The sequence below is a fragment of the Miscanthus floridulus genome, chromosome 16, assembly GCF_019320115.1.
Source record: "Miscanthus floridulus cultivar M001 chromosome 16, ASM1932011v1, whole genome shotgun sequence".
NCBI classification, from domain to species: domain Eukaryota; kingdom Viridiplantae; phylum Streptophyta; class Magnoliopsida; order Poales; family Poaceae; genus Miscanthus; species Miscanthus floridulus.
Window position 1 is genome coordinate 76,774,395 of NC_089595.1, and position 72,089 is coordinate 76,846,483.

A 72,089-nucleotide genomic window follows, 5' to 3' on the forward strand; every position below is an offset into this window, starting at 1 on the left:
TCAAACGTAAATCACGTTGGTAATAAGGAGGAACAAAACGAGATTTCATACGTTGCTTTAAAACATTCCAAGTTTGAGGCACAGCAGCAGCATTATTGGCATTGCAAAGATCACTCCACCAGAACAAAGCAAAATTAGTAAACTCACTAGTAGCAAGTCTAACTCTATGCTCAGCAGGAACATTATGAGAATCAAATTTTTGTTGAACAGCAAGCTCCCAATCTAAATATGCCTCTGGATCAACATTATCAGCAAAAGGTGGTAGACTAAATTTAATTTTAGTAAAAGGATCATTATTACCATGATTATTACCTGCCATACCGCGACGATTGAAGTTGAGGCGGCGACGGGCACCACCGTCAGCATACGCATCTTCATCACCAGCATCTTCATCATCAGCACGATAAGGTGGAGGGCGTTGCTCAAGCTGTTCAATGCGGGTGACCAGATTGTTCACGTTGCGCGTCAGCTCGGTCATAAGATTGCGTTGTTCAGTCATGAACGTTGCAAGCTCGCCCTTGGACACGCACTCATTGAAGTCCGTCGGAGTTCCTGCCATGGTTAGAAGATAGAAAAAGACAACACCAAAGTATTATCCCTATCAACTAAAAAGAAACAAGTGGTGGTGGTGAAAGTGGAATGCAAAATCACAAGCGGCTTACCACCATCTTGCCTGTATTCTTACCAACGCCAAACAGGAGCAAAACCAAAGTGGCGAAGCAATCTGTTGTTGAGCGTGGGTAACAGTTGCAAGATGAACCTGTGCTGACAGAAGAATATGTGGAGCTATGGGTAGGCACATAATATGACAGCAAGGATTAGCAATTAACGAGTGCAGAGTAGCGATTGTTCAATCTGGATCCAAAGTACAAATCACAGGTGCTGGCTAAGACGTGTCGAGACGTAGCGCAACAAGGTGAAAACAAAGGACGATCGAAAGAACTCACAGAACAAGCAAATAGCCCGGATTTCTCCTTTTTCCTGAATTTTTCCCGGATTTTTCCAAAAGGCACTAGTAGGAAACAAACTTTTTTTTTACTATTTTTTTTATACTTTTCTCTGAACAAGGATCACAAAAGATGCAACCACAAAAATTGGCACCTACAACTGAGGTGGGATGTGGTCTACAGAAATTCAGCACGTTCTCTGAAAAGCGTGCAAAAACTTTGACAATTTTTTTCTATATTTTCCTGAATTTTTTTGGCAATTCTGATGAAACCAAACAGGGCGAAGCTAGTTTGGGTCGGGTCCAAATGGTGTCAAGAAGCTGCACAAAAAATTTTAGATTTTTCTGATAAACGAGCGAAAAGTTATGCCTGTTTTACCGAAGGTATCTCAAGGTATGTTTTTCGGGAGGCACAACACAGCGGCGGCAGTTAGGGCAAAGCGTCCCTAAACTCTAACACCGATCACAGCAGTAGGTATTCGCCTGATGATGTAAGGAGGGCTGCGATGCAGGCAAAATAAGAGCGGCTGGCAACCTATCTAGGGTTTGCGCGGCGGCGAGAAGTTACACAAGGCGGCTAGCGGGGCAAGTCGAGTAATGTGGTGGCTTCGACTTGTTGTTTGGGAACGGTGGATGGGATAGCGGCGGAAAACAAAATCACAACAACGGGCGATTGAACTACGACCACGAACACAATCCTAAACCAGCAACAAGACTCGACCACGGACACAAACTCAACAACACGAATCTGAAACGAAATTGCAAAGGCACAAAGGGCGGTAGGACAGCGGAAATTGAAATATTTTTGGGCTTTTTGTGGACTCTAGGTAATGAACAAATATGAATCTAAGGCAAACGAGATTATACCTCGCGGTAAACCTGAAATATCTGATACCAATTGATGAGTACAGACCCGATCTTTCGAGAGGTAGCCGGTAAGTTCGATTTGTGGAGATCTCGATGTTGGCGATCCGGCTTCAAATCAGACACGATTCGAACCCTGCAACCGTTACACCACTGCTCCGTTGGTTATCAACCAAGCACAACTTGATTGCCTCGCCAAGAAGGCTTTTCCTGCAAGCGAATCGAAGAGCACAAGCAAGAAGGTAAAAACACGCAATCTGAAATTGCAAATATGAATGACGCGAATATCAATAGAGAGTTCAAGAACTCGGTTTCAAAGGACTAATCGACACAGTGGAGGAGATCAAGAACAGGGGCCCTGGATCACTGTAAAAGGATTTGTCACCACAGTTACAATGAACGATTCAGTTTCTCGATGGAAAACTAAACTCTAAACAAAACCCAATTGTGTAGCAGCGGTGGCGGCTGTGTTTATAGTCTAAGACTCGACCTAGGGTTGGGGACGGCCAGGGGTTGGGCGCCCACAACTTGGGCTTAAGGCCCGACACGATACATGGCCAAGTTGGCCCAAATAGGTGACGCGGCACCTTGCCGTGGTCACACAGAATGATCCACGGACCTTCTGGAGCTGGGACCAGATCCAAAACGACGGCGTCGTCGTCCCCTTTCCAACGTATCCAAGAACGGCCCGTTTCGATGTTGTATGAGGAAGTTATGACCGAAACAGTGACGACGTGTCTGCTGAATCCGAGGGTGACGTGGCAGCTGAGTTGGGAACGAATTGGAACTTGGGGAAGACCATGGTGTCGGTGTGTCCAGCGTGGCGACGTCCTCATCAATTCTTGGCTAAAACCGACAGTGATATGAACCAACAGTAAATACCTGAATATCAGTGTCGGTTAGTCCTATCACTGCCGGTTTTAGCTAAAAACCAGCAGTGATGGTCTATCACTGTCTGTCACTGCCGGGTTTTTAAAATTCAACAGTGATGAGGCCGACAGTGATGTCCAATTCTATAATAGTGTTATCAGCATTCCTACTACTAGTAGCCCATATTAACCCATGCCGCCGCACGGATATATAAAAGACAAACATTAGAGATTAGTTAAATTCAGGTCAGCAACTAACCAAATTTGTTTTCTGCCATCTTAAGTCGCTTGTTTATTTTGCTTGGTTAGCGAAGAATCCTCTATGTCACCCAACATCGTCATGAGCAACGTCCCTCCATTCCAATTTAGTTTGCGATACACCTAGATATACATTATATGTAAATATATAGAAAAAACTATGTTTCTAGAAAAGACAGAACAACTTATAATTTGAAATGAAAATAATATTATTTTTCATAATTGTAGAGTTAAGTAATTTAGATATAAATTTAGAGGATTATTTTAAATTATCTTTCTGTGATGCAGGTAATTTAGATGCAAATTTAATGGTTACTTTATGTATTTTTTTTATAATCACAAATGTCAGTCATTCTTTTAAAAAACCTGATATATCTTATTATGACTATTATTGGTGATGATGAATAAATTATATCAAATTAAAAGCTAGATATTTTTTATTTTTATGAGCATTTTTAGTATTTATATTTTCCTCTAACGCGTCTCATGAGAATTAAAATGGAGGTTTCGTTGGAAACCTACAATAATATTAGAAATATGATGATGATTTGAGTCTACCAAAATGATGGCTGTTTTTTTTTCTATTTTCTATGAGAATTTTTAGGGATTTCCCCTAATGTGCCTCTTGAGGATCGATGTAGAGTCTTGACTAAGCCTCCACTCACTGGGTTTTATTTGCTTGCCCACATCTATTGAGATGTTTTGCTTCATTTTTCTTATGACTTACATAGTACACTCGCCCTGCGTTCTTCCAAAATAATAAAAAAAAAGCACTGATGTACACTTCTTTTAGGCGAATAGGCCCCTCCATATGCAAAGAGCACGCCGTACTGTTGGCTCATCACCTCACTGGGCTTTAGTTCAGCTAGTTATACACCTTCCATGCATTTCAGCACCATGCATTGCCAAGAATCTACACAAGCTACTGGCTTTTTCATGTCCTTATAGCTTGGATACATGCACTCACAACGCCACGACATGATGATTGTGCTACACAAATGACGAATCAATTCCTTTTTATCCCTCTCATCTGCCTCCACCAACCTTTGTTTCGCTCTCTCGCGTCCTTGGTGAACACAACTGTGATAGGACGGCTGGATCGTCTGTTCGTCTCCTTTGCATCTCTGCCTTGCCGCTTTCCGGTGCCACTGTTCGTACTCAGGAACACGAGCGCATTTTTGCCGCAACTTTATTCAACTTTGTATGGCGAGTCCTAAATAAAAACTTTGTGCTAAAGGATGTCGATTGTCCACATTGTCGTCATGGACGTCTTGATTGCTCGATCGCTCAAGAAGGTAGGCGCCAAAGCTAGCTAGACAGGTAATATTCAGATCCGTGGTCAGAGATTCATCTTTGTCTTGGATCTTTATGCTCAATCAAATGCCCACTCATGCTCCAGCTTTCATGGTGCTCTCCCTTTTGTCTAAACTAACTCCATGCACTGGCACAGAGACAGCTAGACAGGGATGGAAAGGAAATAAAATTGCAAGGTTTTGCATGTGCCAATAGCATCATTTGGATGCATATGCATTCCGAATTCTGAACAGCATTCGCATCTCCTGTTTGCTGAACAAGTCTTCTCTTACAACAGCCTCTATGAGCTAACCTAGATGATCTAGTGTCCAAAAAAATTGTAAAAGAAATGGCTTAATTTTCAGTGGAGCTTGCTTCGATCAGCAACACCACGGTGGTCCTTATAAAAAAACCACAGTGGTCCATGGATCTACAGGTGCCAGTCCAACACTAGCGAGGCCTAGCAGCAAAGGAAAAGCGTTTGTATCCCATGCCCCTCAGACAAAAGAAGGGATGGTAGCGAAAGGGCTCATTGCATTGGCTCCTTTGATTCCATTTGAGATAATCTACTAAGCTAAAACTCTCTTTATTTCCTTGTCTTAGAAAAGACTCGTGAATGGCCTTGACTGAAAATGTTTAGTCGTTTGTTGCCAGTAATTATATAAAGTGCACAGGGTGGAATTTGATCAACTTATAAAAGTATTTACCTGCGATATGAGCTCAGGGTGCCCCTGCATCCTCAGTGTATTGCTATCGAGCTGCGTTTGGTAGTTGAAAATGAAAGCATGCATGTATCCGTTCCTTTTCTTGCAAGCAAGTAGCAGGTCACACGTTTTTTCTATATCTATGTTTTTAGTTTTCAAGAAAAAATAGTAAAATATACTTGCCAAAATTAGAGCATCTCTAATAATAATAGGTCCTATTCAGCAGGATTTATTGCTGCTGCGGCTGATTTATAGGACTAATTTGTTGTGAGAGAAAAATACTGTTCCCATGGCTGAAAAGTAGGGCTGATTTTTGCTGATAAGCTCAAGCGAATAGAGCATAAAATTGAGTCCTAAAATTCTGGTTTTGTTCGTTTAAAAAAAATCTGGTTTTGTAATATTTGTAGCCGTATTATTAAACTGCACGCATTGACCAGTTGAACCCAGACGTCGAAAAGGAGCAGGAAACAATTATTTTATTTAATTGTGCCTACTAAGATTCAAACCCGAGACCTCTGGCTTTGATTCTATATTGAGTTGCTTGCACCAACCAGTTCAATCTAAAAGTTTAAGCTGGTGGGAAAGATGGGCAATTCACTTTATATTTCGACAACCATGAATTGTCATCGTGGCCGGCCATCTTCAACACCCTAGCTCATATTCAAAATATTTAAAACAGAATCTTCATTGTATGCTCTACTTCCGATATTCTCAGATCAAAAAATATTGTCTGCAATTCTAGCGAATCTCCCATAGGGAGGTGCCAATGGTTGGGCCATTGCTGGACATCCCCATCATCAGAACTCACATCCAGCCTTCAAAACGAAATCTCTGTTGCCTGCTTCATCCCCCAGTATTCTCAGATCTAAAAATAGTGGCTGGAGATCCAATTCCAGCAAACCTTGAGGCAGCGGCAGGGGACATCAACCTCGAGGCGGTGGTAGGGGACGACAGGGAGCGCCGAGGAAAAAAGAATGGCGCCAAGTGCACCAACACCGACAAGGAGTCACTATAACACAACATACTTTTGCCGACACTTTCTATTGTAGGCAAAGGGCACCTTTGCCGACAGATAACCTCCTGCGAAAAGTTTTGCCGATAGTTTAGAAATAGTCGCGCTAGAAGCCGTCGGTGAAACTTTTGCCGACAGTTAATAGAATCCCCGACACTTTATGTGTAGGCAAACGGTCTACCTACGCCGACCGTTGAAACCTTTGCCGATAGTTAACCCTTTGCCGACAGTTAAGACCTACGCCGATAGTTAAGACCTCTCCCGACAGTTTGTATGTTAGCGAAACCATATCCAAGCATTTTATGAAACATGCCCTCGTTAGGAAGTAAACCATTGGCAAAACTATATAGCAAATATGGATATCAATTTAATTTGAATGATTTGACAAATCCACTTTTGTTCATAGAGAAGGCATCAGATTGAGCAAATTCACTTGATTTTATAGAAATAATATATTAAATATTTCATACATACATCAAATGGATATTGTAAGTCAAAGTGATGATCATAGTACACAGAGCCATGCACATACATGTCTAGGATATAGATTAGCCACTAGAAGACATATATAGACATATACTATGAGTCTTGTGCTAACTGATTATGGCTAAAGTTAAGAGATCAATAGATCATGACTCGGGCACAAAAGTGACATTCAACACTTCCATGTATTTGGCCTACATGATAGCAGGTGCAGAACAAAAGAATAGAACAACAATTCATGTCTTCTTGCAGCAATTCTATGACACTTCAGAATACTTCTTTCCTTGATGCACAAATGTGGTGTGTTCAGCTGAGCTTGTTCTGCAGTAGTGACATTTTGTATTTCTCATATGACTTGACGCTTCAATACATATGCAACATTATATTAGAAAGTTGTAACATCTAGAATTCAAAATTTAAATTAACAGATTTGTGGTGTAGAAATATTTCCCATCAAAGGGAATGGAGAATCCAGTATTTCTGAAAACCCCCACATGGACTTGCATTATTATCTAAACAATTCACCAACCCTACTGCACCTCTAGGTGTTTTGAAAGCAATAATTTAGCAAGACCTGGGTTGTCTCAACAACCAAGACTGCCATCTCCATCTCAACAAGCTACTGATGACCTATAGGTATTCTCATTTATCATTAGCAGATCTAAACTTAAAATCAGCCCAGCAGTGTGTTCATTAAAATAAAAGCATTATTATAGAACATTGACACTTGCTATATCAAATGATACCAATAGTATCTTTAGCTTTAGCTTTCAGAGCATATCAATTGCCTCCTTGTCCAGCTCCCGCCCCTGCTCCTTGTATGAATGATTAGCTCATATTTTTGAGCCTGCATGTTCAGAAAAGTGATCAAAATGTGGACAAATAAGAAACTGTTGTAGTGAACCCATCTAGTCTCACTACATATCAATTAGCAGGCCCTCCGAACTCTCTACCTGCAAGAGAAGAAGATAACAAGGGCTGATGAAAAAGGCAAACTGCTAACTGCGACACATTTTGTAACATGCATTTGAGTTGTAAAGATAAATGCATGGTTCATAAATTCATACAGGTGATTACATGTATAATTACAAGCACCAGTTATCATTTAACCAAAGAAATTAAAAAGCTAAGAAATGCTTCAACACAGAAGCTAATCCAGGTTACACTAAATATTGAATTACAAGCATCTATCACCACCTGGTAATCCAGATTTTTGAAGACATAGCTACATGGCCTTGTTGATATACATTGTACTTCCTGATGGATTTAGAAAGCCTGCTGAAACCTGAAAAAACATGGTGTGAGCATTCAGTTCTAATAACACTAATAAGAAATAAATAGACCAATTATCTAAGTTCTATTACCTTGCAATCAGAAATGATCACAGTGCAAGTTGCTAATAACATAACAAAGGTCAATAAGAGCAGCTTGTATAGTTAAGCTTGCTATCTCCTTAAGCTCAGTATGTCGAAATATTGACAACACTTGTTTAAACACCACTAACAAGTGAGCAGCTGAATGATATAGTATGATAAATAATCAGGAAAATATGTATTCTAGTGCACATAATTAGAACTGTATGATACTTGTATCTAAAACTGTATGATAAATAATCAGGACACATGATGAAGCTGCTTCAGGACTTGGACCAAAGAACTGAAATACCTAGCATCCTGAGAACAAATGGGAGTGCCTGCAGCAAACACAAATATATTCAAATTTGACTATGAGGATGAAACGCTAAACGATAAGCAACTCAGTTTTGCAGTGGAAAACATGATGCATAACACAAGGGTAAATAAACATTATATTAAAGGGAAAGCTAACTCTCGCCATCCTCCATTTGCCGCCAAGTTAATTTGGATCCAGATGGACATGCGAAGACGGCACATACACAATAAATCAGGTATCTAAAAAATTGAAGAGAAATTGGAATTACCAACATAAGATTTCAGGCAATCTAGATTCTACATTTCAGCAAAATAGAGTACACATTCGTAGCAGTAGGAGCATAGTTGTTTGAACTGGAACTGCAATGTGAAGGCTCAGGTTAGGGCAAATCGAAACCTAACTGAAGTTAGGAAAACACATGATCAGCAGGCAATAAACCGACACTAAAACTTATATAGAAGCAAACAACATAGTAAGTATGAATAAGTGAGAATCCAAAATTTGGATCCAAATCAACATGCGAAGATGGCACATACATAGTAAATCAGGTTTTTGAAAAAAATACAGAGGAATTGAAATTACCAACATAACATTTCAGGCAATCTAGACTCTACATTGCAGAAAAATAGAGTGCACATTCATAGCAGTAGGAGCATAGTTGTTTGAACTGGAGCTGCAACATGAAGGCTCAGGTTAGGGCAAATCAAAACCTAACTGAAGTTAGGAAAGCACATGATCAACAGGCAATAAACCAAAGAATTACCTTGAATAAAGGAAGAGGCACACATCAAATCGTTTATACTCTCACGTAAATCACAGGTCTTTGATAGGCTAAGATTGAAGATCAACTATATTTTTTGACCGCTAAGTGATCTCCGACGTAAAGCGGGTCATTCTCCTGCACCACATCTGGTAAGAAGCAAGCAACGGTTAGTAGCGCCTAAGCAAGATTTTAACGGAACAAGCATTTCATGCATAACACTTTTTAGGGAAAAAATGTATAACAATAGAGCATTTAAAAATAACTTAGAACTGCATGGTGTTCTTGATGGAACCCAAGACTGTAGATGGCAACAATATATAAAAATTGGTTCACGGTTCATTCCTAAGGACATAAAACTGGAGCAGTACTTAGCTAAGAATGTAGAGCAAATAAATCAATTGTTGGCAAGCTACAACGTCGTAGGAGGAATGTTTAAGGGTCACTTGGCGCAGCATGTAAGCTGAGGTCAACTTCAAAATTGGGTTTTGGTACAGCATCTGATGGGACTTCTATTGCTCAAATGTTCCTATAGAACTGGTAAGCACACCACACCACAATTTGTCTGTAGCTTTAGCACAAATCTGAGGACTTATCTCACAACCTTGTTCTGGCATGTAATACCGAAGCTAAAAATATTAGAACCTATCACACCCGATTTACATATGTTCAGCATGGTTCAACATTAGGGGCACAATTGAATTACACAATATAATGGAAGTGGAAGGGTGGAAACAGTCTCACCATTTATCCTTTTCCTTTTGCTGCGCCCTCTCATCCCCACTTCTACTCTGAGAGAGTAGCTGTGCTAGCCAACGCCGCCCAATCACCTGCACAAAGGGGAAAAGGTGGAGGGAGAGAGGATCTGGGGGAGGAGTTAGGAGACCGAGGAGGAGAGGAAGAGGATGACGTACCGCCAGATTCAGCGGGCGAGGTAAGGCACCACCGCTGCCGGCGATGACGAGGCCACGCACATGCTTGGTCAGCCGGCCTACGCCGGTCGTGGCTCGCGATGCATCCGGCATCATTGACATGAGGCAGCTAGGGTTTCATCGACCACAGTAGCACAGGCGGATCGATGGAAGGAGGCAGCGCCGGGTGGCACCCGCGTCGGCAGCCACCGGCAGGCCCTAGGCGCGTCATCGAGGAGGGGGTGCTGTCGGCCGTGGCAAGGGCGGCCACCCTCCGCACCGGCACAACACCCGGCGGGGGGCGCCATCGGCCCGTGCGGCCACGATGCGTGAGGAGGGCGTGGAGAAGGAGGAGGAGGAGGAGGAGGAGGAGGAGGGCAGGCGCCGCCACGTCAAGGGCCGGCGCTGCCGAGGTGCGATGGCACTGCCGTGGCCACGTCGGGAGAGCTGGGGAGGGAGAGAGAGCGCTACGGGAAAGGAAGAAACGGAAAGAGGGAGAGTGGAGGGGAGGAGATATTTTTACCCAGCGCGGGTACTCCTTGGCCGACACTTGCATAGTTGTCCTGTATAGGCTATGCCGACACTTTCTAAGTCTTCTAATTTTTGTCGACACTTTTTCTGCTAGCAGAGAAATGCCAACAGATAATTTATAGTCTTATAGTCTTATTGCCGACAGATGATTAGACATTAAAACGATATACAATTGCCAACACATAATATGTCGTCCAAACCTGCCTTTTGCCAACACATAAGTGTAGGCAAATGTGTGTCATGGTGTAGTGAGTATCGGTCATCGTGTATCTTGCACGTGGATACCCATTTTTTCTAGAGCTGCTACGACATTTGGAGTTAGGATAAGAAATTATTGGAGCGTGTTTTCTTTCTTTATGCCAAAAGATAAGGTCGGGAGTGGGTTTACCAAATTGTTGATGATGCTCTTATTGAAGAACAGCACAATAGGTAGCACGAAGTAATTCAAAAAGTACATTATAAGGCAAACTCACAGAGTCTCGTTGTATCCTTCCTAACAACTTCTTTAATTAGATGTCCAAATAATGTAATTCTCTATCCGGATTTTTCTCTAGCTAAAGATAATGGGTTGTTATATGGTGGAAAGATATGGAGTGATTTTTATTCAAATGACTTCAAATAATGATTAGAGAGTGAGTTTGAAAGATTATTGGAGATGCTCTAAGAGCAACTTCAAGGGTCTCTTTGTATCCCTCCTGATTGATAAGAACATATATTTTGATGGAAAAATGCCCTCCTCCAAAAGTCTTTCCAAAATGTATTCTCTAAATCATTATTTGAAAAGACACTTGAGTAAACATTGCTTTCTATAACTTTGTATCATCCAACAACTTTTCTATATCTTATACTCACTCTGGATAGCCATCCTTGATCTCCATCTTCGGCTAGCGAGAATTAAGGAATAGAGGATGCCTATATTTGAAGGTTAAAGAGACTGTTGGAGGATATATTTTCACCAAAATCTCGATTTCTATAAATTAGAAACGATATAAAGAGTCTCTTTGAGATTCTCTTAGATCTCTACATGTTGTCATTCTTTATTCTGGATTTCTCGTTGGCCAAAGATGAGGAGCGGGGTTGACTCTCTAGAATATGCATATGATATAGAAAAGTTGTTGAGAGATGAAAAGATATAGAAGATAATTTTTTTTTTCAAATGACTCTCCAAATAATGATTTAGAGGTGTTCATAGGGGTAGGGTTTACGCACGTGTGTTCATAGAGGTGAGTGTACGTGCGTGTTGTGGACGTCTGCATTCTAACGTGTAATTTTCAAAAGAGAGAGAGAGAGAGAGTGAGATGCTCTAAAACCCTGGAATATTCAGAGTTCTGTGATTGGAACATATATGACTATCGTCCGAAGAAACATCCTGCATGCTCTTTTTACCCGATACACGGTGAGGTTCTCTCTTAGTGCATCTGTCAGCAAAGAGCTTACCACGACAGTTGGGAAAGAACGGTGGTTCAGTCTGCAAGCTCGATGAGACAATGACCAATGTGCGATAAAAAGTGTCAAACCACAGGAGATAAAATTTGGTTAACGACAACTACATGGCGAAAACCACTCCGTCGATCGAACCTGGAGGCAGAAACACGCAATTATACACGAGACTTTTTTTTTTGGCAAAAGAAGTATGGAGAAAAAAGTGCAAATAACCCTGGAAAAAGAGAGAGAAAGTGCAATAAATAATTGAGGATAGAAACAAGTAGCTAGGAAGGCGCCATATGCATGTATGCATCTTTCTGCTTTCCTACGATGTATTTGCAGGCGTACGAGAACTGACGACGTCTACCGTCGGAGTTCAGCTAAGGGTCATCTTCAGAGCAAATAAAGGAGGACAGCCAGCGAGTGCTCAGTGTGTCATGTTGGACGAACGGGACAGCCCGGGCAGCACGCACGGGCACGGCACGGCGGACGCGGTGACGCCGGGCCGCCGAAGGACAGGGACGGCACGGCACTGCTTCGTTTCCCGGCATATGTAAAGTGAAGTGCTGCACTGCTGCTGCCATTACTAAAGTGAGCGAGTGAGCTTTCTCTGCTTCTCGGGGACGGAATAACGACGGATGGACGGGATGCTATGTGTGATGAACCTAGACGCAGTTGAGCTCAAGGGAGAGGATAAATACACTAACTTTTTTTTAGATTAAGGAAAAAAAACATCTGCCCTCCAACATGTACAGCCACACGATACAGAAACGGCACTGAGGCCAAACCGAAAACGGTTACACAGTCCAGAAAGTCTCAGATGTTGCGTGCATGCTGCTTGCTCATCATCTCATGCACACATACAAAGAGTCATGTGTCATGCACTTCGTATTAGTTGCAGCTGTTGCCAGCATCCACTACTGGAAACAGGGCCTTTGCCGAGTGCAAACTGCTTTGCCAGAGTATCAAAAATCGGGCACTCGGCAAAAAATTGCACTCGACAAAGAATTCTTTGCCGAGTGCCGGACACTCGGTAAAAAATGACACTCGGCAAAGTACTTCTTTGTGAGTGCCAGGCTCTCGGCAAAAGCGCGGCACTCGGCATAGACTGCCCCGCGGAAGAGTGTTCGGCCACGTCCTTCTTTGCCAAGTGGCTGCTGTTAGGCACTCGGCAATTTTTTTTTAGAAAATACTTTGCCGAGTGCCCCTAACACGGTGATCGATAAAGATTCAATATTTTTTTTTGAAATGTCTTTGCCGAGTGCTTAACAACTTCGACACTTGACATAGGGAGGATTTAAAAAAATTACATTTTTTTTGAAATACCTTTGCCAAGTGCCCCTGTGAAGGCACTCACCAAAGAGGAAATTTCTAAAAAAAATTCAAAAATCCTCTTTGTCGAGCGCCTTATTCTTGGCACTCGGCAAAGACCCCCTTTGCCGAGTGCCATGCCCCGGCGCTCGACAAAGTTTTTTTTGTTTTGTTTTTGGCCTCCAAATTTTTTTGTGCAGCCCTTTTAAAGTACCAGGAACTCCTCGTTAGAATTTGAGGATTTTTGTGGCTTTTTTTATATATTTAGTTACTTTATTTCGTTTACTTGAATTTTTTCAAAAAAATATAAATTTGAACTGCACGTGGTACGAATAATGAAATTTATTGATTCAAAAAATGATAGTCATGTTACTGAGTGTAGTGTGAGGCCGTATCCAGAAACGGTCCCAAAATTTCGAACATCTTGTTCACAAAACATGTCCGCGAACTTGCGTGCGAAGTATTTTTAAATTCTATAAAAAGCAAACGAAGTCCAAAAATTATGAAACTTGTTGAGATGTCATGATATCATATGTGGAGGCTATGATAAAAATTTCAGAAAATTTCGTGTAGGTTATCACGTACGATGCTTACAATCAGGACATATCTACATATGTCTTGGTTTGTAAGCATCGTACGTGACAATATGCACGAAATCTTCTGAATTTTTTATCATAGCCTCCACATATGATATCACGACATCTCAACAAGTTTCATAATTTTTGGACTTCGTTTGCTTTTTATAGAATTTAAAAACACTTCGCACGGCAAGTTTGCGGTCATGTTTCGTGAACAAGATGTCTGAAATTTCGGGTCCGTTCCTGGGCCTCACACTACACTCAGTAACATGACTATCATTTTTTGAATCATTAAATTCCATTATTCGTACCACGTGCAGTTCAAATTTATATTTTTCAAAAAAATTCAAGTAAACGAAATAAAGTAACTAAATATATCAAAAAGCCACAAAATATCCCAAAATTCTAACGAGGAGTTCCTAGTACTTTAAAAGGGTTGTACAAAAAATTTGGAGGCAAAAAACAAAAAAAAACTTTGCCAAGCGCCGAGGCATGGCACTCGGCAAAAGGGGTCTTTGTTAAGTGCCAAGAATAAGGCGCTCGGTAAAGAGGTTTTTTGATTTTTTTTAGAAATTTTCACTTTGCCGAGTGCCTTTACATAGGCACTCGGCAAAGGTATTTCAAAAAAAAATCTATGCCGAGTTGCCTCCTTTGCCGAGTGCCTCCCTGATTCGACGCTCGGCAAAGGGGCGGGTGGGGGCACTAAGGCGACTTCGGCCGGGCAGTCCAAGCCACACAAACAGACAGCCCTCGCATGCGCCGCTCCCAGCCAACGTCGCCCCGTGCCGCCGCTCCTGGCCGTCCCCGCGCCACCGTCCTCCAACACCGGCCCGCCCCCTCGCCGCACGCCGCCCTCCCCTCCCCGTGCACTGCGCCCGCCAGCCACCGGGCTGCCGCCGCCGCGCGTGCCGCTCACCGCAGCCCTTCCCCGCGCCGTGCGCCGGCGCCTGCCCCCGCCCCCGCGCCCGCGTGTGGCCGAGTGAAATGACCTGATTTCCGCGATGGGAAATCCACAGAGCCGAAGTGTAATAAGACCGTTGTAGATCATATTACCCAAATTTCTAGTTGAATACCACATCCATACAACGATAATATCAGAGTACAAATAGTGCAGAATTATATAATTTATTACATCGACGCATTGGCGGAATCAAAAGTAGCATTCATTCAGAACAGCTTGAAGATAAGATCGTCAAACTCGAGCGTAGGCACGAACCCTTCAACCGTCAAACTCCTCGGAGCTATACTCCTCAGCAGAACCTATGTGCCAAAATTTATCAGTACAATTGTACTGGCCACTCCCACCATATGAGCATTGCTTTATGGAAATTGGATGCAAGTTGGATATATTCAAAAGGAACCTATAAGGCTGGGGTTTTCTATGTTTAGCATATCAAGTATATAATAATAGTTGGTCAAGTTTTAACACCATTCCCACACACATTCCACCCCATTCCCTTTCCAGAGCCAGGTTTCGATCCTGGGATCGATATACCACCATCCACACCAACACCATACCATCGCTCAGTCGATAGGCCAATTCCCTCTTAGCACTGTCTCAAGGCCTGTAGCCCCTGGCTACGACCGACACTCTCACGAGGGAAGAAGTGAAGGACTCATCTCATTATCTAGTTTAAGCGAAACCCCGAAAAGGTCCATAGCCGACAAGTCGACACATGTATCGATCGATCAACCATACACTCTGCAGAGGTTTTACATAACCACAAGATCCGCCTTCCTCGCTGACCGTCGTCAACTGGGCTGATTTCGGCCGCTTGCTAGCCTAGGATAATGCCACTCTACCATTCAGCCCTGGTACACCCCAAGTCTAGTCTGGGATGGCTAAAACTATGAGTCATGAGCTAGGTCAACAAGGTCTCCATGAAGTCTTGGAAGGGTGTGGGAAAAATCCTCCGCGCCCCGTACCTCCTTACACTGTCCGCTATCAACCTAGCAGTAGTGGCAATATCCTACCAAGTAGTCCGGCCGTCCCGCACCATATAGGGCGAGTAGTACGTAAGGCTTCTCGGTGAATCTAAGTACTAGTAAGTCCTTAGGGATGACCAAGCCAGAATGTCTTCATCAGGGTTTCCATTTCTCGTGCCACCACAGCACCTCCACCCTGGGCTCCTCCCATCACAGGTTCACACCCAGGACCACCTCATATACCATTTACCCACCACAGGTATCCATTTCCAGGGGTGCCCAGGTAGCACCACATGGCAAGACTTGCCCCAGGCTCGTCATATACTCCAACTTGGTCGACACAACCCTCACCCTCCACACACCCAAGTCACACACGCAACACTCTCCCTATAGTCCAGATAACACAAGTTTCCACCATGCATGTAGTATAAGCGTAGTAGAAGTATAAGTAATGAAATATATAGCAGTAAGCGTGTGTCTAGCCTAATAGCAGGGTATGCATGGGTAAGGTTGCGTCAAGGTAAAGGCCTTCAAGTAAGCAAACTGCCATGCAAGTCCTATCATAGTAAGATTGTAGCAGTAAAGTAAAGCAATAGCAGTTTTATATTAGCCATGCGTAATAGGTGCTACGAGATTGGGTGGGATGTGGCACCTTCAGTGTAGTCATCTCCGTTCTCCTCACAGTACTCACGATCCTCGTCCGTCTGGTTCTCCTTCGATTCTGCAACGATCATATTATAGTCGCATTAGCGACGTCTACAGAATAGCACAAAGAAGCAATGAAAATTCAAAAGAGCCAAATGCACTCAAACATGGGTTCATTGCATAAAGCTCGATTTTAGATGAATTTTGGTCCTGGTTTCATATTTTTCTGAGGTCGTATGAATTAGTTATGAATTTCCGAAGTTTAATTCCTCTCTAAAAATAGAAAAAGGCTGAATTAATCCTGGGCTGACACGTGTCACGCTGTGACTGGTCCACGTGGCATGCTGATGTCAGCATGACATCATCATCTTGATTCCGAGCTGACAGGTGGGGTCCTGATGACGTCAGCTTGATGTCATCAACGTCATCCGTTCCGACAGGTGGGGCCAGGGTCTCTTGGGTCACTGACCTGTGGGTCCGGTCAGAGTCAACGTCAAGTCAACGGGTGAGTCAATAGTCAATGGGTCAGGGTCACTGATGCGTGGGGCCAGTGCTGCTGATGTCAGTAGCTGACATCATCGTGACGTCAGCATGACGTCACCTTGTCTGTGTAGATACTGACAGGTGGGACCCGCTTGACGTCATCATGATGTCAGCATGACGTCATTTGCTGACGGGTGGGTCCGAAGTCTCTGTGCCGCTAACATGTGGGGCCAGGTCAACCGTCAACGTTGATAGGTCAACGGTCAACACGGACCGGGTCCGAACTGGGCCAGGTCGGCCTGGACATGTGGCAAGCTGTGGCGCTGCCACGTCGTAGCCATGGGCCTCCACTAGGCTTCGTCTACCGTTTGGCCTGCATTGCGTGGCTCACGGTGGACTCAGGTTCACGGTCCATGGACCGTTGGCAGGTCTATGGTGGACCGAGTCCACCCTCTTTCCCTTTTGGCTTGGCTCACGTGCACCGAGTGCAGGCGTGTGCGGCCGGTGAGGGGAGGCCTCTGCTTCCATCCCCGGCGTGCTCCCGCCGGTGGTGGGCTCACCGGTGTGATCCTACGATGGCGTTGGCGTCCAATTAATGTGGGGGAAAAGCTTCCCCAGGCCATGGCGAACACGATGGTGAGGTCTAGGTGGCGGCTGGGGCTTTCTAGGGCATTGGCCATGGCAGTCGATGGCTTGAGCACGACGGTGTACGGGGATGGCGTGGTGGCAGCGGCAAAAGCCGGTCATTTGGTGCACGTGAGCGTCACGGTGCCCCAGTGGGCTCGTCGGGCAGGTCGAGGGGACTTCTAGAGCCTCCGGTGGCCTTGGCCACGGTGGCGGCTTGATTCGGCCATGGCGGTGGTCCAGTGGTGAATGGCGTAGGCTAGGTGGCATAGCAGCGGTCCTCTTTTCTCACGTATGAGCGCGTGGTATGCTTGTTCCTTGGCTAGTGTGTGCGTGCGTGTGTACCCAGAGGCTGGAGACGGCCTTGGCCTACGCGCTCCCGGTGTGGAGCGCCATGGCTGAAACAGCGAGGTCTGGCGGTGAGCAGGGGAAGACTGGGGCTCACCGTTGGTGTCATGGAAGATAGGATGGTGATGCAGTGGTGGGTTGTGGCCGTGTCGAGATGAAGCCATGCAGTGCCGAGCAGCGTCGACGTGGAGGATCAAGGCATCGTCCCCCGCTACAGCGGCACCAGCGATGTCGGACGGCTTCGGCGCTCCTTCTTCTTTCTTCGATCCCCTCTCTCTCTTGGCTCGGGTGTGCGGTGGATGGCCACAAGGTGACGGCGGGGCACGGGGACGCGTTTTGGGCAACCGGGGCCGGGGCTCTTATAGCCAAAGCTCCACGCCACCCATGGCAATCAACATCGTGCGGTGGGAAGATGCATGCTGCATCCGACGGTGGCGCGAGGTTGCATGAGCGCGGCGCAAGGGGGAGCAAGGCCATGCCCCAGGCGTGACCCCCTGGCCCGCTCCTGCCAACACTGTCGGCCTTCGGTCGCGTGGGTGGTTGAGGCGTGGGCGCGAAGAAGACGACACTTTGGCATTGTGCGACTGACATGTGGGGTCCTGTGGCAGTGGCAGCAAGGGAAGCGGGGAGGCGCGCGGGCGTGAGCGACGCGCCGGGCTGCAAGCTGGGCTAGCCGTGTGAGTTGGGCTGGCCTGCTGCTGCGCGCGCTAGCTAGGCTGGCTGGCTGCTGCGTGCTAGCGGGCCAAGCAGGCCGAGCCAACTACGGGCCTTCTTCTTTTCTTTTTCCCTTTTTTTTGTTTTATTTTTCTTCTCCTTTGTTTAAATTTCAAATTGATTTGAAATTTGAATTCAAAATTGGTGTACCTTATTCATTGGAGTTTTAGATATGAGGCCCACAACATTCTTTTATATATATATATATTAGGAATTTATTTAGCTATTTTGTATAACAAAAATTAGGTGTAGTTTTGTTATACAAAAATGGAAATAGTTTTTCTTTAAACATTTATTCTTTGGTTTGAGTAATAATTACTTTATGGTGTATTTCTTTAAAAGAGTTGTTAGGCATTACATAAAACAGGTGAAAATCCAAATCACCATTTTAGTTAACAATGTATGCTATGTTTCATTTGTAAGTATTTAAATAAACATGATTAACATATGGCATGCCATGCTTATGTGTTGACTTGGGTTGGGGTTAGACCTAATGCATCTCTTAGGTTGGGTTTCTATACATGACACTCATCAACCCATGGGAGTTTTTGAGAAAAAATTTGTAGTTGGTATTTTTGGTGTATGGATTTTTGGGTTGTTACAGTCCTACCCCCTTAACAGAATCTCGTCCCCAAGATTAAAGCGTAACGTACTCTTCGAAGAGGTAAGGATATCGTAGCTGTCGACGAAATATGGTCGGCAGTCTACCTAGGGGTATGCCCAAGATAGTAGATTGTCGGTAGACAGATGCACAAGCCACAAACAAGACGGTGACGCAAGACAGACATGAGGTTTTATCCAGGTTCAGCTGCCAAGAAGGCGTAACATCTATGCCCTGTGTCTGATTTATATTGCTGTATGTCAATGAGAGATGTTTTTAGAGGGATCCCCTGCCCGCCTTATATAGTTCGGGGGGTAGGGTTACAGATCTAGAAACCAATCCTAGTCAGTTACAATTGCCATATGTGGCCGGATAAGGATTCCTATTCTAACCGACCAGGATCCTGCTTGATCGCCAAATCCGCCTTGACTCCTTGTGCGGGACTCCGATCAGGTTGGCTGGGCCGCACGTTGTCTTTTGGGTGGACCGGACCCATCGATCTGGGCTGGCCCAAGCTTAGCCGTAAGGGTATAGGGGTTAATACCCCCACAGTAGCTGGAGGTCAGACTCTTTCTTCCATGTTGCTTCTCTCTTAGTGTGGTTGCTCCATTAGATCTTACACATAGGAATGGTTTTACTTCGGGTCTCTTGGTATCTCTTCCCAAAATTCTGATAGGATGTTCTTTATACTCGAGAGTGTCTTGAATGTCAAGTGTATCAGTTGGAACTACTTCATTAGGCACTCTCAAACATTTGCGTAGCTATGAGACATGGAATACGGGATGTACACCCACCAATTCCTCAGGTAGCTTAAGTTTGTAGGTGAGCTTTCCAATCCTCTTGCAAATCTTGTATGGGCCAACAAATCTAGGGGCAAGCTTTCCTTTCACATGGAATCTAACAGTTCCACGTAGCGGGGATACCTTGAGATAGATGAAGTCTCCCACATTGAACTCAAGTTCTCTTCTTCTTTTGTTAGCATAGCTCTTGTATCGACTTTGGGCAATTCTCAAATTCTCGTTCACTTGAGCAACTCCTTCTTTGGCATCTTGAATCTTAGCGGAGTCAAAGAATGATCTTTCTCCCGGTTGGGACCACATCAAAGGTGTCTTATAAGGTCTGCCACACAAAGCTTCAAATGGCGACATCTTGATACTGGCTTGGTAGTTGTTGTAAGAGAACTCTACGTTGGGTAGGCATTTCTCCCAATCAGAGCCATAATTCAGTACACTAGCGCGAAGCATGTCTTCTAAGATCTGATTTACTCGTTCTGTCTGTCCATCTGTCTATGGGTGATAAGCGGTACTAAAATCAAGTTTGGTTCCAATGGACTTATGCAGAGCTTCCCAGAATTGGGACACAAACTGAGGATCATGATCAGATACAATACTAGAAGGAGCTCCATGCAGTCTGAGAATATGCTCAACATATAGATCTGCTAATTTTTCGGCATCGGTCTTGGTCTTAACTGGTACAAAGTGAGCAATCTTGGTCAAACGATCAACAATCATCCAGATAGAATCATTACCTTTCTATGATCGGGGCAATACAACTACGAAATCCATGGATATGCTCTCCCATTTCCACTTGGGAACGTCAAGAGGCTTAAGCAATCCTGCAGGCCTTTGATGTTCAGCCTTGACTCTATTACAGGTGTCACATCGTGCCACATGTCCTGCAATGTATGTCTTCATGCCTTTCCACTAGACGTGTTTCTTCAAGTCTTGATACATCTTTGAACCTCCAGGGTGAATACAGTACTTGGAATCATGAGCTTCTGACAGAATTTCCTCTCGTAGTACTAGGTCAGATGGAACACAGATTCTGTTCTTGAACCAGATGGTTCCTTATTCATCTTCCTGGTGGTTGGTCTTGTAGCCTAGTTTCATCAGACCATGGAGATATTCGATCTCTTCACAACTTTTCTGAGCTTGACGGATGCAATCTATGAGATCATACTGTATGCGGAGCTCATTCAACAAGCCATGCAGTAGTATCTCTAGTTGGACATCATCAATCTCTTCCTTGAGCTCAGGTGGTTTGGATTCAGTGATCAAAGTGTGACAATAACTCCTGCGACTGAGAGCATCTGCAACTACGTTAGCTTTTCCCGGATGATAGTGAATTTCCAGGTCATAATCCTTGATCAACTCTAGCCATCGGTGTTGCCTCATATTCAAATCTTCTTGAGTGAAAAAGTACTTCAAGCTCTTGTGATCGGTGTAGATGTCACACTTGTTGCCTATCAAGTAGTGTCTCCAGATCTTCAAGGCATGCACAACTGCTGCTAACTCAAGATCATGAGTAGGGTAACGGTTCTCATGTTCTTTCAACTGTCGAGATGCATATGCTATCACTCTTCCTTCTTGCATCAATACACAACCAAGTCCTTGACTGGATGCATCACAATAGACCATGAAATCTTTGCTGATATCAGGCAATGCTAGCACAGGAGTTGTGGTAAGCTTCGGCTTTAGTTCCTGGAAGCTTTGTTCGCACGTGGGCGTCCATTCAAACTCCTTAGTCTTCTTCAGAAGGTTGGTCATTGGACGGGCTATCTTGGAGAAGTTTTCAATGAATCGGCGATAGTATCTAGCCAATCCCAAGAAATTTCTAATTTCTGTCACATTACAGGGTTGATCCCACTCTTTCACGGCTTCAATCTTGGCTGGGTCAACTGTGACACCTTCAGCTGATAGTACATGGCCTAAGAAGGCAACTTCCTGTAGCCAAAATTTGCATTTACTGAACTTTGCATAGAGCTGATGTTGGGCTAGTTTTTCCAGTACAGTTCTCAGATGATGTTCGTGTTCTTCAGCGATGGATGATTAGACAAGGATGTCATCAATGAATACTACCACAAACTTATCCAGATCCTCCATGAAAACCTTATTCATCATGTTCATAAAGTAGGCGAGAGCATTCGTAAGTCCAAAGGACACCATGGTGAACTCAAACTGCCCATACCTAGTCACAAAAGCTGTCTTCGGGATGTCACTCTCTCGAACCTTCATCTGATGATATCCAGATCTGAGATCAATCTTGGAGAAATACTTGGCACCTCAAAGCTAATCAAGCAGATCATCAATCCTTGGCAGGGGTACTTGTTCTTGATGGTGACTGCGTTCAAGTTCCAGTAATCAATGCACATTCTCATTGAGCCATCCTTCTTCTTAACAAACAGAACAGGGGATCCTCAGGGTGAAGCACTGGGTCTGATATATCCCTTCAAGATGAGCTCATCAAGCTATTTCTTGAGCTCAGCCAGTTCATCAACTGACATGCAATAGGGTCTCCTAGCAATGGGTCCTGTTCCCGGCAAAAGATCAATAATGAACTCTACATCACGGTCTGGTGGCATGCCTGGTAATTCTTCAGGGAATACATCAGGGTAGTCTCTGACCACAGGCACATCATGAACTATCTTGTCCTCCTTCTGTGATTCTAAACTGGCTTTAAGGGCACATAGGATAGAAGTGGACTTTCCGAACTGGGGTTCACATCTAATAACTTAGCCTGATGGGTGGGTCACTTGGACATATCTAGGTGAACATGATATGATACCTTGGTGAATGGTTAACCAATCCATACCTAAGATGACATCTAGGTTTGTGGAAGGTAACAGGGTTAGGTCAGCTTTAAAGATAAGACCCTCAATGGTAAGACTCACTCCCTTACAGATGTGGGTGCATTTTAGGTCTCCTAAAGGTGAGCTGGTGATAATAGGCTTTCCACATGGGGTTATAGGCATGTTATGCTCTCATGCAAACTTGGATGATATGTAAGAACAAGTTGCTCCAGAGTCAAATAGAACTGATGCTGTATTGCCATTAACTAAAAACATACCATACACAACGTCAGGGGTGGCCTGTGCTTCCTCGGCGTCCAGATGGTTGAGACGTCCATGGGTAGCAGATCCCTTGAACTGAGACTTCTGAGCAGCTGAGTTCTGTGGGCACTCAGTGGCTTTGTGACCCAGTTGGCCACAAGCGAAGCAGGTGAAAGGCGTACCGCCTGTAGGGGTTGGCACGGGTGCCTTCTAGTTTCTAGTGCTTGGTGCAGGGTGGTTCTATGCTGGGCGTTCATTCGCTGAGCGGGGACGATTGAAACAGTCCTGAGCATTGCGGTCCTGAGCATAATGGACCCAGGTGTAACGATCCTGAGCAGGGTGGGAGTATTTGGCGATGTAGCCTCCACTACCCCTACTCGATCTAGGGTTTTCATCCCTATTGTGGTGATAGCGTTCCCTAGGTGGTGCGTCTCTATGGAACCTCTTGCGATCATGTCCACGAAAGGACTCCTCAGGCCTACGCTTCCTCTCCCTGTACTCCTCTCTAGCTTTAGCACGATCTTTCTCGATCTGGATGCAGTGATCCACCAGAGCACGCAACGTGTTACTCTTAATACCGCCAAACTTCAGCTTGATGTGCGGGTTAAGTCCCTTGCAGTAATAGTATAGCTTTTCCTTCTTAGAGTTCACAACATAGGAAGGTGCATAGTGCAGAAGGTTGGTGAAACGAGTAGTGTACTCAGTCACCCTATCCTTTCCCATCTTGATGTTGCGGAACTCCTCAGCTTTGGCCTCCATGATACCCTTGGGAATGTGATACTCAGTGAATGCTTTGGCGAACTCATCCCATGAGATGTTGGTAGGGTCCTCATGGGAATCACTGAAACTATCCCACTAGGCGCGTGCAGCACCTGTGAGCTAGTGTGTGGTAGCTCCAACACACTCATCGTCGATGAAAGTAGTGAGGTCAAGCTTCTTTTCCATCTCCTTGAGCCAGTCATCGGCTACAAGTGGGTCAGGGTCGGTGCCATCATATGTTGGTGACCTTAGCTTCAGAAATCCTTCTAGCTTCCTTTGGAAGTCATTCTACTGACCTTCCTGGTGACGGTTTGCTCCATTAACAAGGGCTGCAAGAAGTTGGGTCTGTTGTGCCATCACTTCTGCCAGGTTCGGTGGTGGTGGTCGCGGAATGTTCTCCTTAGGCGGCGGGGTATTCTCTAGGTTGAAGGGTATCCCTCCACCTCCACGGCCACGGCCACGGTTGTTGCCACCACACCCCCCATTTGGTTCGACTGGTTCGGGGGTGGGCACACATCCATGGTTCATTAGATGATTAGATCGGTGGTTCGGCATCTGCAACACGGATCATAGGATTTTTAGTGATCGTGCCATAAGTGCCTTTAATTTAGTATGATTACATGATTTTGACGATTTAAAGAAAAATATTTATACTATCCAACACTCATTACAAAGAAGCAATAAGATCCATAAGATGCAATAAGATCCAAAAACATTCATTACATGGGTTTTATTATATAGCATCATCTCCAGTAGCTACACTTGAAGACTTGCGAGAATCGTACTACACATTAGTGTCTCATATTACATCTCATAAGGGGTACACTTATGGAAGCCACTGACATGACTCATGACCACGCAGAGTCATCTACTCTAACTCATACACCGCAGCTAGGATACGACTGTTCTCGATCTCGATCTCCTCGTCAGACTTGTGAAGTCGGGACACATACTTCAAAGCCTCGGCGAGCTCCTCGGTAGGCTTGGCTCTAGGTAGGGTAGGGCAGGCGTCTAGGTTGAGGCGAGTCGGGGCTAACTCAAACTCCTCTATCCTAGGCTTCGTCTTGCTGTGAATCTCCTTGGGTAGCTGATCCCACATACCCTTCATCTCCCTGAGGCGCTTCCTATCAAACTTCTGCCAAGCCTGCCATGTCCTCTCACACTTGTCCTATAGGTACTCGTTCTGCCTGAGTGCCTCGATCAGGTGACCCTAGTTGCGAATGACCTTCTTCTTGAACTCCTCTAAATCCTGAGTCATGGTCTTGTTTCGAGATTGGATTTTCAGCATATCAATCCCCTTGGTCCTTTCTCTGTCTCCTCTACAGTTGAACTCAGCCTTCTTGTCGTCCAACTCTCTCTGTAACTCCAAGACCTTGCTATCGAGGTAGCAGTTCCTATTGCCTAGGTCGGCGACTTTGTCCTGTAAGTCTGCGACCTTGGTTTTGTGGACTTCTTCACGATGGTTGAGCTCGTCCTGTAGCTTGGCAACTGTCTCTAGTAGACTAGCTCGCTCCTATGCTCCCTGTGAGTCTCGCTCCTGGTACTCCCACTAAAGGGCCTGGTCCTAACGTCTCCTCTACTCTAGCTGGGTCACGTACCTATCCTGCTCCAGTAGGTGGATAGCTAAGACGCGAAGGCATCTATCCTCCTTGACAAGGATAACTCTGCCAGCTGTGAAACTCTGCTCACTAGGGGTAAGGCTGAGGTCGAGGGCCTAGGGAATTAGATGGAACTCTGTCGTCTTTAGGTGCTCATAGTGGTCCCTCATCACTCTGTGAAGTGCCTTGTGTGAGATAGCTTGCAGTCCCTCCTCGACTGTGTCCTCTATAGTTAACTCGGTGAAAGCTGGGACAGAAGGTAAGGTAGTGCTAGCTGGGAACTCGACTGAGGTGACAATCGGTCCTTCGATTCCTCCTTCCTGAGCTGGCTTCTCGGTGCAGGTGACCTTGACAAGCTCATCGGGGACTCCTAACGTGACGAGAACTCGGTAGAGGGTCTGTGCAAAACCCCCAAGCTCACGTAGGTTGAAGGTAAGCTTGGTGTGGTCTAGAGGTAGCAGTCCTAGAGGTAGCTTGTCGTATACTCCAACTTAGTCGACATAACCCTCACCCTCCACACACCCAAGTCACACACGCAGCACTCTCCCCATAGTCTAGATAATACCAGTTTCCACCATGCATGTAGTATAAACGTAGTAGAAGTATAAGTAATGAAATATATAGCAGTAAGCGTGTGTCTAGCATGACGTCATCTTCTTGATTCCGAGCTGATAGGTGGGTCCTGATGACGTCAGCTTGACGTCAGCTTGATGTCAGCATGACGTCATCAACGTCATCCATTCCGACAGGTGGGGCCAGGGTCTCTTGGGTCACTGACCTATGGGTCCGGTCAGAGTCAACGTCAAGTCAATGGGCGAGTCAACGGTCAATGGGTCAGGGTCACTGACGTGTGGGGCCAGTGCTGCTGACGTCAGCAGCTGACGTCATCATGACGTCAACATGATGTCACCTTGGCTATGTTGATATTGACAGGTGGGACCCGCGTGATGTCGTCATGACGTCATTTGCTGACAGGTGGGTCCGGAGTCTCTGTGCCGCTGACATGTGGGGCCAGGTCAACTGTCAATGTTGATCGGTCAATGGTCAACACGGATCGGGTCCGAACTGGGCCGGTTGGGCCTAGATATGGGCTGGATTTGGGCCAAGCCAGCCCGGACACGTGGCAAGCTATGGCGCTGCCATGTCGTAGCCATGGGCCTCCACTGGGCTTCGTCTACCGTTTGGCCTGCATTGCGTGGCTCACGGTGGACTCAGGTTCACGGTCCATGGACCGTTGGTAGGTCTATGGTGGACCGAGTCCACCCTCTTTCCCTTTTAACTTGGCTCACGTGCACCGAGTGCAGGCATGTGCAGCCAGCGAGGGAAGGCCTCTGCTTCCATCCTTGGCACGCTCCCACCAGTGGTGGGCTCACCGGTGTGATCCTACGGTGGCGCTAGCGTCCAATTAATGTGGGGAAAAGCTTCCCCAGGCCATGGCGAACACGATGGTGAGGTCTAGGTGGCGGCCGGGGCTTTCTAGGGCGTTGGCCACGGCGGTCGGTGGCTCAAGCATGATGGTGTATGGGGATGGCGTGGTGGCAGTGGCAAAAGCCGGTCATGTGGTGCGTGTGAGCGTCACGGTGCTCCAGCGGGCTCGTCGGGCAGGTCGAGGGGACTTCTAGAGCCTACGGTGGCCTTGGCCATGGTGGCAGCTTGATTTGGCCATGGCGGCGATCCGGTGGTGAACGACGCATGCTAGGTGGCGTAGCAGCGGTCCTCTTTTCTCACATATGAGTGCGTGGTATGCTCGTTCCTTGGCCAGTGTGTGCGTGCGTGTGTACCCAGAGGCCGGAGACGACCTTGGCCTATGCGCTCCAAGTGTGGAGCGCCAAGGCCGAAACAGCGGGGTCTGGCGGCGAGCAGGGGAAGACCGGGGCTCACCATTGGTGTCGTGGAAGATAAGATGGTGATGCAGTGGTGGGTCGTGGCCATGTCGAGATGAAGCCGTGCAGTGCTGAGCAGCATTGACATGGAGGATCGAGGCTTCGTCCCCCGCTGCGGCGGCACTGGCGACGTCGGGCGGCTTCGGTGCTCCTTCTTCTTTCTTCGATCCCCTCTCTACCTTGGCTTGGGTGTGCGGTGGATGGCCACAAGGTGACAGCGGGGCACGGGGATGCGTTTTGGGCAACTGGGGTTGGGGCTCTTATAGCTGAAGCTCCATGCCACCCATGGCGATCAGCAACGTGCGGTGGGAAGATGCGCGCTGCATCCGACGGTGGCGCGAGATTGCGTGAGCACGGCACAAGGGGGAGCAAGGCCATACCCCGGGCATGACTCCCTAGCCCACTCCTGCCAATGTTGTCGGCCTTCGGTCGTGCGGGCGGTTGAGGTGTGGGCGCTGTAAGGAAAATGGACCCTTGGTCCGGTTACTTTGGATTTTGGTGTTTGATGACCAACACAACCAAATTAGACTAATGAATTTGCAAGTATTTGTTTTATAGTGCAGTAGGGTGCAAGACGTGACTTAGACGAAGGCGACATGATGATTCGATGATCAACACCATAAGCAAGACCTTTGGAGCACAAGAAAAGACACAAGATATCAAGCAAAGTCCAAGCACGAAGATAGGAACCAAGCCGGATGCAAGATCGCGAAGAAACGAGCTCACAGAAGGCACAGGACGCTGCACAGGACGCTACATAGGATGCTACACAGGACACTCCAATGCATAGGATGCTGCACCAGACACTGCATAGGACGGTGCACAGGACGCTCCGATCAAGCAACAGCAGAGTCAACAGCAGCGACCGAACGCTGCATAGGATGCTGCACCGGACGCTCTGATGCACAGGATGCTGCACCGGACGCTGCACAAGACGCTGAGTGCCAGAGTCCGGTCAACATCAGTAAAGTTCCAAAGAGCCATTTTCATGACCGGACGCGTCCGGTCAGTACTGACAGGACGCCGGTCAGAGTCCGGTCAGTAGCAGAAAAGCGGGATTTCGTCCCCAACGGCTATTTTCTCAGTGGGGCTTATAAATAGACCCCCCAACCGGCTATTTGAGTAGTGTGGAGCTGAGGAAACATACCAAGGGTGTTGATACACCATTTTAGTGATCTCCACTTGCATAGTGCTTAGTGTTTCATCAGGTGATTAGCGTAGGTGCTTTGCGAAGTGCTTAGGTTGATTAGACCACTGCTTATGCGCTTGCTCTAGGTTTAGGCCTAGTGTTTAGTGAGGTTTACATACCTCTTACCACCCGGTGCTTGCGAGCACCATTGTTGTACATTGGAGGGTCTTGAAGTCTTGCGAGATCACACCAACCGCGTTTGTGGTGTGGCCGCCACCGTGTATTGGAGGGAACAAGGCCCGTGGCGTTTTGACCGGAAGCTTGATAGTGAAGACGGCGGGGAGCATCCGGGAGAGGCTTGCCGGAAGGCACGTCGGAGACCCACTTGCGCGTGAGGAAGGCCCGAGGCTATCCACGGAGTTACCCGACCGAGAGCTTGGCCCTTGCGAGGGATTCCTTGCGAGGGGCTCCAACGAGGACTAGAAGGAAGCTTGCGCGCTTCTCGATACATCGGTAAAAATACCGGAGTCGTCGACGGGAGTTTGCATATCTCTACCTTGCTCTTTAGTTTCTGCATTTACATTGATTACTTTACTACATTTGCGGTAGAGATAGCAACACACTAGCAAAATCGTAGTTACACATTTAGATAGTTCATCGTTTGCATAGGTTTTTCTAAGGTTAGAAAAGGAGGCCATAGTTTAGAGTTAGAATTTTTAAGTTGCCTAATTCACCCCCCTCTTAGGCGTCATGGTCCTTTTAGGCGTGAAGAAGACGACACTGTGGCGGTGTGCGACTGACATGTGGGGTCCAGTGGCAGCGGCAGCAAGGGAAGCGGGGAGGCGCGTGGGCGTGAGCGACGCACCGGGCTGCAAGCCGGGCTGGCCATGCGAGTTGGGCTGGCCTACTGCTGCGCGCGCTAGCTAGGTCGGCTGGCTGCTGTGCGCTAGCGGGCCAAGCAGGCCGAGCCAGCTGCGGGCCTTCTTCTTTTCTTTATCCCTTTTTCTGTTTTATTTTTCTTCTCCTTTGTTTAAATTTCAAATTGATTTGAAATTTGAATTCAAAATTGGTGTACCTTATTCATTGGAGTTTTAGATATGAGGCCCACAACATTCTTTATATATATATATATATATTAGGAATTTATTTAGCTATTTTGTATAACAAAAATTAGGTGTAGTTTTGTTATACAAAAATGGGAATAGTTTTCTCTTTAAACATTTATTCTTTGGTTTGAGTAATAATTACTTTATGGTGTATTTCTTTAAAGGAGTTGTTAGGCATTACATAAAATAGATGAAAATCCAAATCACCATTTTAGTTAACAATGTATGCTATGTTTCATTTGTCAGTATTTAAATAAACATGATTAACATATGGCAGGCCATGCTTATGTGTTGACTTGGGTTGGGGTTAGACCTAATGCATCTCTTAGGTTGGGTTTCTATACATGACACTCATCAATCCATGGGAGTTTTTGAGAAAATTTTTGTAGTTGGTATTTTTGGTGTATGGATTTTTGGGTTGTTACACCGAGGGTGGCCAGCTCGCCCATGCCGGCTTGCCAACGTTGGTGGGTGGAGGAGGAGGAGGAGGGGGGGGAGGAGGGTGTAACAACCCAAAAATCCACACACCAAAAATCACGACTACAAAATTTTTGTGTTAGCCCTATGTGATGTTGAGTGACATATGTAGAAGCCTAACCCTAGTTTTGGATTGGATGTGATCCAACTAGGTTTAGATCGTAAGCATAGTTTGGTTTTATGCCACATGTGTAATTAAATTCCTAAATAAATAAATCATGCATGCATCCTTAATCCCACTTGTGATTTGGATTCTCTTGCCTTATGTGATATTTAACTATCTTACTTAATATTATGATAAACCCTAACCAAATTGGCAACAAATAAAAGAGAAAGGAAAGAAGAGGGGGCAGTAGCAGCCCAGGCCTGCTCGGCCTTGCGAACCAGCCTCGCCTACCCTTTCACACGTGTAGCCCACGAAGCCGGCCCAGCATCGCCGCTCGCACACGCACAGCCACTGACAAGCCGAGCCCGCTCGTCAGCCATCACGCGCAGCACGCAGCCACATCGCGCCAAACGCCTAACGACCCTACCCCGCTTGTCAGCATAGTAGCATCTTCTTCCTCTCGCCCACGCATTCTCCACCACACGACCGGGAGCCGACTAGTGTGGTAGGTGCGGGCCCAAGGTCACACAAATCGCATGACCTTGTTCCCCTTGCGCCGTGCCTACGCTACCACACGCGGGCCAGCGGATGCACTGCACGTATCACCACCGCCTGATCGTCGTCCGCCATTGGAGCCCTTGGAGCTCAGCTATAAAAGCCAACGTACATGAGCCCTAACCCTCAGCCAGTTCGCCGCTACCGCTGGTGGCATAGCACCACACAACGTCAAGCCAAGAGAGAGGGAGGAGGAAGAAGCAAGGAGGAGAAGGAAGCCACGGCGGGGAGGACCTCACCGGAGCCAGGAGCGCCGCCCCGATCAGCTATAGCAATGTAACTACTCGGCATGGCACTGCATCGCCTCATCACGGCCTCGCCTCGCCACCACACCGCCATGATACCGCCACAAACCCTGCGATGAGCCATCTTGCTAAGACCACCTCCCTAGCCAAATAGAACGTGCACCGCCATGATTGAAACCTTGCTGAAGCTTCAAGCTCTGGCCTAGCCCAACTGGTTAGCTAGGGAGACTGCCATGGCCATGCTTGCCGAGATCTAGGATGCGCCGTGCGTGCTACCATCAGCCAAAAGGAGGACCCCAGCCATGACGTTGTACATCGAAGCAGGAGCGCACCTGCACAGACACACTCACCATGGCCAAGAGCACAACCATGGCGAGACCACCGTGTCTCCTACGTTGCGATAAAGGCAACGTTGACACTCGACTGGTTCCACCATGACGAGAGACACACCGTGCTCACCTTAGTCGAGGAAGAAGCCCATCGGAGCCCTGTGTTGCCACACCGCACCTCGTTGGAGTGCCACCACCTCTGTTTTGCCCCCACCACCATGGCCAGAGCCACTGGGAGCACCAGGAGCTCTTCCAACATGCCCACCATGGCCGTAGAAGCACCGGCTAGCTCACACGCTCCTCTAACTAGGCTCTCGCTACCACCGCAGCCCTATCCATGCACGCTGACAAACCCACGCTGCCGTTCGCCGTGGCTAGAGCCCTAGGAAGCCCTAGTCGTCACCCCGACCCCACCATCGCAGTTGCCATGGCATGGGGAAGCTATTGCCTACCCTAATCGGACGCTAGCGCCACCATGGGTGCTCGCCGGTGACCTCACTGCCGGTGGGAGCCCCGTCGGGGAAGAGAAAGGGGATTTTCCCCTCGTCAACCACGAATACCCACATCCTGAGCAGCTCCACCGAGCTCCGACCATGACCACATCGACCACATCCCGAGTAGCTCCGACCACGACCACGCTGTCCACGTCCCGAGCAGCTCCGTCGAGCAGCTCCGCCCACGACCACATCGTGCACGTGAACCAAACCCTAGGAAGGAGTAAGTGGACCAAGTCCTTCATAGACCAGCTCTGCGGTCTATGGACCAACGCAGGTAGGTTCACCATGAACCACGCCTCACCTATGCCCGTGGACCATGGCCCATTAGTGGCCCAGTATGATGACATGGCCACACTAGTGCACGCCACATGGTAGGCAAAGCCCAGCATGTATCCAGGCACCAACCGGCCCAGTTTGGACCCGGCCTATATTGACCATTGACCAGTCAAACATTGATCGTTGACCGGGGCCACATGTCAGTGACACCACCATGCGGACCCCACCTATCAGTAGCTAATGACGTAGATAACGTCATACTAACGTCAGCACACCACGTGGACCAGTCACAGTGTGACACGTGTCAGCCCTGAATTAATCAGCCTTTTCCCATTTTCAGAAATGATTGAAACTTCAGAAATTCATAGCTAATTCATACGAACTCAGAAAAAATACAAGACTAGGACCAAAATTCATCTAAAATCGAGATCTACGCAATGAACCCATGTTTGAGTGCATTTGGCTCTTTTGAATTTTCCTTGCTTTTTGTGCTATTCTATAGATGTCGCTAACACGACTATAATGCGATCGTTTGTAGACTCGGAGGAGAACCAGACGGACGAGGACCGAGAGTACTGTGAGGAGTACGGAGATGACTTCACTGAAGGTGCCACATCCCACCTAATCTCGTAGCACCTATTACGCATGGCTAATATAGAGCTGCTATTGCTTTACTTACTGTTATAATCATACGATGATAGGACTTGTATGGTAGTATGCTTACTTGAGGGCCTTTACCTTGACGCAACCTTACCCCTACATACCCCGCTATTAGGCTAGACACACGCTTACTGCTATATTTCATTGCTTACACTTCTACTACACTTGTACTACATTAATACGTGGTGGAAACTGGTGTTATCTAGACTGTGGGGAGAGTGCTGCATGTGTGACTTGGGTGTGTGGAGGGTGAGGGTTGTGTCGACCAAGTTGGAGTATACGACGAGCCTGGGGCAAGTCTTGCCATGGGGTGCTACCTGGGCACCCCTGGAATGGATACCTGTGGTGGGTAAATGGTATATAAGGTGGTCCTAGGTGTGAACCTGTGATGGGAGGAGCCCAGGATGGAGGTGCTGTGGTGGCACGGTAAATGGGAACCCAGATGAAGACATTTTGGCTTGGTCATCCCTAAGGACTTACTAGTACTCAGATTCACCGGGAAGCCTTATGTACCACTCGCCCTAAATGGTGCGGGATGGCCGGACTACTTGGTAGGATATTGCCACTACTGCTAGGTTGATAGCGGACAGTGTAAGGAGGTACAGGGCGCGGAGGATTCACCCACACCCTTCTAAGACCTCATGGAGACCTTGTGGACCCGGCTCATGACTCATAGTTTCAGCCACCCTAGACTAGAATTGGGGTGTACCAGGGCTGCATGGTAGAGTGGCATTATCCTAGGCTAGCAAGCGGCCAGAATCAGCCCAATTGACGACGGTCAGCGAAGAAGGTAGATCTTGTGGTTATGTAGAACCTCTGCAGAGTGTATGGTTGATCGATTGATACATGTGCCGACTTGTCGGCTATGGACCTTTCCTGGGTTTCGCTTAAACTAGATAGTGAGATGAGTCCTTCTCTTCTTCCCCCGTGAGAGAGTGTCAGTCGTAGCCCGGGGCTACAGGCCTTGAGACAGTGTGAAGAGGGAGTTGGCCTATCGACTGAGCGATGGTATGGTGATGGTGTGGAGATGGTGGTATATCGACCCTAGGATCGAAACCTGGCTCTGGACAGAAATGGGGTGGAATGGGTGTGGGAATGGTGTTAAAAACTTGACCAACTATTATTAAAAACTCTTGATATGCTAATACATAGGAAACCCCAGCCTTATAGGTTCCTTTTGGTTATATCCAACTTGCATCCAATTTCCACAAAGCAATGCTCATAGGGTGGGAGTGGCCAGTACAAATCGTACTGATAAATTTTGGCACACAGGTTCTGCTGAGGAGTATAGCTCTAAGGAGTTTGATGGTTGAGGGGTTCATGCCTATGCTCAAGTTTGGCAATCTTATCTTCAAGCTGTTCTGAATGAATGCTACTTTTGATTCCGCCAATGCGGCGATGTAATAAATTATGTAATTCCACACTATTTGTACTATGATATTATTGTTGTATGGATATGGTATTCGACTAAAAATTTGGGTAATATGATCTACAATGGTCTTATTACACTTCGACTCTATGGATTTCCCTTCATGGAAATCAGGTCGCTTCAGTTGGTATCAGAGCCATACTTGACCATAGGACGAAACCCTTAGAAATGGACGATAGAATAGGACATGAACAGCCCTTCTTTCGGTTATATACCGACCTTGCATTTACTTTTATGCAAGGCTTATCTATTATTGACCTGCTAATACCTATTTCCTTAAAACATGTAGATGGCAACGAACGTTGACTGGCCGCCTCTAGGACCGCTACCTCTAGACCACACCAAGCTTACCTTCGACCTACGTGAGCTCGAGGGTTTTGCACAGACCCTCTGCCGAATTCTCGTCACGTTAGGAGTCCCTGACAAGCTTGTCAAAGTTACCTACACCGGGAAGCCAGCTCAGGAAGGAGGAATTAAAGGACTGATTGTCACCTCAGTCGAGTTCCCAGCTAGCACTACCTTACCTTCTATCCTAGCTTTCACAGAGTTGACTATAGAGGACACAGTCGAGGAGGGACTGCAAGCTATCTCACACAAGGCACTTCACAGAGTGATGAGGGACCACTACGAGCACCTAAAGATGACAGAGTTCTATCTACTTCCCTAGGCCCTCGACCTCAGCCTTACCCCTAGTGAGCAGAGTTTCGTAGCCGGTAGAGTTATCTTTGCCGAGGAGGATAGATGCCTTCGCATCTCAGCTATCCACCTACTAGAGCAGGATAGGTACATGACCTAGCTGGAGCAGAGGAGATGTCAGGACTAGGACCTTCTATGGGAGTACCAGGAGCGAGACTCATAGGGATCACAAGAGCGAGCTATTCTACTTGAGACAGTTGCCAAGCTACATGACGAGCTCAACCATCATGAAGAAGTCCACAGAACCGAGGTCGTAGACTTACAGGACAAAGACGCCGACCTAGGCAACAAGAACTACTACCTCAATAGCAAGGTCTTGGAGTTGCAGAGAGAGTTGGATGACAAGAAGGCCAAGTTCAACCACAGAGGAGACAGAGAAAGGTCCAAGGGAATTGATATGCTGAAAATCCAATCTCAGAACAAGACCATGACTCAGGATCTAGAGGAGTTCAGGAAGAAGGCTGTTCACAACCAAGGGCACCTAATCAAGGCACTCTGGTAGAATGAGTACCTATAGGACAAGTGTGAGAGGACATGCCAGGCTTGGCAGAAGTTTGATAAGAAGCGCCTTAGGGAGATGAAGGGTATGTGGGATCAGCTACCTAAGGAGATTCATAGCAAGACGAAGCCTAAGATAAAGGAGTTTGAGTTAGCCCCAACTTGCCTCAACCTAGATGTCTGCCCTACCCTACCTGGAGCCAAGCCTACTAAGGAGCTCGCCGAGGCCTTGAAGTATGTGTCCCGACTTCACAAGTCTGACGAGGAGATCGAGATCGAGAATAGTCGTATCCTAGCTACGGTGTACGAGTTAGAGTAGATGACCCTGCATGGTCATGAGTCATGTTAGTGGCTTCCATAAGTTGTACCAAGTGATGTACCCCTTATGAGATGTAATATGAGACACTATGCGTAGTACGATTCTCGCAAGTCTTCAAGTGTAGCTACTGGAGATGATGATATGTAATAAAACCCATGTAATTAATGTTTTGGATCTTATTGCTTCTTTGTAATGAGTGTTGGATAGTATAAATGTTTTTCTTTAAATCGTCAAAATCATGTAATCGTACTAAATTATAAGCACTTATGGCACAAACACTAAAATTCCTATGATCCGTGTTGCAGATGCCGAACCGCCGATCTAATCGTCTAATGAACCGTGGACGTGCTCCCACCCCTGAACTAGTCAAACCAAATGGGGGGCGTGGTGGCAACAACCGTTGCCGTGGCCGTGGCCATAGATGTGGAGGGATACCCTTCAACCTAGAGAATACCCCGCCGCCTGAGGAGAATATTCCGCCACCACCACCACCGAACCTGGCAGAAGTGATGGCACAACAGACTCAGCTTCTTGTAGCTCTGGTTAATGGAGCAAACCATCGCTAGGGAGGTCAGCAGAATGACTTCCAAAGGAAGCTAAAAGGATTTCTAAAGCTAAGGCCACCTACCTATGATGGCACCGACCCTAACCTGCTTGTGGCCGATGACTGGCTCAAGGAGATGGAGAAGAAGCTTGACCTCACCACTTTCACCGATGACGAGTGTGTTGGAGCTGCCACACACCAGCTCACAGGTGCAGCACGTGCCTAGTGGGACAGTTTTAGTGATTCCCATGAGGACCCTGCCAACATCTCGTGGGATGAGTTCGCCGAAGCATTCACTGAGTATCATATTCCCAAGGGTGTCATGGAGGCCAAAGTTGAGGAGTTCCACAACATCAAGATGGGAAAGGATAGGGTGACTGAGTACACTATTCGTTTCACCAATCTTTTGCGCTATGCACCTTCCTATGTTGTGAACTCGAAGAAGGAGAAGCTGTACTATTACCACAAGGGACTTAACCCGCACATCAAGCTAAAGTTTGGTGGTATTGAGAGTAACACGTTGCGTGCTCTGGTGGATCGCTGCATCTAGATCGAGAAAGATCATGCTGAAGCTGGAGAAGAGTACAGGGAGAGGAAGCGTAAGCCTGAGGAGTCCTTCCATGGCCGTGATCGCAAGAGGTTCCATAGAGATGCACCACCCAGGGAATGCTCTCGCCACAATAGGGATGACAACCCTGGATCAAGTAGGGGTAGTGGAGGCTACACCACCAAATACTCCTGCCCTGCTCAGGATCGTTACACCCAGGACCGTTATGCTTAGGACTACAACACTCAGGACCATTTCAACCGTTCCCGGTCTATGAATGAATGCCCAGCATAGAACCGCTCCACACCAAGCACTGGGAACTAGAAGGCACCCGCGCCACCCCCTACAGGTGGTACGCCTTTCACCTGCTTCTCTTGTGGCCAACCAGGTCACAAAGCCGCTGAGTGCCCACAGAACTTAGCCACTCAGAAGTCTCAATCCAAGGGATCTACTACTCGTGGATGTCTCAACCATCTAGACATCGAGGAAGCATAGGCTGCCCCTAATGTGGTGTACGGTATGTTTTTAGTTAATGGCAATACTACATCAGTTCTATTTGACTCTGGAGCAACTTGTTCTTACATATCATCTAAGTTTGCATGAGAGCATGACCTGCCTATAATCCCACGTGGAAAGCCTATCATCACCAGCTCACCTTTAGGAGACCTAAAGTGCACCCACATCTGTAAGGGAGTGAGTCTTGCCATTGAGGGTCTTACCTTTAAAGCCGACCTAACCCTATTACCTTCCACAAACCTATATGTCATCTTAGGCATGGATTGGCTAACCATTCACTGAGGTATTATATCATGTTCACCTAGATACTTCCAAGTGACCCACCGATCAGGCCAAGTTATTAGATGTGAACCCCAGTCCAGAAAGTCCACTTCTATCCTGTGTGCCCTTAAAGCTAGTTCAGAATCACAGAAAGAGGAGAAGACAGTTCATGATGTGCCTGTGGTTAGAGACTATCCCGATGTATTCCTTGAAGAATTACCCGGTATGCCACCAGACCGTGATGTAGAGTTCATCATTGATCTTTTGCCGGGAATAGGACCTATTACCAAGAGACCCTATCACATGTCAGTTGACGAACTGGCCGAGCTCAAGAAATAGCTTGATGAGCTCATCTCGAAGGGATATATCAGACCCAGTGCTTCACCCTGGGGATCCCCTGTTCTGTTTGTTAAGAAGAAGGATGGCTCAATGAGAATGTGCATTGTTTACTGGAACTTGAACACAGTCACCATTAAGAACAAGTACCCTCTACCGAGGATCGATGATCTGCTTGATCAACTTCGAGGTGCCAAGTATTTCTCCAAGATTGATCTCAGATCTGGCTATCATCAGATAAAGATTCGAGAGAGTGACATCCTGAAGACAGCTTTCATGACTAGGTATGGGCAGTTTGAGTTCATCGTGGTGTCCTTTGGACTCATGAATGCTCCCGCATACTTCATGAACATGATGAATAAGGTTTTCATGAATGAACTGGATAAGTTTGTGGTAGTATTCATTGATGACATCCTTGTCTATTCACCCACCACTGAAGAACACGAACATCATCTGAGAACTGTGCTTGAGAAACTAGCCCAACATCAGCTCTACGCAAAGTTCAGTAAATGCGAATTTTGGCTACAGGAAGTTGCCTTCTTAGGCCATGTACTATTAGCTGAAGGTGTCGCAGTTGACCCGGCCAAGATTGAAGCTGTGAAAGAGTGGGATCAACCCCATAATGTGATAGAAGTCAGAAGTTTCTTGGGATTGGCTGGATATTATCGCTGATTCATTGAGAACTTCTCTAAGATAGCCTGTCCAATGACCAACCTCCTGAAGAAGACTAAGGAGTTTGAATGGACATCCGGGTGTGAACAAAGCTTCTATGAATTGAAACAGAAGCTTACCACAACTCCTATGCTAGCATTGCCTGATATCAGCAAAGATTTCGTGGTCTATTGTGATGTATCCCATCAAGGACTTGGTTGTGTACTGATGCAAGATGGAAGAGTTATAGCATATGTGTCTCGATAGTTGAAAGAACACGAGAACCGTTACCCAACCCATGATCTTGAGTTAGCAATAGTTGTGCATGCCTTGAAGATCTGGAGGCACTACTTGATAGGCAACAAGTGTGATATCTACATCGATCACAAGAGCTTGAAGTACTTTTTCACTCAAGAAGATTTGAATATGAGGCAACGCCAATGGCTAGAATTGATCAAGGACTATGACCTAGAAATTCACTATCATCCAGGAAAAGCTAATGTAGTCATAGATGCCCTCAACCACAAGAGTTACTGTCACACTTTGATCACTGAATCCGTACCACCTGAGCTCAAGGAAGAGATTGATGACTTCCAACTTGAGATACTACCGCATGACTTATTGAATGAGCTCCGCATATAGTATGATCTCACAGATCACATCCATCAAGCTCAGAAAAGTTGTGAAGAGATCGAATATCTCCATGGTCTGATGAAACTAGGCTACAAGACCAACCACCAGGAAGATGAAAAAGAAACCATCTGGTTCAAGAATAGAGTCTGTGTTCCATCTGACCCAGTACTACGAGATGAAATTCTGTTTGAGGCCCACGATTCCAAGTACTGTATTCACCCTGGAGGTTCAAAGATGTATCAAGACTTAAAGAAACACTTCTGGTGGAAAGGCATGAAGACAAACATTGCAGGACATGTGGCACGATGTGACACCTACAATAGAGTCAAGGCTGAACATCAAAGGCCTATAGGATTGCTAAAGCCTCTTGACGTTCCTGAGTGAAAATGGGAGAGCATATCCATGGATTTCATAGTTGGATTGCCCCGTTCACAGAAAGGTAATGATTCCATCTAGGTGATTGTTGATCATTTGACCAAGATTGCTCACTTTGTACCAGTTAAGACCTAGACCGATGCCAAAAAAATTAGTAGATCTATATGTTTAGCATATTCTCAGACTGCATGGAGCTCCCTCTAGTATTGTATCTGATCATGGTCCTCAGTTTTTGTCCTAATTCTGGGAAGCCCTGCACAAGTCCATTGGAACCAAACTTGATTTTAGTACCGCTTACCACCCATAGACAGATGGACAGATGGAACGAGTAAATCAGATATTAGAAGACATGCTTCATGCTAGTGTACTAAATTATGGCTCTGATTGGGAGAAATGCTTACCCTATGCAGAGTTCTCTTACAACAACAGCTACCAAGCCAGCATCAAGATGTCGCCGTTTGAAGCTCTGTATGGTAGACCTTGTAAGACACCTTTGATGTGGTCTCAACCGGGGGAAAGATCGTTCTTTGATTCCGCTAAGATCCAAGATGCAGAAGGAGTTGCTCAAGTGAAGGAGAATTTGAGAATTACCCAAAGTCGATACAAGAGCTATGCTGACAAAAGAAGAAGAGAACTTGAGTTCAATATGGGAGACTTCGTCTATCTCAAGGTATCCCCGCTACGTGGAACTGTCAGATTCCATGTGAAAGGAAAGCAAGCCCCTAGATTTGTTGGGCCATACAAGATTCGTAAGAGAATTGGAAAACTCGCTTACAAACTTGAGCTACCTGAGGAATTGGCGGGTGTACATCCCGTATTCCATGTCTCACAGCTACGCAAGTGTTTGAGAGGGCCCGATAAAGTAGTTCCAACTGATACACTTGACATTCAAGATACTCTTGAGTATAAAGAACATCCTATCCGAATTCTGGGTAGAGATACCAAAGAGACCCGAAGCAAAACTATTCCTATGTGTAAGATCCAATGGAGCAATCACACTGAGAGAGAAGCAACATGGGAGAAAGAGTCTGACCTCTAGATACAATATCCTTATCTCTTCGAAGGGTACGTTACGCTTTAATCTCGGGGATGAGATTCTGTTGAGGAGGTAGGACTGTAACAACCCAAAAATCCACACATCAAAAATCACGACTACAAAATTTTTGTGTTAGCCCTATGTGATGTCGAGTGACATATGTAGAAACCTAACCCTAGTTTTGGATTGGATGTGATCCAACTAGGTTAAGATCATAAGCAAAGTTTGGTTTTATGCCACATGTGTAATTAAATTCCTAAATAAATAAATTATGCATGCATCCTTAATCCCACTTGTGATTTGGATTCTCTTGCCTTATGTGATATTTAACTAACTTACTTAATATTATGATAAACCCTAACCAAATTGGCAACAAATAAAAGAGAAAGGAAAGAAGAGGGGGCAGTAGCAGCCTAGGCCCGCTAGGCCTTGCGAACCAGCCTGGCCTGCCCTTTCATGTGCATAGCCCACGAAGCCAGCCTAGCATCGCCACCCGCACGCACACAGCCACTAACAAGCCGAGCCCACTCGTCAGCCATCACACGCATCACGTAGCCACATCGCGCCAAGCGCCTGACGACCCGACCCTGCTTGTTAGCACAGTAGCATCTTCTTCCTCTCGCCCACGCATTATCCACCACGCGACTAGGAGCCGACCAGCGTGGCAGGCGTGGGCCCAAGGTCACGCAAATCACATGACCTTGTTCCCCTTGCGCCGTGCCTACGCTACCGCACACGGGCCATTAGATGCGCTGCACGTATCACCACCGCTTGATCGCCGTCCACCATTGGAGCCCTTGGAGCTCAGCTATAAAAGCCAACGTCCGTGAGCCCTAACCCTCAGCCCATTTGCCGTCGCCGCTGGTGGCACAGCACCACACAGCGTCAAGCCAAGAGAGAGGGAGGAGGAAGAAGCAAGGAGGAGAAGGAAGCCATGGTGGGGAGGACCTCGCCGGAGCCAGGAGCGCCACCCCGATTAGCTACAGCGACGTAGCTGCTTGACATGGCACTGCATCGCCTCATCACGGCCTTGCCTCGCCACCGCCCCGCCATCCTACCGCCACAAACCCTGCGGTGAGCCATCTTGCTGAGACCACCTCCCTAGCCAAATGGAACGTGCACCGCCATGATCGAAACCTTGCTGAAGCTTCGAGCTCCGGCCTAGCCCAATTGGTTAGCTAGGGAGATCACCATGGCCACGCTTGCCGAGACCCAAGACGCGCCGTGCGTACTACCATCAGCCAAAAGGAGGACCCCAGCCATAATGTTGTACATCAGAGTAGGAGCACACCTGCATGGACACACTCACCATGGTCGAGAGCACAACCATGGCGAGACCACCACGTCTTCTACGTTGCGGTAAAGGCAACGTTGACACCTGACTGGTTCCGCCATGACGAGAGACACACCATGCTCACCTTAGTCGAGGAAGAAGCCCACCGGAGCCCTGTGTTGCCGCACCGCACCTCGTCGAAGCGCCACCACCTCTGTTTTGCCCCCACCACCATGGCCAGAGCCACTAGGAGCACTAGGAGCTCCTCCAACATGCCCACCATGGCCATAGAAGCACTGGGGAGCTCACATGCTCCTCCAACTGGGCTCTTGCTACCACCATAGCTCTGTCCATGCATGCCGACAAACCCACGCCACCGTTTGCCATGGCCAGAGCCCTAGGAAGCCCTAGTCGTCGCCCCAACCCCACCATCGCAGTCGCCATGGCATGGGGAAGCTATTGCCTACCCTAATCTGAAGCTAGCGCCGCCATGGGTGCTCGCCGGTGACCTCACCGTCGGTGGGAGCCCCATCAGGGAAGAGAAAGGGGATTTTCCCCTCGTCGACCACGTCAACCACATCCCGAGCAGCTCCGCCGAGCTTCGACCACGACCACATCGACCACATCCCGAGCAGCTCCGCCGAGCAGATTTGACCACGACCACGCCGACCACGTCCTGAGCAGCTCTGCCGAGCAGCTCCGACCACGACCATGTCGTGCATGTGAACCGAACCCTAGGAAGGAGTAAGTGGACCAAGTCCCTCATAGACCGGCTCTGCGGTCTATGGACCAATGTAGGCAGGTTCACCATGAACAGCGCCTCACCTGCGCCCGTGGACCATGGACCGTTAGTGGCCCATTATGACGACATGGCCGCACCAGCACGTGCCACATGGTAGGCAAAGTCCAGCCCGTATCCAGGCACCAACCGGCCCAGTTTGGACCCGGCCTGTATTGACCATTGACCGGTCAAATGTTGATCGTTGACTGGGGCCACATGTCAGTGACACCGCCATGCGGACCCCACCTGTCAATAGCTGATGACATATATAACGTCATACTGACATCAGCACACCACGTGGACCAGTCACAGCGTAACACGTGTTAGCCCTGAATTAATCAACCTTTTCCTATTTTCAGAAATGATTGAAACTTTGGAAATTCATAACTAATTCATACAAACTCAGAAAAATACAAGACTAGGACCAAAATTCATCTAAAATCGAGCTCTATGCAATGAACCCATGTTTGAGTGTATTTGGCTCTTTTGAATTTTCATTGCTTTTTGTGCTATTCTATAGACGTCGCTAACGCAACTATAATGCAATCGTTTGTAGACTTGGAGGAGAACCAGACGGACGAGGACCGAGAGTACTGTGAGGAGTACGGAGACGACTTCACTGAAGGTGCCACATCTCACCTAATCTTGTAGCACCTATTACGCATGGCTAATATAGAGCTGCTATTTCTTTACTTACTGTTATAATCATACGATGATAGGACTTGCATGGTAGTATGCTTACTTGATGGCCTTTACCTTGACGCAACCTTACCCCTGCATACCTTGCTATTAGGCTAGACACACGCTTACTGCTATATTTCATTGCTTACACTTCTACTACGCTTGTACTACATTAATACGTGGTGGAAACTGGTGTTATCTAGACTGTGGGGAGAGTGCTGTGTGTGTGACTTGGGTGTGTGGAGGGTGAGGGTTGTGTCGATCAAGTTGGAGTATACGACGAGCCTAGGGCAAGTCTTGCCATGGGGTGCTACCTGGGCACCCCTGGAATGGATACCTATGGTGGGTAAATGGTATATAAGGTGGTCCTAGGTGTGAACCTGTGATGGGAGGAGCCCAGGATGGAGGTGCCGTGGTGGCACGGTAAATGGGAACCCTGATGAAGACATTCTGGCTTGGTCATCCCTAAGGACTTACTAGTACTCAGATTCACCGAGAAGCCTTACGTACCACTTGCCCTATATGGTGCGGAACGACCGGACTACTTGGTAGGATATTGCCACTACTGCTAGGTTTGTAGCGGACAGTGTAAGGAGGTACAGGGCACGGAGGATTCCCCCACACCCTTCCGAGACCTCATGCAGACCTTGTGGACCTGGCTCATGACTCACAGTTTTAGCCACCCCAGACTAGACTTGGGGTGTACCAGGGCTGAATGGTAGAGTGGCATTATCCTAGGCTAGCAAGCGGCCAGAATCAGCCTAGTTGATGACGGTCAGCAAAGAAGGCAGATCTTGTGGTTATGTAGAACCTCTACAGAGTGTATGGTTGATCGATCGATACATGTGCCGACTTGTTGGCTATGGACCTTTCATGGGTTTCGCTTAAACTAGATAGTGAGATGAGTCCTTCTCTTCTTCCCCCGTGAGAGAGTGTCGGTCGTAGCCAGGGGCTACGGGCCTTGAGACAGTGCCGAGAGGGAGTTAGCCTGTTGACTGAGCGATGGTATGGTGATGGTGTGGAGATGGTGGTATATCGATCCTAGGATCAAAACCTAGCTCTAGATGGAAATGGGGTGGAATGGGTGTGGAATGGTGTTAAAAACTTGACCAACTATTATTAAAAACTCTTGATACGCTAATACATAGGAAACCCTAGCCTTATAGGTTCCTTTTGGTTATATCCAACTTGCATCCAATTTCCACAAAGCAATACTCATAGGGTGGGAGTGGCCAGTACAAATCGTACTGATAAATTTTAGCACACAGGTTCTGCTGAGGAGTATAGCTCCGAGGAGTTTGACGGTTGAGGGGTTCGTGCCTACGCTCAAGTTTGGCGATCTTATCTTCAAGCTGTTCTGAATGAATGCTACTTTTGATTCCACCAATGCGGCGATGTAATAAATTATGTAATTCTGCACTATTTGTACTCTAATATTATCGTTGTATGGATGTGGTATTCGACTCAAAATTTGGGTAATATGATCTACAATGGTCTTATTACACTTCGACTCTGTGGATTTCCCTTCGTGGAAATCAGGTCGCTTCAGAGGGGGAGGAGGAGTAGGAGCCTGCCCTACCACCGGCCGTGCCCCGTGGACCGCCCGCCTCGACGCCGCCCGTGCCCGACCCCGTTCCCGACTCCGATGACCCTGACCCGACCCGAACGCCGCCCGCCCCTACCCCTGGCGCCCATCAGGTATGCCCTCTCTCTTGTTGTTGTCGAGGTAGTGATAGTTGTATTAGTATTAGTTGTAGTAGTAGTGATAGTGGTTGTAGTAGTATTAGAAGTAGTGGTAGTAGTAGTAGTAGAACTAGTTGTAGTAGTAGTAGTAGAACTAGTGGTAGTAGTAGCAGAAGTAGTGGTAGTAGTAGTAGAACTAGTGATAGTAGTAGTAGCAATAGTGGTAGTAGTAGTAGTAGAACTATTGGTAGTAGTAGTAGTAGCAATAGTGGAAGTAGTGGTACTACTTGGTTATATTCTTCTACATGGATTGATAACCAAACAACATGGCTTCTCTTGAGACATATGTGCTTGTCGGTCATCGTGTCATTGTTTTTTGCAGGTTTTAGAAACCTCACCATGCAGGGGAGGTTCTGTCGATTTTTTTTTTAAAATGATAGTATTTTGTTCTATTTTTGTAGAGAAGAGCCCGTCGAAGCCGAGTCAGAGTTCCTATCGCCGTGCTGGTTTGCCTACACCACGTCGCCTCGCCACTACACCGACCCGCCACGGCCCTGCTAGCCTGACTCCGCCGCCACCCTAGGTATAACCCCTCTTTCCGTATCATGGTCGTAGATCGCGTAACCTAGTTAGGCGTCTCCCGTTCGAAAGAGATACGGTTGGAGGTATGCAGATCTTTGCATATCTATGACCGTATCTGTTTTGGATTGTCCACGTTTTTTGGACAGCCTGCGGATGCATAGATGGGTTAGTTTCCATGGTCTGCTCTGGTCCGAGACAGAGTTTCGACATCACCTCCCTGTTGTTCTCTAGATATGCACTCTTCTTTGGCAGGACGTGTATCTGGAGAACAGCGGGGAGGTGCTGCCGAAATTCTATCTCGGATAGGAGTAGAGCATGGAAACTAACCTCATCTATGCATCCGCGGGAGGGATTAAGACCTATCCTCACCTATTAGATAGTAGGAACACCATGTAGATGCAATTGATGGTTACATTACTCGCTGATACATATGTTAGAGGATGAATGACCGTCAGTGGATGTACACGGGCTGGAGAAGTGAGAGTGATTACACCACGAAATGGATGAACAAGACCGATGCTTTCTTGAACAGTGCATTTGGCAAGGCTACTAAAGGACATTGCCTAGTTTTGTGTCCCTACAGCAAATGTGGAAACAGGAAAAGGGTAAACAAGGTGGAAATGGGTAAACATCTTGTGAAGAATGGATTTACGCCGGACTACACCCGGTGGGTCCACCATGGTGAAGCCCATCGTATGAGAGAGGAGGTGGTGAGACCACGGGTGGAGGCTTTTGATGCTGATGCTGGGGTAGCAGACATGTTAGATGACTTTCACTAAAGATAGTTCAATGAGGGACGTGAGAAGGAGGAGATGGAGGCAGCCACATAGGCGTTCTATGACATGATGGACTCGGCACAGAAACCCCTTCACGATCGGTCAACGGTGTCTCAACTGGATGCCATTGGTTGCTTAATGGGGTTGAAGTCCGAGTTAAACTTGAGTCGAGAAGGCTTCAATAAGATGTTGGCCGTGATTGGCACCCTACTTCTAGAGGGCCACATTCTGCCAAAGAGCATGTACGAGTCACAGAAACTCCTTCGTGCACTTAAGATGCCGTATGAGCAGATACATGCTTGTCCGAAGGGGTGCGTCCTATTTAGGAAAGAACACGAGCATGCAAAGTTCTATCCAAAGTGTAAATCCTCTAGGTACCTGGAGGTAGACTCTGATGATGGCCAGAAGAGGCAACTTACGATCCCCGTGAAAATCCTACGGTATCTTCCATTCCTACCGAGGATCCAACGGCTATACATAATCGAGGAATCTGCGAAACATATGACATGGCACAAAAATGGCAAACGGTACAATCCTACGGTGCCTCAGCAATTTAGCATTCTGCATAACATAGTGATACTTATGAAAAGGTTGCTCTTTTTATGTATTAGCTGGATCATAAGGTGATATTTGTAGCTGATGTTCTGCTGCTGCAGGAAAGCGATTCTTTGAAGGGTTAGACAGAGATGGTGATGGCCAAGTCGATCTCGAAATTGCAATGAGCAAGAGGCGGTTACCAAGGAGGTATGCTAGAGAATTGTTCCGCCATACAAGAAGGAACTTCTTTTCGAAATCAATTGGGTGGAAGCAATTTTTATCCTTGATGGAACAGAAGGAGGCAACCATTCTCCGAGCATATACCACGTTGTGTTTGAGCAAGTCTGGAACACCTCACAAGAATCAATTTTTGACTTCCTTGAAAGGTGCTGGACTTCTGGCCAATGAAGATAATGCCATTGCCATGCTACGGTATCTAAATTCTGATTCAGAAGCATCAACCTCATATGGCCATTTCTGGAACTTCATGCTTCTACTTCCTTCAGAACGCCTTGAGGATGATCCTCGGTATGTCTGATGTATCCTGTTACAAGAAACTTGTGCTTGAATTGGCTTTAGTGAATTGTGACTCTACAACTATCACCAATTCTGACTATCTTTCAACATTATATGGTGCTCTCTTTTCCATCTTACCTTTTCTTCACTTACAAATGCATTCAGGAACATCTGGTTTGAAGCTGCTATTGTTGTTGCTGTTCCCCCACCTATAGAAATATCCACAGGAAGTGTTTTGAAGTCTGCTTTAGCTGGAGGTCTTCCAAGTGCGCTCTCTATCTCTCTGCTGCATCCTATTGATTCAATGAAGGTACAGTACCATGCTTGTTTATACTGTTTTAGTTCAAACAAGTGATTCAATAAAGCACATTTTAATTAGGAGCGCTCTGTGTATAGATATTCCTTTATTGTGACTATGATTGCCCATCACAAATCAATAAGCATGTGGTTTGCCAAGGCATTATCTGTAACCTCATGGATTAGTTGCAACAAATGGAAGCTTTGGCCTAATCCAAAGCCACTTATGCCTAGACTATAAAAACCTTTTGACACTTGAGGAAGGCTTCAGCAAGACGATGGCCAGAGAGACACCAAGGACAACGAAGATGCGCTCGAGGTCAAATACTGGGCCTGCGCGGCAAGGCCGCGCAGCACTTTCTAGTATATACTTAGAGCAACTCTAAAAGCTTGGCTAAAATTATTAGCCAAATTTCATTGTTTAACCATTTTGTAAAATAAAAAACTCTTCAAAAAGAAGAAGTCCCTAATAGTCTTGCTATTTTATAAAATCACATAGCAAGTGCCTGTGGTTGGCTATATATGGCCATCGAAAATCAAGAGATAACCAGCTTCCTATTTTATAAATTCAGATAGCACATCTATTGGAGCCTAATTTTTGCTATACAAATAATAAAATTGTCTCCACAACAAAAAACAACCAAGTGGTTGGAGTTGCTCTTAGACAATGTTTGGCAAATGAGATAGGGAAATAATATCACACCCTCCAAAGAGTAATATTGTATCGTAACCATCCATTCTTCACACCTCATTTAATCATAACCATTCATTCATTTCCCTTTTTCTATCCCACCTAGCCACCTCCTATGTCACAATATCCAAACGGCACTCAAAACTGGCGCGAAAGAGTCCAAATTAAACTACGGAGGAACCCGTTCCCCCCGAAAAGCAAGAAGACAACGATCCAACGGAGAAGATAACTCCTGTCCATGTAGTCCAATCTGAGAATTTTAAGGCCTGGCAGACTTCCCAGGCCTGAACGCACCAGGAGATATTGGCCCATGTCAACAGGGCCTCCATCCGAGAGTTCTCAAAGATGAAGATTAGGAGGAAAAAAAGTCTTTTGGCACCCTCAACTATTCATAGAGTCTTTGCTCAAAAAAAAAACTATTCATGGAGTCTGATTTTTCTTTCTCATGCGTAAAACTGGATTTTGATCCCTTCTCATCAACTTAAAACCGGTCTTTTTGCACCCTGTACAGTTTAAACAACGGTTTTGTCCCAAACCGTCCGACGTGGGTCACTTCAGCTATGAGATGTGACATCAAACTATGTCGGTAGTTAAGGGGTGAATCGGGTTACAGATAGTTTTTCTCAAAAAAAAAAAAGAACTATATATTTTAAAAAAAACTAATACAATTGAAAATCCTAAATTTTGGTTTCTTTTTTAAGTATTTGTTTTAGCATGGAAAAATATACAAAACCAGTTTAGAGTCTTCCTAAAGCCATGCTCTATCTTCTAATGCATAGTTTGGAGCTGTTTTGATGTTTATTTGCTAATAGATGCTCTCATTATTTATTAGAAATTATAAATAGTCGACGTTGACGAACTAAAAACTACGTAGAAGGTCAAGTGACTTCGACGACAACACAAGATTCATACTATCTTGTAACTGCCTCGTGATTTATCGTATTTAGTATGAACACAAATGTGAATTGATCATGTTAGTGTTACTTTATTGTCTATCCTATATGTATAATCATGTTAGTGTAGACAACATGGAATGCCACTCGTGTTCATAGTAAATAGGATCTAGTACGAGGTAGTTATATGACACATGTGTTGTCGTCAAAGTCATTTGAACTTCTAAGTAGTGTGGCTCATCAACATAGAATAAATATAGTAGATAACGAGAGCCTCTAATAGAAAATAAACATAAAAAGGGGACCATAGAAGATTCAAATAATTCTAATCTAGGCACCACATGAGAGAGAGCATGATTTTAGGAAAAACTAAAGTCGGTTTCATATTTTCCAAGGTAAACATTTTCTACGAATTATCTACATTAAACCATTTTAGAACTTTTAATTGCATAATATTTCAAATTCGGACTAACAAGTTTTCTAAGACCAACAAATTATCCAATTTTATGCAAGAGTTGAGGGGGTCAAAAGGACTTTTTCCATATTTTGTCCAACAATTTTAGAAGTGGGCTGCAAGGTGGTTTCTTACTTTTTTAGTTAAAATATATCCAGTAATACCTAATATGGTTTTTAAACCATGAAAAATGTATCTAAGCTTCTAAACATTTCAAGAAAAAACTAGGGACAATTTGCAAAAAAAAGAAAAACAGTTCATGATGTGGGCTCTTACTAGTAATACCTAATATGTGGGCTCTTACTAATATGTGGGCTCTCACTAGTAATACCTAATATGCAAAAAAAAAAAGTAATACCTAATATGTGGGCTCTTACTAAACAGCTTTACAAGTAACTTTTTTAGTCAAGCTAGGCTGTTTTTGGAAAAAAGGATGTTTGGCAAAATAGCTTCACCAACAGTTCATGATGGAGAGAACTGGGATAAGCTATAATTTTTAGATTCATCCTAACTTATATCTTTGTGAGAGGAGCAGAAGAACAGGTTCACCCATGAAATTATTTTGAAAATGAGTGTTTGAAAACAAAAATAGCCCAAACAAGCCCTATATCTTAGCGGCTAAAATAGGCACGGTGCGGAGTCACACAATCCACATGTTAGAATATGGTGGTGATGTTCCGGTACTGGATGATCCTACATGGTCGCCAGGTTAATGACTAACTCTACAGAATCACTGCCGTAGGAACCAGGCTTATTACTTGGGTGTGGGACCATGCATATTTGGTTAGACTTTTCTTCCCTGTATATATGGGTCGTCCCATCGAAAAAGAAAAAGATATCATGAGGTTGAGGAGCAAAAAGACCTGTCAGTAGTCAGTTCTTTATACGCACTTCCGCGAAACACGTTCCGTCACGGCGGATACTCCTGCCGCAGCCGGCACACCGCGCACACACCTGCAGTGCAGGCTCCTGCAGCCGATTCGATTCCATCCACAACAAGGAGGCAATTATTCCTTCTTGTAAGGAAAAGGAATCCCTTGGTGACCCTCATGTGGACGGCAGCATGGCCCGAATCTACACGTACTGCAGCATCAGCACTACTAGTAGTAGCTAGCAGCCCAGGACCCCGGAACAATGCGTCCGTCGGTGTCATCTCATCTCAGGTTTTGCCGCCTGCCTGAACCTGTGCCGCGTCACTCGAGAATCTTGCTTTGCCTACAGTCCTGCACAAGTGAGGAAACCACATTCGACGTCTGGTGCTGATGTTTGTATCCCATTTGATCGGCTGCTTCCTCAACAGTTGCTCTCGTGCTGTAACAACTGACAATGAAGAATGAACACATGCACTTGGACAGTTGGAGGGCTTGAATTTGCTTGTCGGCGTACTACTCGTCTACTCCTAGTTGTTCTAGGACCGACCGCAGTATATATTCCGCGGCAACATGCCAGTCTAAGGTCTTTGAAGTCGAAATGTGACCCAATATGAAGAACAAAAAAAATGGAGCAGTTAAGAATGCCTGTACATGGAACTCAAAGTTACATCGAAGATTTCAAGAACTAACTAATCATGAAGCTTTTCCTTGGGAAATTTTCAGGTTTCGTAGTCGTAGTCGTTGGTGATAACCTGTTCCATCTGTGGTTCTGAATTCCAGCGTCACTCTGATGAATCCGACAAAAACATTGTTTTCCTTCGAAAGTTTTTCTTGGCTCTTTTGACTGTCGTCCCACACGAAATGTGTAATTATTGATTGATGATCTGGACGTACCTTTTGTACACAATGGATGATCAGGTGTCGTCCAAACTCCAAAGTATATATAACCTTTTCTTTTTTGTGTCAATTATAATCTGCCGCTTTAAGGTGCACACACTTCAGTTCAGTTTCAAAAAGAAGAGCCGTCAGTGCAGTGCAGCAAAGGAAGGCACACGTTAATGAGTTCTTCATTAGTTCACCAAACTGTCCTTCTGTTCAGTGATATTTCCAGGAAAAGTTCTAGTATGTATGAACAATTCGGAGTGAATTTTACTTCCTCAGTTGAAAGGAATAACCTAGAAAAAATGAATTTTTTTTCCTGATGCGCGTTGTTGTCCGATCCATTATGGAGATCAGTTGAGCAGATAGCAAGTAACTTGAACCTTGAAAGAAAAAGAGCACCACGTTATAAAGCAAAGGAAAATTGACAAATGACCCAATAAGAAGGACTCAATGCAAGGAATAGCTATCTCAGCGAAGACGAAGGAAAGGGAAAAGGGAGGAAAGGAAGGAGCAGTGCATGACTACTATACTGCCATCTTTCATCCGGAGATGTCCATGTCACTTGAATAATCACACATCTCTACAGATGCGACAAAAACTTGAAGAACATTAGAACAACATGCATCAGAGAGAAACAAAACTTCACTCATGCAGTGCTCTTATCAGCATTATTCCAACTACTAGTAGCCCATATTAACCCATGCCGCCGCACGGATATATAAAAGACAAACATTAGAGATTAGTTAAATTCAGGGTCAGCAACTAACCAAGTTTGTTTTCTGCCATCTTAAGTCGCTTGTTTATTTTGCTTGGTTACCGAAGAATCCTCCGTCGCTGTGTCACCCAACATTGTCATGAGCAACGTCCCTCCATTCCGATTTAGTTTGCGATGCACCTAGATATACATTAAATGTAAACATATAGAAAAAAACTATGTATCTAGAAAAGACAGAACGCACTAATAGAGAAACGACTTTTGATCCACTTCGAAATTTGGCTTTAGTCCTAGTATTTTTCGTGCCTGGAACTAGAGAAACCTTTAGTCCCGGTTGGTAACACCAACCGGGACTAAAGGTCCCTGCCCAACGGCTACTGCGGCAGGTTTTTGTTGCAGGGGACCTTTAGTCCCGGTTGGAGCTACCAACCGAGACTAAATGTTAACTTTTACTTCCGGTTGGTCCCTCCAATCGGGTGTAAAAGTCTACTCTCGGCTGGAGGCTCCGTCCGGGACTAGAAAGGGACCTTTAGTCCCGGTTGCTGTCTCCAACCGGGACTAAAGGTCCCCTCATATATACCCCTTCTTCCTCCCCGAGCCCGAGCCACTTCGAGCTCAGTGTTCTTACTTCATCGCCGGCCTCTCTTCTTCCTCATCGTCGGTAATCACAAGATTTCTTCGATTCTTCCATCGATTCTTCGGTTCTAAAGGTTACTAACTTTATACTCCCATGTTTCATCAGTAGCATATCTCATTTTGTGGACTAGATATATGTGGTTTTTATAGTGGATTTTTTTATTTATAAGCCATTTAAGCTCAAAATCACTTTAAAGTTTGCATATTTGGATGAAGGAAGGTTAAAGTAGTTATTCAAAACTAGTATTCTGCTTTCATTTCTAGCATGCATAGCACACTTCATGGTTTAGAGATATAGAGAATTTTAGGGTTTTTTTAATTTTATTCGTTTATAAAATGAGAAATTTATATTATATTAAAAATGAATATAGAGAGTAGATGACAACTGCTTTCGGGTCCTCGGCCTCTCATTAGGTTCCAAAGCGACTGAGGTCGGATCTCCCTCTCATTGCATGCGGCAAGTGTGAGGAGAAGATTGTGATGGAGTACCGGGTGAGGAAGGAGTGTCCCAACAAGGACCGTATCTTCTACAAGTGTTCGGATCACAATGTGAGTTATTTTATCGCATTTGATGACTATGTTTAATTTATACTTATTTTCATGATGATTGTGATTAAAGTTCTAATTTTTTGTTTTAATTTCAGTGGGATGGCATTGGATGTTCAGGCTGGTACTGGGAGGAAGAGTATGTTGAACACGTGCAAAACTCTCTTGCACAGGCGGCTATGGCGGCTGATGAGGCAGTGATCCTGCGGAAGAAGCCCATAGATATTGAACAAACGCATGATCTGTCTATTTTAGTTGGGATTGATCGCAAAATCCTTATGCTGCTGAAGTGCATTTTAGCTTTAGTTTTTTTAGTGGTAGTTGGGATTGTCTACATTGTAGCAAGACTTTCATAAATTAATACCTTGTGTGGTGCCATGCATGTCGTATAATTAACTAATTATGTTGTAGGTTTTAATATGGTATGTAAGTCATATAATGCAGATGAGTCGGCATTGGATGTACAATGCTGATCGCCGCTCCCAAGAGTTCATTGATGGTGTGCATTCTTTCTTACGTGTGGCCGAGGCAAACAAACGCAATGGTTTCATGTGCTTCCCATGTGCCATATGTAAGAATTTGAAGGAATATGCTAGCTCAAGGAGTCTTCATTTACACTTGTTGAAGTCGGGTTTCATGCCAAACTATATTTGTTGGACGAAGCACGGAGAAACCGGGGTTGTAATGGAAGAAGGTGGAGAAGAACAATGGGACGATGATGACATTATTGCTGAATATGGTGCCTTCAATGATACTGCAATGGGGGAAGCTGAAGAAGAGGTAGGGGCAGAAGATGAGCCCGCTGATAATCTTGGTCAGGCCATTCGTGACGCACAAAGAGAATGCAAAAGTGAAAAGGAGAAGATCAAGTTCGAGCGTATGCTAGAGGATCACAAGAAATTGCTATACCCAACTTGTGATGCGGGGCAGAAAAAGTTGGGTACCACACTGGAATTGCTGCAATGGAAGACAAAGAATGGTGTATTTGACAAGGGATTTGGGGAGTTACTGAAAATCCAAAAGAAGATGCTTCTAGAGGATAATGAATTGTCCGCCACTACGTACGAAGCAAAACAGGTAGTTTGCCCTTTGGGATTAGAAATCCAGAAAATACATGCATGTCCTAATGATTGTATCCTCTACCGTGGCTAGGAGTACGAGAAGTTAGATGCATGCCCGGTATGTCATGCATCGTGGTATAAGATCAGGCGAGATGACCCTGGTGATGTTGAGGGCGAACGTCCCACGAAGAAAATCCCTGCCAAGATTATGTGGTATGCTCCTATAATACCACGCTTGAAACGTCTGTTCAGAAACAAAGACCATGCAAAGTTGTTGCGATGGCACAAAAAAGACCGTGAGGTAGATAATATGTTGAGACACCCTGCTGATGGGTTCCAGTGAAAAACAATCGATAGAGAATTCTCAGAGTTTGCAAATGACGCAAGAAGACCGTGAGGTACTGCAGCATCAGCACTACTAGTAGTAGCTAGCAGCCCAGGACCCCGGAACAATGCGTCCGTCGGTGTCATCTCATCTCAGGTTTTGCCACCTGCCTGAACCTGTGCCGCGTCACTCGAGAATCTTGCTTTGCCTACAGTCCTGCACAAGTGAGGAAACCACATTCGACGTCTGGTACTGATGTTTGTATCCCGTTTGATCGGCTGCTTCCTCAACAGTTCCTCTCGTGCTGTAACAACTGACAACGAAGAATGAACACATGCACTTGGACAGTTGGAGGGCTGCTTCCTTGTGCTTGAATTTGCTTGTCGGCGTACTACTCGTCTACTCCTAGTTGTTCTAGGACCGACCGCAGTATATATTCCGCGGCAACGTGCCAGTCTAAGGTCTTTGAATTCGAAATGTGACCCGATATGAAGAACAAAAAAAAATGGAGCAGTTAAGAATGCATGTACATGGAACTCAAAGTTACATCGAAGATTTCAAGAACTAACTAATAATGAAGCTTTTCCTTGGGAAATTTTCAGGTTTCGTAGTCGTAGTCGTAGGTGATAACCTGTTCCATCTGTGGTTCTGAATTCCAGCGTCACTCTGATGAATCCGACAAAAACATTGTTTTCCTTAGAAAGTTTTTCTTGGCTCTTTTGACCGTCGTCCCACGCGAAATGTGTAATTATTGATTGATGATCTGGACGTACCTTTTGTACACAATGGATGCCCAGGTGTCGTCCAAACTCCAGAGTATATATAACCTTTTCTTTTTTGTGTCAATTATAATCTGCCGCTTTAAGGTGCACACACTTCAGTTCAGTTTCAAAAAGAAGAGCCGTCAGTGCAGTGCAGCAAAGGAAGACACACGTTAATGAGTTCTTCATTAGTTCACCAAACTGTCCTTCTGTTCAGTGATATTTCCAGGAAAAGTTCTAGTATGTATGAACAATTCGGAGTGAATTTTACTTCCTCAGTTGAAAGGTATAACCTAGAAAAAATGATTTTTTTTCCCCTGATGCGCGTTGTTGTCCGATCCATTATGGAGATCAGTTGAGCAGATAGCAAGTAACTTGAACCTTGAAAGAAAAAGAGCACCACGTTATAAAGCAAAGGAAGATTGACAAATGACCCAATATGAAGGACTCAATGCAAGGAATAGCTATCTCAGCGAAGACGAAGGAAAGGGAAAAGGGAGGAGCAGTGCGTGACTACTATACTGCCATCTTTCATCCGGAGATGTCCATGTCACTTGAATAATCACACATCTCTACAGATGCGACAAACACTTGAAGAACATTAGAACAGCATGCATCAGAGAGAAACAAAACTTCACTCATGCAGTGCTCTCACACTACGCCGGATCTTAACATCACTGTCGATTTAAAAAACCCATTCATTGCTGGATTTTAAACCGGCAGTGGTATACCGACGGTAATGTGGAATTGACATCAAATCGACAGTGATGTAGTTTCTAGGAAAGCCAAAAAGAACCGGCAGTGATGTAGTTTTTAGGAAAGCCAAAAAACTTATTGAAAAAATATGGAATTTTTTTAATACCAGGAGAGGCTCCACTGGACATCAGTCACGCGTCGCAAGTCACAAGTCAAGCGATTTTTTACCCGAAAAACGCATGCTTCGCGGCCACCGGCGCTCGAACCCCTGTCGTCCTGCTTCACGTCTTCAGCCCCTAACCACTCCACCTGCAAGCTGATTGTGTCCAAATGAGATTTTCGTCCTACGCATTTTATGTCCATCTAATTTAGAAATTAGTATTTAGGACCCTAAACGAATTCAAATGAAAAAGCTGCCAACTACAAAGTTTTATAACTTTTCGAGATCTACAACTTTCATTTTGGTAGTTTCTCTATTCGAGGTCGTTTACAAAATTTAAATTTCAAATTTGAGAAATTCAAACGTAGATTTCCATGACAAGATGATTCCAAATAAAAAAGTTATCAACTACAAAGTTTCATAACTTTTTGAGATCTACAAATTTCGTTTTTGCTATTTGTCCTTCCCACGGTCGATTAAAAAATTCAAATTTTAAATTTTTAAAATTCAAAAGTAGTTTTTCTTGAGAAGATGGTTTCAAATAAAAAAGTTGTCAACTACAAAGTTTCGTAACTTTTTGGGATGTATAACTTTTATTTTGGTAGTTTCTCCATCCGAGGTCATTTATAAACTTTAAATTTCAAATTTTAGAAATTCAAACGTAATTTTCCTTGACAAGATGATTTTAAATAAAAAAGTTGTCAGCTATAGAGTTTCATAACTTTCTGAGATCTACAACTTTTATTTTGGTCATTTGATCATTTATTCATCCGACGTAGTGGTAGTAACATTGTTCACAAATGTTACATATCACTCTTATTGTTTATGAAACTATAAGAGAGAAATGTAAATTTTGTGAAGAATGTTATTACGACTTTATCGGATCAAGAAATGATCAAAATAAAAGTTGTAGATCTTGATAAGTTCTACAACTTCTATGTTTATGATTTTTTTAGCTGAAATCATTTAGTGTTATAAAATGACGTTTGAAGTTGCCATTTTTTGAAATTCAAATTCAAATAGATAAAACATAGTCACATGAAAAGATGGAGAAAATAATAGCAGTAAGAACACAATAAATTGATAGAGCATGATTTTAGAAATTTTTAGAAAAAAAATTATCAAATTTGAAGTTAGTATGAGGGAGAAAGACTAGTTACAAGTTTTAGCCAGAGATTAAAAAGTGAAATCAGAGTTATTCAATAATTTTAAATTTTAATTTTAAATAGTATTTTCAAGTAGTAAATGATCTCAAATGAAAAAGTTTTCAACTATAAAGTTGCATAACTTTTCGAGATCTACAACTTTTGTTTTGGGCGTTTCTCCATCTGAGACCGTTTGGAAAATTCAAATTTTAAATTCTAGAAATCAAACGTAATTTTCATTAGATAGATTATTTCAAATAAAAATATTTAGACATCGAAACAATCTCAAATTAAAAAAGTTTGAACTACAAAGTTGTAGATCTCGTTGAGTACTACAACTTTGATATAAAGTTCGTACGAGAAACTTATGAAGTTTTCTGACAGCATATCACTGTCGGTTCAAGCCACGAACCGACAGTGATAGATCAGTGTCGGTTTTTTGCTAAAATTGGCAGTGATGACCCAATTTTACTGCCGGTTCTTGGATAAAACTGACAGTGAATACCCAAATATCAGTGTCGGTTGGTCCTATCACTGTCGGTTTTAGCCAAAAACCAGCAGCAATGGTCTATCACTGTCTATCATTGTCGGTTTTTTAAAATTCGGCAGTGATGAGGCCTACAGTGATGTCCAATTCTGTATTAGTGTTATAAGCATTCCTACTACTAGTAGCCCATATTAACCCATGCCGCCGCACGGATATATAAAAGAGAAACATTAGAGATTAGTTAAATTCAGGTCAGCAACTAACCAAATTTGTTTTCTGCCATCTTAAGTCGCTTGTTTATTTTGCTTGGTTAGCGAAGAATCCTCCGTCGCAGTGTCACCCAACATCGTCATGAGCAATGTCCCTCCATTCCAATTTAGTTTGCGATACACCTAGATATACATTATATGTAAATATATAGAAAAAATTATGTATCTGGAAAAGACAGAACAACTTACAATTTGAAATGAAAATAATATTATTTTTCATAATTGTAGAGTTAAGTGATTTAGATATAAATTTAAAGGATTATTTTAAATTATCTTTCTGTGATGCAGGTAATTTAGATGCAAATTTAATGGTTACTTTATGTATTTTTTTATAATCACAAATGTTAGTGATTCTTTTAAAAAACCTGATATATCTTATTATGACTATTATTGGTGATGATGAATAAAGTATATCAAATTAAAAGCTAGATATTTTTTATTTTTATGAGCATTTTTAGTATTTATATTTTTCTCTAACGCATCTCATGAGAATTAAAATGGAGGAATATGATGATGATTTGAGTCTACCAAATTGATGGCTGTTTTTGTTTCTATTTTCTATGAGAATTTTTAGGGATTTCCCCTAATGCGCCTCTTGAGGATCGATGTAGAGTCTTGACTAAGCCTCCACTCACTGGGTTTTATTTGCTTGCCCACATCTATTGAGATGTTTTGCTTCATTTTTCTTATGACTTACATAGTACACTCGCCCCACGTTCTTCCAAAATAAAAAAAAGCACTGATGTACACTTCTTTTAGGCGAATAGGCCCCTCCATATGCGAAGAGCACGCCGTACTGTTGGCTCATCACCTCACTGGGCTTTAGTTCAGCTAGTTATACACCTTCCATGCATTTCAGCACCATGCATTGCCAAGAATCTACACAAGCTACTGGCTTTTTCATGTCCTTATAGCTTGGATACATGCACTCAACGCCACGACATGATGATTGTGCTACACAAATGACGAATCAAATCCTTTTTATCCCTCTCATCTGCCTCCACCAACCATTGCTTCGCTCTCTCGCGTCCTTGGTGAACACAACTGTGATAGGACGGCTGGATCGTCTGTTCGTCTCCTTTGCATCTCTGCCTTGCCGCTTTCCGGTGCCACTGTTCGTACTCAGGAACACGAGCGCATTTTTGCCGCAACTTTATTCAACTTTGTATGGCGAGTCCTAAATAAAAACTTTGTGCTAAAGGATGTCGATCGTCCACATTGTCGTCATGGACGTCTTGATTGCTCGATCGCTCAAGAAGGTAGGCGCCAAAGCTAGCTAGACAGGTAATATTCAGATCCGTGGTCAGAGATTCATCTTTGTCTTGGATCTTTATGCTCAATCAAATGCCCACTCATGCTCCAGCTTTCATGGTGCTCTCCCTTTTGTCTAAACTAACTCCATGCACTGGCACAGAGACAGCTAGACAGGGATGGAAAGGAAATAAAATTGCAAGGTTTTGCATGTGCCAATAGCATCCTTTGGATGCATATGCATTCTGAATTCGGAACAGCATTCGCATCTCCTGTTTGCTGAACAAGTCTTCTCTTACAACAGCCTCTATGAGCTAACCTAGATGATCTAGTGTCCAAAAAAATTGTAAAAGAAATGGCTTAATTTTCAGTGGAGCTTGCTTCGATCAGCAACACCACGGTGGTCCTTATAAAAAAAAACCACAGTGGTCCATGGATCTACAGGTGCCGGTCCAACACTAGCCAGGCCTAGCAGCAAAGGAAAAGCGTTTGTATCCCATGCCCCTCAGACAAAAGAAGGGCTGGTAGCGAAAGGGCTCATTGCATTGGCTCCTTTGATTCCATTTGAGATAATCTACTAAGCTAAAACTCTCTTTATTTCCTTGTCTTAGAAAAGACTCGTGAATGGCCTTGACTGAAAATGTTTAGTCGTTTGTTGCCAGTAATTATATAAAGTGCACAGGGTGGAATTTGATCAACTTATAAAAGTATTTACCTGCGATATGAGCTCAGGCTGCCCCTGCATCCTCAGTGTATTGCTATCGAGCTGCGTTTGGTAGTTGAAAATGAAAGCATGCATGTATCTGTTACTTTTCTTGCAAGCAAATAGCAGGTCACACGTTTTTTCTATATCTATGTTTTTAGTTTTCAAGAAAAAATAGTAAAATATACTTGCCAAAATTAGAGCATCTCTAATAATAATAGGCCATATTCGGCAGAACTTATTGCTGTTGCGGTTGATTTATAGGGCTAATTTATTGTGAGAGAAAAATACTGTTCCCATGGCTGAAAAGTAGGGCTGATTTTTGCTGATAAGGTCAAGCGAACAGAGCATAAAATTGAGTCCTAAAATTCTGGATTTGTTCGTTTAAAAAAAATCTGGTTTTGGAATATTTGTAGCCCTATTATTAAACTACACGCATTGACCAGTTGAACCCAGACGTCGAAAAGGAGCGGGCAACAATTATTTTATTTAATTGTGCCTACTAAGATTCAAATCCGAGACCTCTCGCTTTGATTCTATATTGAGTTGCTTACACCAACCAGTTCAATCTAAAAGTTTAAGCAGGTGGGAAAGATGGGCAATTCACTTTATATTTCGAAAACCATGAATTGTCATCGTGGCTGGCCATCTTCAACACCCTAGCTCATATTCAAAATATTTAAAACAAAATCTTCATTGTATGCTCTACTTCCGATATTCTTAGATCAAAAAATATTGTCTGCAATTCTGGCGAATCTCCCGTAGGGAGGTACCGGTGGTTGGGCCATTGCTGGACATCCCTATCATCAGAACTCACATCCAGCCTTCAAAACGAAATCTCTGTTGCCTGCTTCGTCCCGATATTCTCAGATCTAAAAATAGTGGCTGGAGATCCAATTCCAGCAAACCTTGAGGCAGCGGCAGGGGACATCCACCTCGAGACGGTGGTAGGGGACGACAGGGAGCGCCGAGGAAAAAAGAATGGCGCCAAGTGCACCAACACCGACAAGGAATCACTATAACACAACATACTTTTGTCGACACTTTCTATTATAGGCAAAGGGCACCTTTGCCGACAGATAACCTCCTGGAAAAAGTTTTGCCGGTAGTTTAGAAACAATCGCGCTAGAAGCCGTCGGCGAAACTTTTGCCGATAGTTAACAGAATCCTCTATACTTTATGTGTAGGCAAACGGTCTACCTACGCCGACAGTTGAAACCTTTGCCGACAGTTAAGACCTACGCCGACAGTTAAGACCTTTCCTGACAGTTTGTATGTTAGCGAAACCATATCCAAGCATTTTATGAAACATGCCCTCATCAGCAAGTAAACCGTTGGCAAAACTATATAGCAAATATAGATATCAATTCAATTTGAATGATTTGACAAATCCACTTTTGTTCATAGAGAAGGCATCACATTGAGCAAATTCACTTGATTTTATAGAAATAATATATTAAATATTCCATACATACATCAAATGGTTATTGCAAGTCAAAGTGATGATCATAGTACACAGAGCCATGCACATACAAGTCCAGGATATAGATGAGCCACTAGAAAACATATATAGACATATACTACGAGTCTTGTGCTAACTGATTATGGCTAAAGTTAAGAGTTCAATAGATCATGACTCGGGCACAAAAGTGACATTCAACACTTCCATGTGTTTGGCCGACATGATAGCAGGTGCAGAACAAAAGAACAGAACAACAATTCATGTCTTCTTGCAGTAATTCTAGGACACTTCAGAATACTCCTTTCCTTGATGCACAAATATGGCGTGTTCAGCTGAGCTTGTTCTGCAGTAGTGACATTTTGTATTTCTCATATGACTTGACGCTTCAATACATATGCAACATTATATTAGAAAGTTGTAACGTCTAGAATTCAAAATTTAAATTAACAGATTTGTGGTGTAGAAATATTTCCCATCAAAGGGAATGGAGAATCCAGTATTTCTGAAAACCCCCACATGGACTTGCATTATTATCTAAACAATTCACCAGCCCTACTGCACCTCTAGGTGTTTTGAAAACAATAATTTAGCAAGACCTGGGTTGTCTCAACAACCAAGACTGCCATCTCCATCTCAACAAGCTACTGATGACCTGTAGGTATTCTCATTTATCATTAGCAGCTCTAAACTTAAAATCAGCCCAGCAGTGTGTTCATTAAAATAAAAGCATTATTATAGAACATTGACACTTGCTATATCAAATGATACCAACAATATCTTTAGCTTTAGCTTTCAGAGCATATCAATTGCCTCCTTGTCCAGCTCCCGCCCCTGCTCCTTGCATGAATGATTAGCTCATATTTTTGAGCCTGCATGTTCAGAAAAGTGATCAAAATGTGGACAAATAAGAAATTGTTGTAGTGAACCTATCTAGTCTCACTACATATCAATTAGCAGGTCCTCCGAAGTCTCTACCTACAAGGGATGAAGATAACAAGGGCTGATGAAAAAGGCAAACTGCTAATTGCGACACATTTTGTAGCATGCATTTGAATTGTAAAGATAAATGCATGGTTCATAAATTCATACAGGTGATTACATGTATAATTACAAGCACCAGTTATCATTTAACCAAAGAAGTTAAAAAGCTAAGAAATGCTTCAACACAGAAGCTAATCCAGGTTACACTAAATATTGAATTACAAGCATCTGTCATCACCTGGTAATCCAGATTTTTTGAAGACATAACTACATGGCCTTGTTGATATACATTGTACTTCCTGATGGATTTAGAAAGCCTGCTGAAACCTGAAAAAACATGGTGTGAGCATTCAGTTCCAATAACACTAATAAGAAATAAACAGACCAATTCTCTAAGTTCTATTACCTAGCAATCAGAAATGATCACAGTGCAAGTAGCTAATAACATAACAAAGGTCAATAAGAGCAGCTTGTATAGTTAAGCTTGCTATCTCCTTAAGCTCAGTATGCCGAAATATTGACAACACTTGTTTAAACACCACTAACAAGTGAGCAGCTGAATGATACAGTATGACAAATAATCAGGAAAATATGTATTCTAGTGCACATAATTAGAACTGTATGATACTTGTATCTAAAACTGTATGATAAATAATCAGGACACATGATGAAGCTGCTTCGGGACTTGGACCAAAGAACTGAAATACCTAGCATCCTGAGAACAAATGGGAGTGCCTGCAGCAAACACAGATATATTCAAATTTGACTATGAGGATGAAACGCTAAATGATAAGCAACTCAGTTTTGCTGTGGAAAACATGATGCATAACACAAGGGTAAATAAACATTATATTAAAGGGAAAGCTAACTCTCTCCATCCTCCATTTGCAGCCAAGTTAATTTGGATCCAGATGGACATGCGAAGACGGCACATACACAGTAAATCAGGTCTCTAAAAAAATTGCAGAGGAATTGGAATTACCAACATAAGATTTTAGGCAATCTAGATTCTACATTTCAGCAAAATAGAGTACACATTCGTAGCAGTAGGAGCATAGTTGTTTGAACTGGAGCTGCAATGTGAAGGCTCAGGTTAGGGCAAATCGAAACATAACTGAAGTTAGGAAAACACATGATCAGCAGGAAATAAACCGACGCTGAAACTTATATAGAAGCAAACAGCATAGTAAGTATGAATAAGTGAGAATCCAAAATTTGGATCTAGATCAACATGCGAAGATGGCACGTACACAGTAAATTAGGTTTTTGAAAAAAAATGCAGAGAAATTGAAATTACCAACATAACATTTCAGGCAATCTAGACTCTACATTGTAGAAAAATGGAGTGCACATTCGTAGAAGTAGGAGCATAGTTGTTTGAACTGGAGCTGCAACATGAAGGCTCAGGTTAGGGCAAATCGAAACCTAACTGAAGTTAGGAAAGCACATGATCAGCAAGCAATAAACCAAAGAATTACCATGAATAAAGGAAGAGGCACACATCAAATCGTTTATACTCTCACGTAAACCATAGGTCTTTGACAGGCTAAGATTGAAGATCAACTATATTTTCTGACCGCTAAGTGATCTCCGACGTAAAGCGAGTCATTCTCCTGCACCACATCTGGTAAGAAGCAAGCAACGGTTAGTAGCGCCTAAGCAAGATTTTAATGGAACAAGCATTTCATGCATAACACTTTTTAGGGAAAAAACGTATAACAATAGAGCATTTAAAAATAACTTAGAACTGCATGGTGTTCTTGATGGAACCCAAGACTGTAGATGGCAACAATATATAAAAATTGGTTCACGGTTCATTTCCGAGGACATAAAACTAGAGCAGTACTTAGCTAAGAATGTAGAGCAAATAAATCAATTGTTGGCAAGCTACATCGTCGTTGGAGGAATGTTTAAGGGTCACTTGGCGCAACATGTAAGCTGAGGTCAACTTCAAAATTGGGTTTTGGTACAGCATCTGATGGGACTTCTATTGCTCAAATGTTCCTATAGAACTGGTAAGCACACCACACCACAATTTTTCTGTAGCTTTAGCACAAATCTGGGGATGTATCTCACAACCTTGTTCTGGCATGTAATACTGAAGCTAAAAATATTAGAACCTATCACACCCGATTTACATATGTTCAACATGGTTCAACATTAGGGGCACAATTGAATTACACAATATAATGGAGGTGGAAGGGTGGAAAACAGTCTCACCATTTATCCTTTTCCTTTTGCTGCGCCCTCTCATCCCCACTTGTACTCTGAGAGAGTAGTTGTGCTAGCCAACGCCGCCCAATCACCTGCACAAAGGGGAAAAGGTGGGGGGAGAGAGGATTTGGGGGAGGAGTTAGGAGACCGAGGAGGAGAGGAAGAGGGTGACGAACCGCCAGATTCAGCAGGCGAGGTAAGGCACCACCGCCGCCGGCGATGACGAGGCCACGCACAGGCATGGTCAGCCGACCTGCGCCGGTCGTGGCTCGCGATGCATCCGGTGTCATTGACATGAGGCAGCTAGGGTTTCGTTGACCATAGTAGCACAGGCAGATCGGTGGAAGGAGGCAGCGCCAGGTGGCACCCACGTCGGCAGCCACCGGTGGGCCCTAGGCGTGTCGCCGAGGAGGGGGCGCTGTCGGCCGTGGCAAGGGCGGCCACCCTCCGCACCGGCACAACACCCAGCGGGGGGCGCCATCGGCCCGTGCTGCCATGAGGCATGAGGAGGGCGTGGAGAAGGAGGAGGAGGAGGAGGAGGGCAGGCGCCACCACGTCGAGGGCCGGTGCTGCCGAGGTGCGATGGCGTCGCCGTGGCCGCGTCAGGAGAGCTGGGGAGGGAGGGAGAGCGCTACAGGAAAGGAAGAGACGGAAAGAGGGAGAGTGGAGGGGAGGAGATATTTTTACCCAGTGCAGGTACTCCTTGGTCGACACTTGCATAGTTGTCCTATATAGGCTATGCCGACACTTTCTAAGTCTTTTAATTTTTGTCGACACTTTTTCTGCTAGCAGAGAAACGCCAACAGATAATTTATAGTCTGTGGGGGTATTAACCCCTATACCCTTACGGCTAGGCTTGGGCCGGCCTAGATCAGAGGGTCCGGTCCACCAAATGACGACGCGCGGCCCGGCCAACCTATTCGGAGTCCTACGCAAGGAGTCAAGACAGATTTGGCAATCAAGCAAGATCCTAGTCGGTTAGAATAGGAATCCTTATCCGGCCACCTATGGCAATTATAACTGGCTAGGATTAGTTTCCAGATCTGTAACCCTGCCCCCGGACTATATAAGGCGGTAGGGGACCCCTCTAAAAAACATCTCTCATTGACATACAACAATATAATCAGACGCAGGACGTAGGTATTACGCCTTCTTGGCGGCCGAACCTGGATAAAACCTCGTGTCTGTCTTGCGTCACCGTCTTGTTTGTGGCTTGCGCATCTATCTGCCGACAATCTACTACCTTGGGCATACCCCTAGGTAGACTGCTGACCATATTTCGTTGACAGTGGCACGCCAGGTAGGGGGTGTGCGTTCTGCTCTCCAAGCAAACAAGATGGTCATCATCTCTAGCTCCGTGGCTACGCCAAACGGCCTCACGTTTACCGTCGGCTAGATCACCTGGACCACCGGCTCCAACGACTTCATCGCCATGACCACGGAGGAGGCATGGATTCAATCTGCGTCGACCACTGCTTCACCTGCATCGGCTACGGCTCCGACCACGGTGGATACGGCTCCGACCACGGTGGATACGGCTCCGACCATAATGGATCTAGCTCCGACCATGGTACATCTGGCTCCGACCATGCCTGCATCATCTTTAGCCACACCGACAACCCGTCATCCGCTTCGCCGCTACAAAGGGAAGTAGATCGACAACACTGACCTGCTCGACTCCATCGATCGGGTCAGCACCAAACTCGCTGAAACCCTAGCTCTGGTAAGTGCAATTCAAAGTGAACCTAATGAGCAGGTAACCGCTCCCCACAACAGATCTACCTGACCAGCTCGGGCCAGTCATCCTGCATGACTTGGTATAGATCTCGTGGTCATATCTACTCCTGAAGGGCGCTCCACTCGTCGCCGGCCAGCCTCGCGATGGGTCTTCGGCTCTCTGAGTACGAAGCCTCAATGGAGAACTACTAGGCCCAGCCCTACGGCCTATGAAACACTACCTCCAACTATGCGTATAATATACAACGCTGCTTGGATCTATGTTTTGTACATCAACCATGACCGAAGCTACGCAACTTCATCAACATGATCTGGATTGAGGATTATCAAGAAGGATCCATCCACATGGTCCAAGAGGGTGACTCTAGCTCCTCGTCTGGCGTCATATCTAATGCCTCCGTCCACACCGAGCTCTAGCATCACGATGATGAAGGTGTCGAATATGATCTGGATATCCCAGACCACGCCCTGGGGTTCCCACAATTCCCGTCTTTCCCACCAAGGCGAGGGGATTTGATCAATGTTGTCAGCAATGACGAACCACCAACAGTTGGCGAAACAGAACAAGAAAGGATTGCACGCGAAGCACACAATATTGACCGGTTTAATCACTGACAAATCAAAGCCAAAGCAGAAGAGGAGGCACGACGCATAAGGGTCCAGCCATGCGACCTCAACAATGCTTTCGACAGGGTGGGGGACAAACAAGTCTTCAGGACTCCAAGCGCCAATGTAGCCATCGCCATGGCGACAATGCAATGGCTACCCAACACCCCAGAAACCCAGGCAGTTCATGACGATATACAAGCTTATCTGACGGCTGCTATGGCTCAGACCGCAGAGATGGTAAATCAAGCCCGGGCTTCATCCGTTTTAGTCGAATCAAGCCACAGCCGCCAATACTCAAGTCACTCACAACCACCCAACCAACGTGGCTCATGCAACAATGACCCATCAGATAACCGTCAAGGCGGAAACGGTGGTCATGATGGTGGTTGGGACGACAACCGCCGTTGGGAGGACAACCGCCACGACGTTTGGGATGACAACCACCGAGATAACCGTGATAATCACCACGGTAACCATGATCACAGTGTTAATCAGGATGGCAACCGGGATCGCCGTAATGGCCTCGGGGAACGTGATCTACGCGATCGCATCAACCAGAGAGCCAACGATCGTGCATCCCACGAAAGCTATCGCCGTATGAAATATGACACTGCCCATGGCCCGCCGGGTTTGAAGCAGTTTACTCCGCACCTTCGCCAAGTCATATGGCCCAAGAACTTTAAGCTCGAGAAACTTCAGAAGTACGATGGCAAGGAGAACCCCGAATTATGGGTCATGCTCTACGAAACTGCATGCAGATCAGCCATGGCTGATGAGCACGTCATGTCTAACTACTTCCCAGTCGCTGTTGGCCATGCAAGTCACCAATGGCTGGTTAGCTTGCCGGCGAACTACTTTGATTCTTGGCAAGAGCTCAAGCAAGCCTTCATCGACAACTTCATTGCTACTTGCGAGCAACCCGGCAACAAATATGATCTGCAACGGATTCGAGATCGAAAAGATGAGCCACTGCGCGAGTATGTCCGGCGTTTCTTGGAGATGCACATCAAGGTCCCATCAATCTCCGACAACGAGGCAATCGAGGCTTTCATCACTAGCCTCTGCTTCCACGACACCCTAAGGGACAAGCTCCTACGCAAGAGACCTGAATCGGTCACAGCACTCTTGGCCACCGCTAAGAAATATGCGGACGCCGACGACGCTAAAAAGATAATTATCGAAGAAGCAGCAAGGGTTCCACGCTTCGACCACCCCCACACCGCGATGACTACCGCGGCAGCCATGGTTGGAATGACAATTTTGACCACCGCAACCAGCGCAACGACTCCCGCGACCACCACAACCAACGTAATCAGCGGCGTAACCGCCGTGATGATTACAGGGGCAAGCGTGCTCGGGAAGACGACGACGAGGTCAACACCGTTTAAAAAGGTGGCGGACGTCGTAACTATGAAGACAACTATGCCAAAGCATTGAAAGGGCCCTACCAGCTCCATCCCAAGTCAAACCATACCATGGAGAATTGCCACATTCTCAAGTCTATCTACACGTGTCAACAAGCTTCGGATACATCCGACAAGCCTAACGACGCAGGGGAACAGTGCAACAAGGACAATGATGATGAAGACGCAGATCCCCATCACAAGTACGTTAAGCCAATTGATCGCGTGCACACCATCATCGGAGGCAAAGTGTCTATCGAGACCAAACAAGAACTCAAGCTGCTCGCCCGCGCTTGCTTGAATGTGGCCAACACCGACAACCTCCTCACCGATCCGTGGCTCCCTCTATGGTTTCACCGCGAGATCTCCTTCAGCAGAAAGGACCAATGGGCCACAATACCTGAGCTAGGACGTTTTCCCCTGGTCCTCGATCCTTGTATCAATAAGGTTCAGTTCGATAGAGTGCTGATCGACGGCGGTAGCTCCATCAATATACTATTCAAGAATAGTCTACCCGCCCTGAAGATAACCCAGGCGGATCTCAAGCCATACGAGGCACAGTTCTGGGGTGTTCTCCCCAGACAAAGCTCTACACCTCTCGGGCAGATCACGCTACCTGTGCAATTTGGGACCCCGGACCACTTCCGCACTGACTACATCAACTTCGTGGTCGCTGACTTCGACGGCACCTACCATGCTATTCTTGGTCGACCGTCGCTCACCAAGTTCATGGCCATACCTCATTATAGGTATCTGGTGCTCAAGATGCCTACCGAGAAAGGAGTTCTAACCCTCAGGGGCAATGTATACGCAGCTTATACCTGTGAGGACGATAGCTTCAAAATAGCAGAGGCCCATGACCTCTCTATTCGCATGGCCGAGACCATGCTCGATGCCAAGAAGACCTCGTCTGACCACCTGGAGATCCCAGAGCTCGAGGCTCCACGCAAGAACATCAAGTCCAAGGAGCACAAGGTGATCCAGCTGGTTGATGGTGATCCCAGCAAAACGGCCCTTATTGGGGCCAACCTGGATCCCAAATAGGAAGGCGCGTTCGTCAGGTTCTTAAGGAGCAACGTGGATGTGTTCGCATGGAAACCCACTGACATGCCCGGTGTACCTCGGAACTTGATCGAGCACTCCTTGAATGTCAACGGCAAGGCCAAACCTATCAAGCAGAAGCTACGATGGTTCGCTCGCGACCAAAAGGAGGCGATTAGGGTAGAAGTTACACGGCTTTTGGCAGCTGGATTTATTAAAGAAGTGTATCATCCAGAGTGGTAAGCCAATCCAGTTCTTGTACGCAAAAAGAATAATGAATGGAGAATGTGCGTTGATTACACTGATCTCAACAAACACTGCCCTAAGGACCCCTTCGGCTTACCTCGCATAGACAAGGTCATAGATTCAACCGCCGGTTGTGAGCTGCTTTCCTTTCTCGATTGCTACTCTGGTTATCACCAGATCGCTCTCAAAAAGGATGACCAGATCAAGACATCTTTTATCACGCCTTTCGGTGCCTACTGCTACACGACCATGTCGTTCGGGCTCAAGAACGTCGGGGCTACCTACCAACACGCTATATAGGCCTGCCTCAAAGACGAGATAAAAGACGACCTCGTCGAGGCTTATGTTGATGATATAGTTGTCAAAACCAAGGAAGCACATACCCTTGTTGACAACCTAGAACGCACCTTTGCAGCCCTTAACACGTTCCAGTGGAAATTAAACCCAAAAAAGTGCATATTTGGTGTTCCTTCTAGCATACTACTTGGCAACGTCGTCAGTCACGACGGCATACGCCCTAACCCAGAGAAAGTCAAAGCTGTCTTGGACATGAAGCTGCCCAAAAAGGTGAAGGATGTTCAGAAGCTTACCGGATGCATGGCCGCCCTCAGCCGTTTCATATCAAGATGCGAAAAAGGATTACCGTTTTTCAAACTACTCAAAGCATCCGAAAAGTTTGAGTGGTCAGAGGAAGTAGACGCTGCCTTCACACAGCTGAAACAATACCTTACATCACCTCCGGTCCTCACTGCTCCCAGAGAAGACGAAACACTCCTGCTTTACATTGCGGCTACTAATCAAGTGGTCTCCACGGCCATGGTGGTCGAGCGCGACGAGCCTGGCCACGTCTACAAGGTACAGCGACCAATCTATTTCATCAGTGAGGTACTCAATGAGTCCAAGACCAGGTACCCATAGATTCAGAAGTTGATCTACGCCATACTGATAATATCCCGAAAGTTGAAACATTACTTCGACGGATATCGTGTGGTGGTCATGACTGAGTACCCTCTGCGAGACATCATTAGCAACAAGGATACGAATGGGCGCATCATCAAATGGGCAATGGAGCTATGCCCCTTCTCCTTGGAATTTGCAAGCCGTACTACAATCAAGTTTCAGGCACTCATCGATTTCATCATCGAGTGGACAGACTTAAGCACGCCTGCCTCTTAGGGGTCTGACGAGTATTGGAAGATGTACTTCGACGGCTCTCTCAACATCAATGGCACAGGAGCAGGAGTCCTTTTCGTGTCACCATCCAAGGAGCAGCTCCGGTATGTCCTTAGGATTTATTTCCCAGCATCTAATAATGCCGCCGAGTACAAAGCATGCTTACATGGTTTGTGCATTGTGGTTGAGCTCAGTGTTAAACATCTCTATGTCTATGGAGACTCAGCTCTGGTCATCAACCAACTCAACAAGGACTGGGACACGACCAGCGAAAAGATGGATGCATACTGCAAATCGATCAGAAAGCTAGAAGGCAGGTTCTACGACATCGAGTACACACACGTGGTCTAGGACAAAAATCAAGCAGCGGATGCACTGTCAAAGTTAGGATCATCCCGAGCCAAAGTCCCACATGGTGTATTCGTCCAAGACCTGCTCACGCCTTCCATCGAAGAGGAAGATTCCACTGTCGACAAGCCTCTAGACCAGTAATTGGTGGCTACGGTTCTGGCGTCGAGCACCACCGAGCCACCTCCGACCACTCATGAGCCTGATTGGAGAATACCTTTCATCAAGTACCTAATAGATGGCTGCGGTTACACTGATCGGACAGAAAATGAGCGCCTGATGCGTCGTAGTAAGCAGTATCTGCTCGTCGATGGCAAGTTATGGCGCAAGAACGCAAAGGAGGAAATCTTGATGAAGTGTATAACCCAGGAGGATGGCGAGCATCCCCTGGACCAAATCCACTCTAGCTCCTGCAGCAACCACGTGGCCTCAAGAACGCTGGTCGGTAAGGCTTTTCGAGCAGGGTTCTATTGGCCGTCAGCAGTAGCCGATGCAGAGAAGCTAGTCCGCCACTGTGAGGGTTGTCAGTTCTTCGCCAAGAGAATCCACATACCAGCACATGAGATCCAGACAATACCAGCCTCTTGGCCCTTCGCATGCTGGGGACTAGATATGATCGGGCCCTTCAAACCGGCTCCTGGGAAATTTACATGTGTCTTTGTGCTGATCGACAAATTTTCTAAGTGGATAGAATACATGCCTCTGGTACAGGCATCCTCAGAAAAGGCTATCACGTTCCTCAACCAGGTCATCCACCATTTTGGCATACCCAATAGCATCATCACTGATCTGGGTACTCAGTTCACCGGGAACGCTTTTTGGGACTTCTGCGATGAAAGGAGCATAGTAGTAAAATACGTCTCAGGGGCGCACCCTAGAGCTAATGAACAGGTCGAGCGGGCAAACGGCATGATTTTGGATGCATTGAAGAAGAGGATGTACAGAGAAAATGACA

At 45.5% G+C, this 72,089-nt stretch overlaps 2 protein-coding genes across 2 annotated transcripts in view; one reads left to right on the plus strand and one right to left on the minus strand.

Annotated features, from left to right (window-relative positions):
- The first annotated feature begins 10,096 nt into the window (after positions 1-10,096).
- LOC136510867 (calcium-dependent mitochondrial ATP-magnesium/phosphate carrier protein 3-like) lies at positions 10,097-58,263 on the plus strand. Its single transcript, XM_066505178.1, has 4 exons — positions 10,097-10,184; positions 46,680-47,088; positions 47,242-47,386; positions 58,255-58,263. Exons 1-4 carry the CDS (start codon positions 10,097-10,099, stop codon positions 58,261-58,263), a joined length of 651 nt encoding a protein of 216 aa, XP_066361275.1.
- A 4,367-nt stretch (positions 58,264-62,630) lies between these two features.
- LOC136510868 (uncharacterized) overlaps positions 62,631-72,089 on the minus strand; it is a 20,160-nt gene continuing 10,701 nt past the window's right edge. Inside the window, exon 2 of the mRNA XM_066505179.1 lies at positions 62,631-62,690. Within this exon, the coding sequence (XP_066361276.1) occupies positions 62,631-62,690 (60 nt within the window). The remainder of the gene's footprint in view (positions 62,691-72,089) is intronic.

What these genes read in the sequence shown, in the direction of transcription:
- LOC136510867 (XM_066505178.1), top strand. Translation starts at nt 10,097, where the DNA reads ATGCGTGAGGAGGGCGTGGAGAAGGAGGAGGAGGAGGAGGAGGAGGAG. An exon ending in CAAGGGCCGGCGCTGCCGAG is followed by an intron (nt 10,185 to 46,679) that starts GTGCGATGGCAC and finishes CTGCTGCTGCAG; the next exon opens with GAAAGCGATTCTTTGAAGGG. An exon ending in CGCCTTGAGGATGATCCTCG is followed by an intron (nt 47,089 to 47,241) that starts GTATGTCTGATG and finishes AAATGCATTCAG; the next exon opens with GAACATCTGGTTTGAAGCTG.